At 34.4% G+C, this 72,089-nt stretch overlaps 3 protein-coding genes across 3 annotated transcripts; all 3 read left to right on the top strand.

Moving 5' to 3' along the window:
* Nucleotides 1-13,692: 13,692 nt before the first annotated feature.
* LOC100021126 (olfactory receptor 5L2-like) lies at nucleotides 13,693-14,664 on the top strand. Its single transcript, XM_007497647.2, has one exon. The coding sequence runs from the start codon at nucleotides 13,693-13,695 to the stop codon at nucleotides 14,662-14,664; it is 972 nt and encodes a 323-aa protein (XP_007497709.2).
* Nucleotides 14,665-25,743: 11,079 nt separating this feature from the next.
* LOC103097439 (olfactory receptor 5I1-like) lies at nucleotides 25,744-26,679 on the top strand. Its single transcript, XM_007497453.3, has one exon. It carries the CDS (start codon nucleotides 25,744-25,746, stop codon nucleotides 26,677-26,679), a length of 936 nt encoding a protein of 311 aa, XP_007497515.3.
* A 6,083-nt stretch (nucleotides 26,680-32,762) lies between these two features.
* On the top strand, nucleotides 32,763-71,341 carry LOC107649434 (olfactory receptor 10AG1-like). The gene is made up of 3 exons (XM_056803775.1): nucleotides 32,763-32,827; nucleotides 33,316-33,546; nucleotides 70,405-71,341. The coding sequence occupies exons 1-3, from the start codon at nucleotides 32,763-32,765 to the stop codon at nucleotides 71,339-71,341; spliced, it is 1,233 nt and encodes a 410-aa protein (XP_056659753.1).
* The last annotated feature ends 748 nt before the right edge of the window (nucleotides 71,342-72,089 follow it).

Below are 72,089 nucleotides of genomic sequence, written 5' to 3'. Positions count from 1 at the left end.
TGAAATTAATGCTAAGATGATTAGGCTGTTAGAATGAATGAATAGTAATTCCTGCCAAAGGATTAGAGGAGTTCAGGTGGAGGCATAGGGAGAAAGATAAAGAGTTCTCTTGGAAATATGAACTTTAATTCATTCAGTTTGAAATGTCTGAAAAATGAATGCTGATTTGAGATAGAGACTCAGAGAAAAGAGTAGAATGGAAATTATCCTGAAAGAATCAGACTTAAAGAAAGGAATAAAAGAGTAATGGGAGACATTATCATCTTATAAGACTTTTAAATGTCTTTCAATGATTCTTCACAGATTATCTATATAGTGTTCTAGATGCCTTGTTTAAATTTGTTAACTTACTGTTGTTCTATTGTTCTATCAATCATTACAGTTCTTTTGGACAGAATTTTGAAAGCATAATATCTAAATCATTGAATCTAAAACTCTTTGTCCTACAAGACACATTAAAATTTCTTGTTGAAATCCATTGAATTAAATTATGATCCAACCACATTTTCATACTTGTAACCTATTCTTTGTATCCCCTAAAGCAGGCATGTAAAATGATTTTGATTTTACTGATTACAGTAATCACAGAGTGACTAGCTACTTGCCAAACCTTCCAAAGAGCTGTCATTTGTAATGCCTAGATATGTCTCTCTCATGTTTCTGAAAATCATGAAGAATAAATTGCCTCATAAATATTATTCATTCTTGTTAAGGATATGCCATTTCCCCAGGTGGCTGATTCTTTGGGGACCTGACAATCAGAAGAATATAGGTTTGGGAGCCCATTGAGTAATCTTATCAAAGGAAGTCTGTTTAAGAAAATCAAGAGTCAAATATAACAAGTTCCAAATTTTCCTTAGAAACTATGGATTACATTTGGGATGTGGGAAGTAGTATCCTTGATTTAAGGAGATTCAACACAGCCCAAGAAAACTCACATTTTCCACCGAAAACTCATCCATCTAATATAACATTCACATTACAAAGAAAGAAGATAAACAGAAAGGTGGTAACTTGGTAAGTACTCTGGTTTTGGGATAGCTCCTAAAGCAAGACATGAGAGTCTTTTAAAAAATAAATTTGAGGCACCTCCATTTATTACATAATGGCTCTTTTTTCTATTTTAATTTAAAATTTATTTTCCCGAATATTTGCACACAAATACATACATGCACACTGTGCATAACTTGATTAATTATATAACTTTCCAGAGGAGAAAGATAAAGCAATTTATGACATCTAACCATAGGAAATACCTTTAAGTGAAACAAAGAAAAATTGATACATTGATTTATGGGAAGTGAAGTTTACATCACAATGCAGTACACCATCAAAAATCCCTGGCATGTAGTCAAAATCGCTGTATATAGGAATAGATTTCCTAATCTATTATAGAATTGAAATAGCCTCTATGGTTCTTTACAACTATAAATCCCATTATCTTTTGATTAGCAACAAAGGAGTTCTACATTTTTTGGGAGGGGCGAGGGGAAAGTAGATTCTTGTCCTTCATTTGTTAGTCTTAATTTGTGAATTCTGATGAAAATATTTAATCAGCCAGTCCCCACTCCCCAAAATGAGGTTAATCATACATTCTCTATATAATACTGAGTGGTTATGAGGGACAAATGATATAAATAACATGCAAATGACTTGATCCAGACTTGGGGGTATATGGATATAATATTTGTTAATTGGTGAGGCTGAGGCTGTTGAATTTCTTATAATCAATAATATATGATCAATAGATATGTCTAATGTCATGTTGTTGTAGGAAAGAGAGCCACTTTTTTATGAGGGCAAAATGATAAATGCTTTGTAGAGAACAATTTATCTAACAATGAAATTAAGAGTTTTTGGTTATAGCTACAATATATATAAAAATAGTATTTCATGACAAGAATCTAATACTTAAGCTGAAGAGTGTTTTAGACTAGAGAATAGGTATTCTCACTGTACCATGCACTACATAGACCACCTCTGGGAAATATGCTGAATTATGAATACTATATTTAGGAAGAACATTAAAAATCTAAAGAATGGGGCTAGTTATGTCTACACACATTTTGGACTCCCAATTACTGGAGAATGATAAAACCAATAGATTGCTTGAAGTCAGAAGTTTTGAGCTATAGTAGATTTAAGTCAATATGATTTCTTCATTAATTTTGGTACTTTGGTACTTTTGGTACTTTGGTACTTTTAAATTCTCAGGAGTTGAGAACCACAAGGATCTTTATGGAAGAGCAAAGTGGCCAAGGTCAGTAGAAGACAGGTCAAAGCTTCCAAGCTGATTGTTAGTAGGGACAGGTCCCTGTGCAACCACTTCAATTCCAATTTGGCAGTGCTGAGATTAGAATTGAGAGATCTGGATTATAACAACAATGATTTTAAAAGCATAAAGGGAAAACAACAACAATTTGCCTTTCCTGATCTAAACCATTCATAATCTCTCCAAGCCATAGCAAAGTTAAGAAATCTGAAGGAAGCAAAAAAAGTTTTTGTTTTTTTTAACAAAGTCAAAGTTACAAAGTAAATGCACTATGTATATATTATGAGTGTTGCCCATATGAGAATACTTTTTGTCCTCCATTATTTAATAATAATTTTAGTGTTGTGACCTAATCTAAATTAATTTTGGTTGCCAGGGAATATAAAAAAAAATACCCAAGTCAGATTGGAAATTTATGGTGGTTTAATTAATATAGAGGGGTAGAATTAAGGAGAAGAGAGAGGGAAAGGTATAGGATTTTTCTCACCTTCCCTGTGCCAGGGGGAGTTCAAAGTCCTCCACCACGAGGTCTTTGAAGATTAGAGGCTTTTTCTAAGTGGATGGTGTTTGGAATTTAAAGGAGAAAAGAATCAGCCTAAATTCTGAGAGAGCTCAGAGAAGACTCCTCACTTGAACTAGGTTACTAGGCTTCTTCCAGTATAGTATTAAGGAAAACTCACCGCTAAGCCAGAAAATAGCTGCCACCATGCCACAATGCCAAAACACCCAACACGCTGCCATCAGCCACCTCTCTGCTGCCAAAAAGATCAGAGAGAGGAAGTGACGCAAAATATATAAACAGTTTTTAGATCACTTTCCAGCATCTTAAATGTACCAATAGTAGCTTAACCTTGACTGAGGACAGCCCAGGGGTCTGTCAGTTGTTTCTGATTTGTCATTTGTTAGCACATGTCTGTCATAGGCCATCCTACTAAATACTTTATCCTTAAGTATGGGTGTAGACATTCTTGTTTTTGTTAGACTAATTAGGGAGGAGTAATCTAAAGTTCACAATCCCCCCTGATGATGATTGGGAGACTAGACTCCCCAGATGATCACTAAACATAATCACTCTGCACCTCCAAATTTTCTAACTGCAGATACATACTTAATTTTACCTTCTAAGAGGAAACTACAATAATTAGAAAGAAGAGGGAAATGGAAGAAATACAGAAGGCAAAACCAATGTTTGCTGGGCGTAGTGACAAAAAACAATGAGGGAACAGTCCCATTTTGGCATAGGAGTATACATTCAAATAAATGTTTAATCAAATGTGAGTTCAATCAAACACACCCAAAGTTCATTCTGGATCTTCTTAATGTAGTGTGTGTTTTATGGCATCTTTCTGCAACAGTTCATTCTCTTGATATAGGAGTTAGCAATCTTCTTCCTTGAAGATCTTTTCTTGAACAAAATTTCAAAATCTTGGATTTTTATTAAAATACAATCACCCCCTGAAGTGAGTGTTAAGATTCATCCAGTTTAGCTCAGGATGTATGGCTGAGGTATGTAATTGTATGAGTGAATTATCAAAATAAGAGAAAAAAATTGAAAAACAAAAACATAAAGAAAAAATGTAAGAAAGTTAAACTTTTGGGAAAAAGAAAAAAATTCAAAATCAGAAGCAAAATATCAAAATCTTTTTTATATAAAATATTGAGCAAACAAGAATAAATTCATAATAGACCCTAATACAGGTCCAATTTAAGGTAATTTCTATCCCACAAGTATGTAGGACAGAATGCAGTAATATATCATTTACCCCTTTGCAGCCAAGATTACAGGAAGTTGCCATACTATGAGAAGAAAAAGAACTAGAATGTTATTTTGATAGGGAAATATCATTCCCTGGTCTGATTTTTTGTCATTCTCAGGGATATGGGGAGCCAGGATGACAGTCAAACTTTAGTACTTGTCTGAGTACTTCACAAAGAGTATAGATACAAGGAAATCCTACAACTTAACATATGTCAAGCATCGAAACCTCGAATCTCACACTTTTTTACCTCTGTGCTCTTTTTGGCACTATTTAGATTAAGTCTGTGCTCCTTGTTTTTATACCATTTTCTAGAATCAGACACAAACATTAATCACAGTCCCATAACATTTTATCAATAAATGGCAGGTTCCCACAGTTTAAGGCTTTGGGGCATGCATTGATATTATTGCAAGTATATTAAACTTATATTACTGTAGAAAAAATAATATTAATTGTATGTACCTTTAGTACAAGAAATGAGAAAAAAGGGAAAAAAATCAAATATTCTAATCAAAATAAAAGAAAAGCAATAATAAAAATAAGGTGGGAAAGAAAAATATCAAGAATTCAATGTGTTCTCGAAAAACAGCATCTAGTTGTCAATGGATTATTATCTCCAATGCATGTGATAGGATACAGTCAATAAGTCTCAACAGAAGATTCTCTTTTTACATGTGAGCAATGAATCCAAGAGTCTTCTTCTCTGATCTTTATAGATATTGGAGTAGTTAACACTATTTGAAATGGCCCTTCCCAGGAAGGTTGAGTTGTTCCCAGTATGCTGGAAATTCTTAATTTCTTAATTTCCAGTATGCTGGAAAATCTTAATGTACACCTTGTCTCCTGGGTTCAGGTCATGAAGTGAAAAGTCTAGTGGTCTGGCTTGTCTGGCAGCTCTGGATTTATGGAGTTCATGTAGTTTGTGTTGTAATTCCTGTATATAGGAAGCAATACTAGTATCTTCCCCTAATAGTGATGTATATGCAGGGGGAAAAGGCTTAGCCTGTATAGGTGGATGTCCGAAAAGCATCTCACATGGTAAGATGGATAGGTTTCCTGTAGGCCTGCTTCTAAGATTAAATAGGGACAGCGGGGAATTTCAGGCCATTTTAAATGTTTCTCAGTGCATAATTTGCCAATCATAGTTTTAAGTTCTCTTTTCATTCTTTCAACTTGGCCTGAGTGTTGGGGATGATATGGTACATGAAATTTGGGAGTTATCCCCAAGCAGAAATTTATCTGATTTAGGACAGAATCAGTAAAATGACTTCCTCTATCTGAATCAATATGTGCAGGCAGGCAAAAGTGAGGAAAATTTTCTTTTAAAAGTATCTTAGCAACAAAAGTCACTGTGGCTCGGGGTGCAGTAAATGCTTCCAGCCATTTGATCAGTTGATCTACTATGACTAGATAAAATTTATAACATCTGGCCTTTGGAATTGTTATGAAATCTATCTGTAGGTGATCAAAAAGTGTGTAAACCAGATGGCACCCACCAAAGGCTTTGCTATGAAAGGCGTGTTGGTTATATGCTTGACAGGTAAAGCAGGCTATACCCACTTTAAAGGCTATAGTAGTTATACCAGGGGTTATCCATATTCTCTTAACAGAGTCCACAATACCCTAGATACCAAAGTGAACATTTTTATAAATCAATTGGCAAATTTCATGATGGAAACTTCTAGGGAGCATGGGTTTTACTTCAGATGACACCCAAACTCAATTTATCTGTTTTGCCCTGAATTTTTGGAAAGTGATAAATTTAAGTCATCAGTGGTTGTTAATGTTACAATTAATTCAGGCTCTTCTATGGCTGCTAGCTTTGCAGCGGCATCTGCTCAATCATCTCCTCTAGAGACAGGGTCAGTGCCACCTGTATGGGAAGAGCAATGAAGTACAGCGAGGGCTTCAGGCAGCTGGAGAGCAGAAAGAACTTCATTAATATTTTCTGAATTAGCTATAGGTTTTCCAGCTGAAAATAAAAATCCTCTCTGGAGCCATAGCATCCTGACTGAGTGACTTATCTTGACGCATGATCAAGCTCTAACTGTTTCACAATTCCTGGTTTCACTGTTGTCATGGTCATAGGAACAAATGGTTTTCTTTTTTCCCTTCCATGAAGGGCAATCTTCCCATGTCTTGTGCAGACACCCCCCCCCACTTCCCAACTCACAGGTGTGTTTGAGGCTTGTTATTTACCCTCCACATGGTTTGCCTTGACTAAAAAGATGGTTTACTGGAGTATGATTTCTGCACATACTACAGCTCTTTGCAACCACAGGTGAGAGCTGGGTGTGAGGTGGACACCAAAGGAGGAAAGCAGCTTTAAACAAGGCTCAGCAAGCCCTCACACCAGAGCCACTAGTCTTCCATAAGCATCTATATATAACACCTTCTTTATAGCAAGTTTTATCTAATATAGATATTTTGAAACTTCCCTGCTGTTGTTCTCCCATAATATTCCTAACAAGAACAGACCTTCAAAACTATACCTATTTCAATATCAAATCCTGTGGAAGTGAATCCACCTGTATTATAAATTCCTCTCTGGGGCTAAGAAATCATGATGGGTTGCAAAATGAGTAAAAACAAACTTTAATCCACTTTATCTAAGTGGCTTCAGGGCATATTTATCATCCTATGTAGATATTCATGAGGATATCAGAGTATAAGCACCTTTCATCTTTTCTTATGATTTATTGTACCCTTATCATCACTACTACCATATCACTTATATATACATTCATACCACTTAGCACTTTCCCTCCCTGTGTGGAAATAATCATCACTATTGTAAATGACATGGAAGTAAAATAATTTGTCATTTCTTTTTCATTTTTCTTGAGTGCTTGGATCAAAATTTTCTTCTCTGATCATTAGTTCCTTACATGTGTTTAAGTTCCTTAAAGATAGTGGTTGTCTAAAATTTGCCACAGATATTTTGACATATGACAACATTATTTATATTTAAAAATTGTGGGGAAAGAATGTTGAGGTTCACTCAGAATTAGAATCCTATCCCCTCCAGCTTTAAAAAATCCAAATTCCATCATGCAAGTCATCACTAGTTTATCTCTGTCAATCACATCTAGACTTTACTCAGTAAGATTTGAGAAAAGTGGAAATTCTGACTTTTTTATAAGTCTCCCAAAAGTCTTAGCTAAGTTCTGAGTTATAGAATCTTAACCTGGAAGTATGATTTTTTTGAGACATCCCTTATGTTCAACAACATTTTTGTCTCAGCATTCTACAGGCACAAAGTTTGGCTCATTTTAAATTCATGCACTTTTAAATACATTACAGTAGGTCCTGGTAGAAATGGAGCCTATCACTAATTGTGTTGCAGAGAAAGCAAGTGAGAAATATAATATTTTATGAATTTTATTAGAAGCCTAAAATATTAGTAGTAGTGATGGTGTTTGCAATACCGGTAGAAACAACAGTGGTCATATTAGTAATAATAATAATTTTCCATTGAAAATTGCCTTATTATTTGCAAAGCACATTACAGATGTTGCCTGTAAAAGGATACATATAAAAGGATAAATGATGTAAAAAGATACGTGTAAAAGGATACACTGAAAAGGTAAGGGGTAAATGAGTCAGAAGATCCATCCACTGTCATCTGGGAAAAATAGAAAGTGGGAAGCCATAAAAATGAATAAAATATAAACTTTATAATTTTGTTTAAACACCACTGAGTTGCCCATGGTGACATATATGGAAGGTGATGTTGCCCTGCAAAAGGAATTTGAGACAGACCTCAGCCAAAGAAAAAAGGCACACTCATTCTGTCATATGGCAATTAGAAAACTAAATATTTCTACTGTCAAATATATGAAGATTCATTTATAAATAGTGTCATAGTTAAAATATTTTTTTCCTGTTACTTGTTACTAAGACAATTATTTGTTCTAAGTCTCATTTTCCCTTATATGTAAAATGAGATGGATGATTGTTTCTAATTACATCTAGGACTCTGTCCACTGGATCACTGGATACATATAGCTGCCTGATTGCATGTCTGAGAAAGTACCAGGTAAAAGAGGGATTAGTGTGACTTTCTGCCAGGTAATGACAAGTTTCATAAAAAGAGAAGGAGGCTTTAAGTCAGCGAGCTAGAACTTGTTTTAAGCCTGAATAGCAATGGACATAGGGATAGGTCGTATACATCCTCAGATTCAGTTTTCTCTCTTGAAGTAATGAGTTCCATTAGATCAAAGGTTATTATAAAAGTGATGTGATGGGCCCCTTTGACAAATTTATAGAGCATATTGACTCTTTTCCATAGTAATATCTTTAAATGCATATATATGTATACATACAATTAAAAATGAAACCAAGAGTATTGAAATACATTTCAAATATATCTCTATCTATGTATCCACCCATCTATCTATCTATCTATCTATCTATTTATCTATCTGGATCTACTGATGTTTTGATCTATCTGTAATCCCATCAATAAAAGGAAGACTTTCAGACTCACTAGAAATAATAGTGTGAGCAGCTAGTTTGTACAGTGAATACTGTTGGGTCTCATGCTAGGAAGACTCATTTTCCTGAGTTCAAATCTGACCTCAGACACTTACTATCTATGTGACCCTGAGTAAGTCACTCAAGCCTGTATGCCTCAATTTCATCCTGTATAAAATGAACTGTAGAAGGAAATTGTAAATCCTTCCTGTATATTTACAAGAAAACCCCAAGTGGGGTCACAAAAAGTGGAACACAATTGAAAACAATTGAACAAGAAACAAAAATATCTTGAACAGTTTAGATATTCTACAGTCAGATGAATATGCCCAGATCTTGAAGGCTGAAAAGACCTTCTTAATTACTTTAGTCTTGAATTAAAAATAAATAAATAAAATTTTAATTTGCAAGATTTTCCTTTTCCCCCTCAAAATTCTAAGCCATAGAATACTCTAATCTTTGTATCATGTTGCCCAAAACATATTTTTTTTCTTTTTTTCTTCATTGCCACAGCTAGTGATAGTTTTATTTTTTTTAATTGTTTCTCTTATTTTGTCTTTTTATTTGTCTTTGTGAGTATCCAAACTAAATCTCATAGTCTATACTGTGGAAAAATGAGTATCAAATTTTCTAATTGCCTTGGAAAGATTTTGCTTTTTTTATGTGTTTATTTTTTGAGGCAATAGTCTACCAATTCTTGATATTCACTTATTTCTATGTGTGTTTTGACTCCACTTTCCTTTTCACTTAACTGAGGCTAATCTTATTTTTTGTCTTGAATTAGCCTCTATTTTCCCAAATCAACAGCTATTTAAATATCATGAATAATAATCTAAGTGTGCTAAGAAATAAAATATTTGTATTATTGTATTCTTATTTTTCCTTGGAGTAATATCCCTTAAAATACAAATAATATCATAATATGTATGAAATAAATATGTATGACCTAATATTTAGCATTTAGCTAGTAGATAAGAAATTAAAGATGGAGAAACCAGGCTAATATGATTTTATCTGCTCAATATTAGATATTTTGAATTAATTTATCATCAATTTAATTCCATCCACCATTGATATCAAAAATGAAACTAAATTAAAATTATTATTTATCTCCTGTAATTCACAAACCTCCATGTATATCATAATCTTAAAAATATAACAGCTCTCTTCTTCAGTTATAAGAAAACTGGGTATAAAGAGTTTTGCATTTTTATGTCAAAGGGTGATGGTGTAAAACATTTTTCAAAGTTAGAAGTAGCACATAAATGTGTACTTTAACAATCCAGATTTCAGCTCACCTAAAGGAACTATAAAAGGGAATTCTTAATCCCTTTCTCCAATTTACTAGGGACCTGGAAGTCCTTTTACCATAGAGATGTGTAAAGATATACCTACCCACAGTGAAAGGAAGTAGAAATCAGAGAGACAGGAAGTGAGGTAAGAGGGGGAATTATAAAAGGCCAGTGGGAGGAATTAGAGGGGAATTTTGGATCTTTTTGGAGTTGGAAGTTGGTCATTGGGGTTGGTTGCTAGTGGTGTGGGTTGGTGATTAATTGGTGCTTGTGAGCTAAGCTGAAGGGGAATCAACTGGATTTTCTTCTAGAGGCAGTGATAGGCAGTTATAGATAGTTACAGGATAGGTAGTCAAGTATTAGGCAATTTATTTCTCTACCTCTTTCCTTTATTTCCCTCCTTTTTATTATATTCTCATTAAAACTATAATTGTTAAAAGCTTCTCTCTTATTTTGTCATACTCCTAATTTAAACCTTACAGAACCTTAAAGAAATAACAGTTTGAAGACTGCTAGGAAAGAGAGGAATTTTCTAGGCCATATCCATTGTATTGAAAAAAAAATTATGTTTAACCCTGGTGGACAAGAACATGAATTTAAAAAAACAAATTTCTGTCAAGTCTGGAAGGTTAAAAAAAGCCAAGTACTCAATTATATCATGTTTGTCATAAAATTCATACAAGCTTTTTGTGGGGAGAAGAGTATAAAAATTTTGTTTCAGATCACCAGAAAGTGTGTACATTTGTTTTGGTTGCCAATTTGCAACCCACAAAGGATCATAATTTCAGGAGGATACTTGGGGGACTCAATTCACAGAGGAAGAAAATGAATTATAAAATCCCTTGCCTTTCAAACACAGAGAGATTTTCTGAGTGAGAGAATCAGATATCTCTTTCTCTACCCTATAGATTGGCTAAACAGTGTCAACCTATTTTGGTAAGTAAAAATTAAAGGATAAATAATTGTATTTTTTAAAATTTAAAATAATTTTAAAATGTCTTACAGAAGGAGAAATGTTATAATTGTGCTCTCATTCTCGAATTCTTCTTGATAATGTTTTCTCTCCATCTTTTATTACAGAATTCATATGTGAATATTTATTTTATGCTACAATATATGGAAAATGAACATTAGGTAATAGTGATGGTATTAAAATAACATAAAATCAATCCTATTATCAAAGGATAACCTTCAAAGACATATAATGTTTTATGGTTTGAAAATATTTTTATCTTTTCTCAGCCATAAGGGAAGAAGATATGATTAGAGGCAAGAGTCAAGATGTATAGCTTGAGAAGCTACCAGAGAAAAGGCCCATTCACAATTGAAGTATATTCAAGATCAGCTAATACCTGGATATGTGTCCAATGATGTATCTGGATTTTCATCTAAGACCTCTCTTTGTGCCCAGAAAGGTGTAAAGTCATGTCTTTTAGAATTCTGCATGCACAAACAGACTCACAATTTGAATCTCTTTCTACTCATCCTTCAGATAGTTCCATGTACTTTTGGTTAGCCCTTCCCTTGGAAACATCCCAAGAACTGTCCTTAATTAACCAATAAGAGCCCTACCTCCTACCTACAGGTTAGCACATTGGACGGATTTTTTTAAATAGTATAAACATGTAACAAATTTTTGTAACAAAAATATTTACTTCTATTTTCTGGATCTCATTTTTCAAATCTAAATGAAGGAATTAGATAATTGCTACAATTCCTTCCCATTTTAAATATACAATTGCATGATTCTTTTTTAATCAGGTAAGTTGGGAGCCATAGTTTCATGGTTTCTGTTTCCCTTCCTTGTTTTCCTCTAAAACTGTATTCATATGCAGGTCAAAGAAAGACTCACTATTTCTGGAATAATGGATTCTCCCATTTTCTAAAGTGATACAAGTCTATAAATATAACATGTTCCCCTAAAGAAGTCATTGTAAGTCTTTACTTATTTATTTTCAAACTTCCAAGACAAAAAAGGTATATATTGAACAGTAATCTTAAAGATACTTAACCTCTAAAGGAAATGATATTCCAATACATTATGTAGTAGTAGTCTCTCAGTAACCAAGGATGAAGGTTGTCTTTGTGCATTTTCATCTATGGTGTATAGATGAGTGTGCACAAAGTCACTTGTGCGTGAAGGAGATTTAAGTGGAAAAGTCATTGCACAGAGACAGTCCCACTCTCTTGGCATTGGAAACCTGAATCAAATGGACTTCCTCAGTTGCGTTGGATGGCCGTGTTGTCTTTTGTGACACTCCACAGTGCTTTGCTGTATTGCCATCTCAGCCATTGAACCTTCTTAATGGTTTCTTCCATCTGATCAGCCAAAGCAGTCTTCACATGCTGGGTGAGCAAAGCCTTGGTTCACCAGGGGTCTAAGACTCGATGGCTACCCTCACAACATTTAGCCCGCCTGTCGAAGCTGTTGCCTGGGGTGTGGCTGCTGCCGCATTCCAGCAGCTAGTAGTAGCCACAAGTGATAGCTGGGTGTCAGGTTATGTGGAGTACAGTATAGATACACATATAGTTGGCATTTACGTAGAGCTTCAAGGATTAAAGAATTCATTTCATATTATTTTAACCATTAATAACTCTATAAAATAGATGTGCTAAACATTAAAATTTCCATTCTTTACCAGCTAAATCTTGGGTTCAGAAAATTTAAATGACCTCTGAACAATCAATTAATTGGAAAATACTGGAATTAGACAAAATACAACACAGGTATTCCCTGAAGGGATTAGACTAGATGGACTCAAAGAACTCTTCCAGTTCTCAACCTTTGCAGCTATGTTCCTATGATTCCAAATCTTGTATTCTTTCCTTGATAACCTCACGTGCCTTTATGTAAGTAAAAAAAGTATTATATATATGCATATAAATAATATATGTATATATATATTTGGTATGTCTACCTATATGTATAGATATGTGTGTATAAAAATTTAGGATGTATGTAGGATAGATGAAATAGGCATGGTATAATAAAATTTCACATGATGTTTTTGACAAAGGAAATTTAATTTGATGGGGCTACTAAACTAGATAAAATCCTACATATTGGATCCTAGAGTTGATCCAAGGGTAAAATCCAATGGTATTTGATTGATTGAAATTGTTGATGAAAAAATTAAATATATATGTATATGTATGTATGTATATGTATGTATATGTATACATATATAGCTTTATTGTACACATAAGGAATCATTTATAAATAAATTGGACAGTAATTTTTTGAAACGGTAATATTTTTAAGTATATGGTGTGTGTGTGTGTGTATGCATGTGGGAGGAAGCAAGAGAAATATACAAAGACAGAGATAGAGACAGAAACAAAGATAAGGCGATATCTATAGGAAGACAGACAAAGAGAAAGTCCTAGAGAGACAAAGACAGTTGGATTTCTTAATTTCTTTGGGATTGGCACAATCCATATGGTTAAGCTAAACATGTGATCTAATCATTCAACAAGGAATATACTATATGTGGTACATGCAGCCAGTGATATATACAATACAGGTAGTATATATGATGAGCATATTATTGTCTGTGTTCCAGATAGTTTCATTATATATATATATATATACATATATATATATATACATACATACATATATATGGCATATTGATCTATATAATATCTATCACTATGTATGTTGTGCTTGATCTGGATGAGATCTCTGCATGGTGTGTGTATTCTCAATTCTATTTCTAAGATCTTTTAACTATAGATATCAAGATACACACAAATAATTAATATCTCTTGTATATTCATTGTCTTTTATTTTGATTTATTTCTCCTAGGACATGGTTAAAATGGATTCTTGGATCATATAACAGATGGATTTTTCATTTTGGCTCTATTTAACCTCCAATATACCAGAATAATGGAAGAGGAAGAAAATTGCACTTCAGTTACTGAATTTATGCTCTTGGGATTTTCAGATCATCCAGAACTTCATGTTTTCCTCTTCCTGATATTTCTATTGATCTATAGTATCACAGTTTTGGGCAATCTTGGAATGATTATCCTGATTAAGATCAGCCCCCGCCTTCATACACCCATGTATTTTTTTCTCAGCCACTTGTCCTTTGTTGATCTCTGCTATTCCACTATCATTGTTCCTAAAATGTTGGTCGATATATCAACAGAAAACAAAGTTATCTCTTTCCTGAGTTGCATTATACAATTCTTTTTGTTTTGCACATGTGTGGTCACTGAAGTCATATTGCTGGCAGTGATGGCTTATGATCGATTTGTAGCTATTTGCAACCCATTATTGTACATGATTGCTATGTCCCAGAAGCTTTGTGTCCAGCTGGTGTGTGGTTCATATATTTGTGGTACAGTGTGTTCTCTTATTCATACATGCTTAGCCCTTAAGATATCTTCTTACAGATCTAATATCATCAATCATTTCTTCTGTGATCTACCTCCTCTCTTATCTCTATCCTGTTCTGATGTCTCCATCAATGAACTACTGCTTTTCATAGTGGCCTGTTTCAATGAGATCAGCACCATCATGATTATCCTAACCTCTTACATATTTATCCTCATCACCATTCTGAGAATCCCTTCTTCTGAAGGCCGGCGCAAAGCCTTTTCTACTGGTGCCTCCCACTTCACAGCCATTGTTGTTTTCCATGGTACAATACTTTTTATTTATTGCAGACCAGAATCTGGAAATACCCTAGATTCAGATAAAGTTGCTACTATATTTTATACTGTGGTGATACCAATGCTAAATCCTCTTATCTACAGTTTAAGGAACAAGGATGTAAAAGATGCCTTCAGGAAAGTGATAGGATCTGAGAAATTATCTCTGTGTCCAAAATTGGATGGAATGAGAGAACATTAGGAATCTCTGTCAATGTCAATGAACAGTTTTAGCTCACCTATCAATGAGCTTTCCTTTTGCAATCTCATACTGAGTTATCTTTTATATAGTCCAATAATCATATTTAATTTAAAGATGAGGAAAATAAAATGCCATTGTGTAATTCAAGATAAAATATCAGACTTGTACCTACAAGATCTGAATTCTAATTAATCTTTGTATCTTTACTAGCTATGTGACTCTGACCAAGATACATAACATCTCTCCCTAGATTTTCCTTATCTTTAAGATGGGGAAAATAACTGTTGGCCTGGCTTCAAGTCAACAAATTTTAAATAATTTAAAAACTCAGTGTCTAGTGTTATCATATATATTTCTCCTTTTCTTCCTCTTCTTTCTCTGCTTCATCTATGTGATAACTAATAATGACATAAATAGGTGTCATTTATTAATGATATATGAATAGATCTATCAGTCAGTCCCTTCATTACTGTATATTCATTTATTTCTATCTATTTAGTTGTTTAATGGAAAGTTAGATATAATGATTTAATAGTTAATATAATTTGATATTTTTTCAACCTAATCCCTGCTGGGTACACGCAGCATCAAGCTTAATAATAGAGGTTGTAGGATGTTTTGTTTTGTCTATACATTTCCTGATGCCCAAATTTAGGGATGTAACAACTGGTATAAAAGAAAACAAATAACAAGGGAAGAGTAAACTTTATAATTGGTATAATTCATTTCAAGTCCTGAATGGATATAAGATTTCATTTATATATAGAATCTTTTCATCAGTGAAGCCCACAATCCATCTATTCTTTTAAGAAAACCCAAACCATTTTAAAAATAAGAGATGTTGTATTTGTGAATTGAGAAATTCAAAACTATTCCACCCTAATAGGACCATTCTTGAGAAGATCTGATTTAGCTATTTCTGAAACAATAACAAGAGATATACTTGGAATAATAGAATCAGGACTTGAAAACTACATTTCTCCTCCCTTCTTAGTTTAACAAGATTAGGAAGGTCTGCAGCCGACTCAAGACTTAAATATCTGAGAAAATGGCCTTAAACAGACATGCGCAAAAAAAGGACAGACCTCTGAGCTGTCCTAAGTCAAGCTTTAGCCGCCATTGGCACATGTGAGATGCAGGAAGTGAGGTAGAGAACAGCCTATGGAGTTCTCGGGACTTCCTGTGGAGAGGGCCAGAGTTCAGTTCTATCCTGGAGCTCAAGCTTGGATGAGCCCTGCAAACAGCTTCTCATCAGATCAGTCATGTGAGTGATAAGGACTGACTCCCTTCTCTGCCTTGGCTCTCCAAGGCCTTAACACCTGCTTTGACTCAGCCTGAGCCCGAGTGGTTCTGAGTTAAACTCATTTCCTTCTCTCCTTCTTTCCTTCTCTCCTTCTTTCCTTCTCTTCCTCTCTCTCTCTCCCACTAATATTTTCTTCCTCCTGTTGTAATTAAATCACCATAAAAATTTGGCAGCTGAATTGGATATTTTATTATGTGGCATTTCCCTTGGTAACCATTTACATTTAGATTTTTTCAGTCTCAACCATAATTTCACTTTTCACAAATTTCACAACTTTATAGAATGTTCCGGGAAATAAGGATACAAAGAAAAGAAATTAAGTTAGTTTTAGTCTCTAAAAACTTGAATTCTATCAAGAATTTCAAATATTAGTTAAACAATATTTATTAATTGGCAACATTTAGAAATTTGTTTTACTACCTTTAGTGTATCATATAAAGATTGTGATTGATCCTGGGATTACAAACGTAACTGTGAATAAGTGCCAACTTTCTAAATGTTGATATTCTAATAAATAAATAAAATAAAAACATATATGAATATAGATGACATGTGTACCAAGAAGATCTATGGTAAATTTTGATTGGGAAACATTTGCATCCAGAAGGACGTGAGTCATGAAAGGCCTTTGCAGGAGGTGGTACCTCAACTGATCCTTGATAAAATCAACTCCACTAAGCAGAAGTCAGGAAAGATAATTTTCTAAGCATGACAGCTAGTGACTGGGAAGATATTGAGTTAAAATATCTGAGAAAAAAAAAGTAGATCAAAATAACTTGACCTTAGAATACGTTGATGGAAATTGTATTTGAAAAGATGGGAAAATTAGACGAAAATAGAAACTTGGAAAATGAGGGGATGCTCTTCAAATGGGAATGGCTGAACAAATTATGGTATATGTTGGTTATGGAATACTATTTTGCTAAAAGGAATAATAAAGTAGAAGACTTCCATGTGAACTGGAAAGACCTCCAGAAATTGAGGCAGAGTGGAGAGGAGCAGAACAAGGAGGACATTGTACACAGAGACTGATACTAATATACTGTGGCATAATTGAATGTAATGGATTTCTTCATTAGTGGCAATACAGTGATCCTGAACAACTCAGAGGGATTTATGAGAAAGAACACTATCCACATTCAGAGAAAAAACTGTAGGAGTACAAACAGAGAAGAAAAACACGTGCTTGATTACATGGGTCAAGGGGGATATGAATGGGGATGGAAACTCTAAATGATGATCCTAGTGCAAACATCAACAGCATGGAAATAGGTTGTGATCAAGGACACATGTAAAATCCAGTGGAATTGCATGTTTGCAATGGGAAGGGGTGAGGAAGGTGAGGGAAAGAATATGATTCTTGTAACCAAGAAATAATGTTCTAAATTGACTACTTAAATAAAATTTTCCAAAAAAAGTATATAAAAATAAAAAATAGCATCATAAAAAAGAAAATGTAAAAATGTTATTATGAATAATACACATATGCAATATAAATACCAAATATTTATTTTGTTAAATATAGGAAAATTTGGAAAAGTGATCAATAGTCATTGGAAAATGAGGGGGAAAGATGAAGATTGAAGGTTGATATTAAACTGTATCTTGAAAAAAGCCAAAAAATGTCTGATACAGAGGTGAGGAAGGCATTTCATGCCAGGATGGAAAGGTGTTTGTTCACTACAATGATACAAAAACAGGAAGTAAGATTTAATGAGTGAGGAACTGAATCAAAACTATTTAAATGTCCTACAGAATTTGAGGTGGAGAGTATTTTATGTCAAAACTGGAGAAATAGTTTGGGACTTCTTTCTGACAATTAAAATTTATTCACTGAATGCCTACTATTCCTTAGGGACTATTCTTTAAGCTGAGTATAGAAATCCAATGAACATACCAACACACATAGAGCTTAAAGAGTTTTAGAAAACATATTTTATATGTTAGTCTAGAAGAACCAGGTAACCACTATAGTGTAGTAAATAGCTAATTGCGATCAAATGTATAATTAAAAAAAAAAAAACTCAGCTTGGAAGGTAATTGGAGAATGGATTGAAGACAAAAAAAATGATTGACAGAGGAACCAATTAGAAGCTAATTGGAATACTCCAGGAAAGAGATTCTGAGTGAATTTTGTAATATGTGAACTCCAAGAGGAAGGGGAGGTGCATAAATGTGGGGAAACTGTATAATGGCCGAAATTCAAGGACTCAGTAACTAATTGATTAAGTGAGGCTAGGGAAAGTAAGGAAATGAAATCAATGCTAATGTGATTAAGCTATTAGAATGAATGAATAGTAATTCCTGCCAAAGGATTAGGGGAGTTCAGGTGGAGGCACAGGGAGAAAGATAAAGAGTTCTCTTGGAAATATGAATTTGAAATATTCGGTTTGAAATGTCTGAAAAATGAATGATGATTTGAGATAGAGACTCAGAGAAAAGAGTAGGATGAAAATTATCCTTGAAACACTTGAAATAATAGGAAAACTTACGTGAGTCAATGAGTTCATCATTCAGAGAAGGTAGAAAGAGGGAGTAAAAGTGTAATGGGAGACATTATCATCTTATAAGACTTTTAAATGTCTTTCACTGATTCTTCATAGATTGTCTATGTAGTGTTCTATAGGCCTTGTTTAATATGTTAATATACTGTTGGTTGGTCTATCAATTATTACAGCACTTTTGGACAGCATTTTGAAACTATAATCTCCAATTCATTGAATCTAAAACTCTTTGTCAAACCAGACACATTGAAATTTCTTGTTGAAATCCATTGAATTAAATTATGATCCAACCACATTTTCATACTTGTAACCTATTCTTTGTATCCCCTAAAGCAGGCATGTAAAATGATTTTGATTTTACTGATTACTATAATCACAGAATGACTAGCTGCTTGCCAAACCTTCCAAAGAGCTGTCATTTGTAATGCCTAGATATGTCTCTCTCATGTTTCTGAAAATCATTAAAAACAAATTGCCTCATAAATATTATTCTTTCTTGTTAAGGATATGCCATTTCCCCAGGTGGCTGATTCTTTGGAGACCTGACAAAAAGAAGTATATAGGTTTTGGAGCCCATTGAGTAATCTTATTAAGGAAGTGTGTTTAAGAAGACCGAGAGTCAAATATAAAAAGTTCCAAATTTTCCTTAGAAAATATGGATTCTATTTGGGATGTGGGAAGCAGTAACCTTGATTAAAGGAGATTCATCATAGCCCAAGAAAAATTACATTTTCCCACTGAAGACTCATCCATCTAATACAACCTACACTTTACAAAGCAAGCAGATAAATAGAAAGGTGGTAACTTGGTAAGTACTCTGGATTTGGGAGAACTCCTAAAGCAAGACATGAGAGTCTTTTAAAAAATAATTTTGAGGCACCTTCATTTTTTACATAATGGCTCTTTTCTCTATTTTAATTTAAAATTTATTTTCCCAAATATTTGCCCACAAGTACATATATGCACACTGTGCATAACTTGATTAATTATATAACTTTCCAGAGGAGAAAGATAAAGCTATATATGACATCTAACCATAATAAATATCTTTAAGTGCAATAAAGCTTTCATAAATATATTGATACATCATTTTATGGGAAGTGAAGACTACATCACAATGCAACACAACATGAAAAATCCCTGGCACGTAGTCAAAATCTCTGTATACATGGATTTATTATTTGACTTTCCTAGGAATAGATTTCCTAATCTATTATAGAATTGAAATAGCCTCTATAGTTCTTTACAACTCTAAATCCCATTATCTTTTTATCAGAGACAAAGGAGCTCTATTTTTTTTGGGGGGGGGGAGGTCGAAGGGAAACTAGGTTCTTGTCCTTTATTTGTTAGTCTTAATTTGTGAATTCTGATGAAAATATTTAATCAGCCAGTCCTCATTCCCCAAAATGAGGTTAATTATATATTCTCTATAAAATACAGAGTGATTATGAGGGACAAATGAAACCAGACCTGCAGGTATATGGATATAATATTTGCTATCTGATGAGGCTGAGGCTGGTGAATTTCTTATGATCAATAATATATGTCCAATAGCAATGTAATACTATTGTCATGTTGTGGTAGGAGAGAGAGCCACTTTTTTATAAGGGCAAAATGATAAATGCTTTGCTAGAGAATAATTTGTATAAAAATGAAATTAAGAGATTTTGGTTATATATTTGCAATATATGTAAATAACATTAAATGACAAGAATCTAATGCTTAAGCTGAAGAGTATTTAAGACTAGAGAATAGGTATTCTCACTGTACCATGCACTACATAGACCATCTCTGGGAAATATGCTGAAGTATGAATACTATATTTAGGAAGAACATTAAAAATCTAAAGAATGGGGCTGGTCATGTCTACACACATTTGGACTCACAATTACTGGAGAATGATAGGACCAATAGACTGATTTAGGTCAGGAGTTCTGAACGGTAGTAGATTTAAGTCAATGGAATTTCTTCACTAATTTTGGTACTTTTATTTTAAATTCTCAGGAGTTGAGAACCACAAGGATCTTTATAGAAGAGCAAAGTGGCCAAGGTCAGTAGAAGACAGGTCAAAGCTTCCAAGCTGATTGTTAGTAGGGACAGATTCCTCTGCAACCACTACAATCCCAATTTGGCAGTGCTGAGATTCCAATTGAGAGTCCCAGATTATGTTAAAAATGATTTTAAAAGCATAAAATGATATATCAAGCATAAAGGGGAAAAAAAACCCCTTACGTTTCCTGAACTAAACCATTCATAATCTTTCCTAGCCATAACAAAATTAGGAAATCTGAAGGGAGCAAAAAATGTTGTTTTTTTTTTAACAAAGACAAAATGACAAAGTAAATGCACTATGTATATATTATGAGTGTTACCCATATGAAAATACTTTATGTCCTCCATTAGGATACTATTTAGTTTATTTTAAACACTGAGACATTTGGTAATCTGTTTTTCAAATCCTCAATAAATTGTAATGTTTGGAAATGAATAGTCATGAGCAGATTAAGTCAAAATACTGATTGCTGCCCCCTGAAAAGTGGAGGAGATTCAGAAAACATAACAGATACAGACTCAAAAACCATAGTAAAGACATTAAGCATTCATTCAGATATTTTTTATGTGCCAGGATGAGTACTTAGGTAAAGGATTACAAAGAACAGGAGGAAAAATAATCCAGGAAAGGAAGACATTGTGGGAGAGGCAGTTCCTAAGGAGCTCACAGTCTAAGGGAAGAGAGAAGATTCAGACAATTGCACCAAAAAAAAAAATATATATATATATATGTATATATATATATATATTATACCCTGTATATAATCTCATGGAAGAAAGAATTGTCATTGAGGGAGATCAAAATGTAATGTAAGCAGAGGCATAATGGCAAGTAGAGAAGGCAGGAGATGGAGATGATGAGGAAGAGAATTGAAGGATTGGGGGATAGCAAGTGAAATTACAAAGATTCTGGTCTTTTGGGAGGAATAGCAAAGAGGTCAGTCTCACTGGTTCACAAAGTAGGTAGAATTGAGTAAGCTGTAAGATGCCTGGAAATGAAGAATAAGTCTATGTAATGAAAAACCTTTAAACATCAAACTGCATTTTATATCTGATTCTAGATGTAATAAGAAACCACTAGAATGTCTTGAATAGAAGTGGTGATATGGTGATTTAGACAGATCAATTTAGCAGCTTAGTAGATGATATTTAGGAGTGGGACCAAACTTGAATCACAGAGATGAATCAGTAGAATATTGTTATAGTCCGGAAATGAAAATGAATGCCTGTCCCAAAGTACACAGTGAAATGTGGCTGCTGAGGCTAATAATATGAGTAATAAAATAATCCTTATTGAAGGAAATGTCAGCCTAAAATAAGCACAGATATGTATGATAATCATAATCCTGAACAAATCATTTTGACTCACTGAAATTCTGATTACTCAATTAAAAATATTGAGGCTACACTAGATATATAAAATCACTTCTAAATCTCAGATTATAACAAATGCCAAACCCTATCATTTCTACTTTTATGACCTCCCTCTTTAAAGTCATCTTTTCTATTATCACATAACCATCACTCTTGTTTAGGCTTTTAATATCTCATGGTTGGACCATTGCAATACCCTATTATTTAGTCCCCAAAATTTAATCTTTCCCTTCTTCAATAAATGTTCCACTTGGCTGCCATGGTGATTTTACTAGAATATAGATATGTCCATGTCATTAATATCTTCTCTTTTCTACTCAATAAATGTTAATGACTCTCTATTAACTAAAGGATTATACACACACACACACACACACACACACACACACACACACATATATATATATAAATATATATATATATATATATATATATATATATATGTTTCTTTGTTTGGAATTGAATTTCCTTAATGCCCTGGCCCTTCCCTGTATTTCCATTATCTTTACACCTTACAGCCATGAAGGTTATTGAAGCAGGTATTACAGAGTACTGGAGCTTAGTTTGAAACTGACTGAGTCTCAGATAATCCCCAGTCACCTAACTTTGGTCTTGCTATTGGAATTTAATGATTCTGAAAGAGAAAGTGAGGCTAATGGCTTTGTGCAACTCTTCCTCATATGAAACCAACTCTTACATAAGTGAAGACATTGCCTGGTAATGTCATTGGTCCTCCTCAAAAATGAAGGATGAACAACAATAAGAACATCTTTTATACTCTTCAGATATTCAATCATCCATCAGTTTGTTATCATTTTATTTGTATCCTTTTATCTCCTTGAAAAGAATATGCAATATCAGATATTCATTGCTTTTATATTTTCAAATATTCTTCTTCATTTTTTCCTCCTATAATCCCTGAATTTCATCTCAAAAGTTACCTTCTGATAGGGGACTTTTCCAGTTACCTAGTTGCTAAATACTTCCCTTCACACACACACACCTTTACAGGATCTTCTGAATACTCCATATATATTTTATATAAAATCACATAAATTCAAATATTTTTCTATACACACATAAATATATAAACACATATATATATATACAAATATTATAACTATATACAAATTATTGTAGTGGAAGATAGGAAAATGTTTACTTCTGTCTATATCTCTAGCAATTAGCACAGTGCTCAGGATATAACATGAAAGACAGATTGTTATTGAACTTCTTTTCTTTTTTTTATAGATATTGAGATATCATGTATAAGGGCACTATTTATACCCATGCAGCTCAGCATCTTCTCCTTAATTTGTAGTCTTAGAGTTGCCTAGAGCACTGGGAAGTTAAGTGTCTTGCCCAAAGTAACACAGTGTTCTTCAAAGACAATTCTTGAGTTCAGGGTTCCAGATCTTCTTAGGACAGCTTTCTATCACCTTTATCATAATGATAATATAAAATATTTATTGTTCTTTAAAGTTTGAAAAATATTTTACACATATTAACTAATTTAAGCCTGACATTGTAAAATAGGTATTTGGAATAGTGGATCATATTTACTGTATCCACTCAGAACAACTGGGAGAGAACAGAGGTCATGGACCCCTGAATGGAAATGATTCAAACCTCTACAGGAATAATGTTCCACTAATTCCTCTTGCACTTGCTTATAAATGAAACTATTTTGACCTAGAACAAATACAGAATTTATTTAGGATTTGATAACCAGATTATTAAATTTCTCGGAGTAATATTTAAAAGAATTTGTGAGGATAATATTATGATTTCGAGAATCACAGTATGAATCCATTCCAGCATGAAGGAGATTGAAAACAATATAATTGTCTCCAATGTGTTATTGAAATATTAAAAATATAATTGTTAAGCCCAAAGAAAAATTCTTTGTTTAGTCAATTATTTTTGAGGACTTACAAAATTATCTTTCTCCTTGGAGTGTGCATCTTATTAAACTCATCTCAGTACTGTATATAATTTCTTTAAAAGTATTATATTCATTTTCTTATAGAACTTTAATTCTATCTCTCAAGGAGAACATCATGAGAATTCAGATCGATTTCTTTTCCTCAGTTTGACAAGTAAGAAAATTGACAAATATTTATTAAAGAGTATAATGTGCCAGGCATTACTCTAAGTGTTTGAGATAGATGGGTTGAAAGACACAGGACAGTTCCAGCTCTTAATGAACTCACATGTACCCAAGGAGTGTACAAATTGCAAACTAGGAATAAACAAGTTATATAGAGGGAAATGGGAGAATATATACAAGTAGAGAATAAAGACATTTAAAAATATCAATAAAAAGGCAACATATACTCTGGCATATTTATTGTTACCATTTTGAATTTTTCTTTATTAGGCAATGGATGTAGGTTTGCATGGAAGAAAAAAATTAACTTCTGTAACCACTTTTAAGCAATTAGTATCTTAAATACATCTGAGTAATTAGTGAAAAAACATTTAAATCAGAAAATAACATTTAGTGTTGGGATGCATATTGGATATTAGATACTTTATCTCTTTAATTATATGGAAAGTATTTTTAGAAGTATGAGGGAAAGAAGATGGGAAAGAAAAGGAGATGCTCCAATCTTCATGAATAGGAAATTCGGATTCCTAGAATTTAAAGGACGTTCCCAAGAACAAACAGAGAGAAGATTGGAAGCCAACACTCATTGGTTTAAATCCTTTGTTTTTCATAATATCTTATACTTATTATTTGTGTTATTTCTTTCCTTTAAGGAACTTAGAATTTGAGGGAAGGAAGGATGTATCAATAAATGTTACTTAAAGTAGAAAGTGTTAGTCATTAAAGAGAGCTGAAGAGAGAGAATATAATTCTATATTGAAATCTCAGATCATTTACAGAAACCTTGAAAAACTTAACCCTGGTGCTTTACCACTTAAAGAAAAATGGTCCCAGTTTTGTTTTGGTCTAGTCTGTATTATTGCAACATCATGATATATTTAGAGATTGTTCTACCTTCTAATTACCTCCAAGGTGGTGTAAGCAGGACTTGGACTAACTACAATGGAAGTACTTCAATATTGGACAATCTGTAAGAAAAAGGATTTTAGGTGATGATGTAGATTATTTATTTAGTTGTTCTGCATTTTTTAAACTCTTACTTTTGATAATAGAATGAATACTATGTATTGATTCCCAGGCAGAAGAGTGGTAATGGCTAAGCAAAGGGAGTGAGTAAATTGACCAGGGTTACATAGATAAGTGTCAGAAGCCAGATTTGAGTCTAGGATCTCCCATCTATAGGCGTGGCTCTCCATCCACTGAGCCACCTAGCTACCTTCCAATGTAGATTATTCAGCATCTTCAGTAATTCATAAGTCTATCACATGAGGTAATAAAAATGAGACAAGGAACTGTGCAAATTATTCTTTATCCTACACATTATGGTACATTTCTATACAGGCAAGAATCATGACTAAAATTCTGATCTGGAATTACTGGTTAAAGTACACCCAAATGGTGTACATTACCATCTTATCATTCCTTTACCCAGTTTCACCACCAAATACTCCATGTTGGTGATGTCAAACTCAAATTCAAATGGAGATGTACTAAAATAACTACACAAGGATTCCTGTAGGTAGCCTGTTGACTTTGAAAACTGTGTAACTTTGTTGTATTGTATTTTTATTTATTTTCTTATATATTTCCCAATTACATTTTAATCTGATTCTGAGGAGATTAGAGATATGAGAATGTTGTACCTCTGGGACTGTGTATTGGACACCTTTGTTCAGAATCATTAACATAACCATTCTTATTCTTACACAGACAAGAAATCACAGATAACTACAGACATGGATAAAGAGAATAGTAGTGTGGAGACCAATTTCTTTCTCCTGGGTTTCAGAGATCACCCAAAGCTTCAAGTTTTACTGTTTTTGGTATTCTTTTTCATCTACATCATGACCTTGTTGGGAAACCTTGGAATGATTACATTGATCACAACTAGTTCACACCTACACACTCCTATGTATTTTTTCCTCGGTGTATTATCATTCATAGATGCTTGTTACTCTTCAGTCATAGCTCCAAAGTTGCTGGCAGATTTATTCTCAGAGAAGAAAGCTATTTCTTATAATGGATGTGCAACACAATTATATTTCTTTTGTTCTTTGGTAGATACAGAATCTTTTCTCTTGGCTGCCATGGCTTATGACCGGTATGTTGCAATCTGTAACCCATTACTCTATACAGTAATAATGTCCAAGAGAGTTTGCTGCCAGCTAGTTTTTGGAGCATTTTTGGGTGGAACTATGAGCTCCATTATTCACACAACAAACACATTCAATCTGTCTTTTTGTTCTAAAGAAATTAACCATTTCTTTTGTGATATTTCTCCTCTTTTCTCCCTGTCATGTTTCGACACTTACATCCATGATATTGTTCTAGTAGTCTTTGCAAGTCTTGTTGAAGCCATCTGTCTTTTGACTGTCCTCCTTTCATATGCATACATCATAGTCACCATCCTCAAGACTGGTTCTGCTGAGGGGAGAAAAAAAGGGTTTTCTACTTGTGCCTCCCACCTGACAGTAGTTACCATCTACCATGGGACACTGATCTTTATTTATTTACGTCCAAGCACAGACCATTCTCTAGATATTGATAAAGTCACTTCAGTCTTCTATACACTTATCATCCCCATGTTGAATCCACTCATATATAGCCTAAGGAATAACGATGTTAAGAATGCCTTAAGAAAGATAATCCACCAAAAAATACTTTCTCAGTGAGTATCTTAAAAGTATATGGCATATTTTAGACCAGTCAGCTGAAGTTTAAAACTGGATTCATTTAAACTACTACTAGATTGCTGGAGCAATGAAATTCCTCTTTTATTATTATTTTTAATTGTCATTGTGGAGCTCTGTTCACAAACAATAAAGACAAGATACATACTGAAGTCAGAACAGGTAGATTCCATTCCTTTTAATTTTATACTCTTGTTCTAATGCAGTAGTACTTAAGAGATAAATCCTCATCATCTTATCACTTGGATTGTGTAACTGATATCATCAAATGCCATTATGAAAAATTAAAAGTCAAGTGTTTTGGTATAGGGACTATTTCATTTTGGTCTTTCCTCAAATTCTAGCATTGTTCTTGACATATAATTGACATGCAACAGATTTTAGTTTCCTTGTATTGTATTATATTTAATTGAATTAAATTTACTTCAATAGAATATTTCTATCCATTATTGGTTTTTTTTCCCTTTTATATCAGCTTTATTCTCCATCTTTTCCTTCATAAGAACCTATTAGATCCAGACAATGAACTGAGAAGTAGAAATTCAAAAGAAATAATCTATTTTACTGAATGATGTTTTCTATGGTATAGGGAAGGGAAAAAGAAGATGAATAAAAAATCCTAAAAATAAATTAATAAGTTACATAAGCAACCTTCTTTGCACTTCATTTATGAGTGTAAGGGAATTTCCCTTATTACCAATTGATCTCCATCTAAATATTTGGATAAAACATGTTTTCACTATCCCTATTAAAATGATACTCACCCATTAGTCGGTGCCAAATTTATAAAAGTGTATCATCTCTACATCTCTTCATAAAACATGGGTTCTCAAACTCAATGACATCTTTTTCACGTTTCCCTACTAGTTCTTCACATATATTATAGTTATTTGCATGCACTCTTGTTTTTTTGGGTTTTTTTTAAACCCTTACCTTCTGTCCTGGAGTTAATACTGTGCATTGGCTCCAAGGCAGAAGAGTGGTAAGGGCTAGGCAATGGAGGTCAAATGACTTGCCCAGGGTCACATAGCTGGGAACTGTCTGAGGTCAGATTTGAACAGAGGACCTCCTGTCTCTAGCCCTGGCTCTCAATCCACTGATCTACCCAGCTTCCCCCATGCACTCTTGTTTTAAATCTCATAATAAACAAGTCCTTTGAACTGAGAAAATTTTTATGTTGGTTATTGAGTGGCTTACCACCTAGCTCTCCAAGTTCTATTCCTTAGTATGTAGATGAATAGTTATCGAAAAAAATGAATGTGTATTAATATCTTTTATGTATAAGATTCTGATTTGCTCTAGGGGAAATATATATACATTTTTTCTTTTATTTGTTTCATCACAATAGTCATTAATTATATGCATATTCAACTTGGTAATTATTGTCTATTAAATTAATAATTATATTTTATTTTTCTAATTTTAAATGGATCTTAAGAATATAATCTTTTCCATATTTAAATATCTAATCTATTTTTGTCTCTCTTGAAGATAGACAATTCCTAGGAAAAAATGATAAATAATCTATTTCTTTTTTTAAATATTAAATTTTTCAAATTGCTACCTAAGTCTTTGGCTATCAAAAAGTTCAACATCATAAACTACTATAATGTTCAGCACTGGAAATTAAATTGAGGCGAAGAGTCATTACCATCTGCCTTGCCACTGTACTCTAAAGACTATTAGCCCTTCCATGGGACTTGAAACAGACACTTTTATTATGTATTGCTTTGCTGATGTGGGATTCTTGAAAGCAGGGACACTATTTCTAGGGTTTAGTAAAGTTTTTCAAATTAAAAGAAAATAGTTAATAAATGCTTCATTCATTCATTCAATCCAAAGAACTTTCTGAATTGCCTAAACCATTAGTTCTCTTTTCATCCTGAATCCTTTTTTGTGTGTGGGGAGGGGTAATTATTTTCTGTATCATTTCTATTTATTTCTGATACTAGAATTTTAGTGTAATAGGGTTATTGTTGGGAGTCTAAAGACCATATTATCTCATTTGCTCATTTTCTAGATGAATAAAGAATCGAGGATTAAATGACTTTCAAAGCAGCTAAGAAATGGAAGAACCATGATACAAATTCCAAATCCAGTACTTTCTTCATTGAATACCACCTTTATCATTTCCATTAAAATTAAAATTAATTGTTAAAGATAGAAACTGTTTAATTTTTGTCTATTCATTCCATTAATTTGGCAAAGTAACTTACATGTAATTGTAGTAGTAGTAGTATTTGTGCTAGTACTAATAGTTACATAATGAATGTGTTACCAATGGAATGAGATAGAATGGATTATAACTGACATAAGGCTTATATGTACATGGCAAAGTCTGTAGCATTGATAAAGGAGGCAGAGCTCATATTCTGTTGGTCTTTCTGTGCCAGTCCTCCTATAATATGTTTTAAAAAAATCATACAATTGAAATTAAAATGAATTTTTCATTTGTGATCCCTAGCTCTCTTATTCTTTAGTGAGCCCAAATATCTCTGCAATAGGAAAGTAATCATGAATCAAGAAATGGTTCTTTTGAGCATTTCCTTGGTAACATGGACCTGGACAGACCTCATAGGCTATTAGCAATGCTCCATTCAAAGGAAAATGATTAGCTAAAGTGGGATCACAGTGACTATTGTAAGAAAAAGTAGGGTGTGGATCTTCTCAAATAAGATAATAATCAACAAAGAAGGTGAATCCAAAACTTACTGCATATGATAATGAAGTTAATGAATATTCTCTTCCCACCTGTAGACAGGATTTGACAATCATTTTCAGCACAGGAGACATATGAAAATATATGTAATGAGAGGGGTGATCATACAAAAGAGTTCTTAGGTCGAAATCTTCTGTGAGGATTATACACTCCCAGTATTCAACCAATAGAGGAAAAGAGGGGAGGCAATATTGCATTTTAAGAATACATTAAAAGATTGCTTGCTAAAAATGAGCACTTTGCACTTGGCTGTATTCTTGGTGAGTGTCCATTGTTTCAAGAATGAAACCTCCCAGAAGCCAGCTGGGTGGCACAGTGGATTGAGAGCCAGGCTTAGATCTGTGAGGTCCTTTGTTCAAATCTGTTCTCAGCCACTTCCTAGCTGTGTGACCACTTGAACCCCATTGCCTAACCCTTACCACTCTTCTCCCTTGGAACCATTACACAGTATTGATTCCAAGACAGAAGGTAAGATAAAAAAAAAAAGAATAAAACCTCCATATACTCATCTAAGGACAATCCCAAATTTTATTGATTATACTATGAAAATATTTTTGTTTTCATTTGTCCCTTTGTTGATTTAGAGTCTATTCTCTTGGCTGTTATAGCTTATAGCAAACCCACAATTCTAGATGATCTCATGTCCAAGAACTTCTTGGGGTGTGGAGCAATTTGAGCTCCATAATTCACATTATAAACACTAATATTCTGTCTTTGATATTCCACCACTTGTCCTCATGTCTTTCTCTTACACTTTGAAGCATAGTTTTATCCTAGCTCAATGGGTATGCATGGGACCTGGAATCTTGAATTAAAATTCTGCATTAGATAGTTCCTGGCTATGTAACTTTTATCAAGTCATATAACTTTGGACACTAAAATTTTGCCATTTTTTCAAGGGCCATGAATAGGCAGTTTTCATATAATGAAATCAAAACTATCAATAAATGTATGAAAAAGTGTTCTAAATCCCTTATTAGAAAAATGCAAATTAAAACAACTTTAAGGTACTACTTTACACCTAGCAGAATGGCCAATTTGGCAGCAAAGGAAAGCAATAAATGTTGGAGGGGATTAAAAATTAAATCTCTAATAATATAAATTTTGTATTACAGAGATTTATTAAATGATCATTAGAAATCAAGGAATCATGAGGTTACAAAATAAAGATCACATGCCCATGACTGGTTAGACATTTTCAAAATGCCCACTCACCACGCTGATTCTAAATCAGCCAGGAGGAGCCTCAATGCCCACTCCCTTTATCCTCTGTCTACAGGAAGTATGCAATGACAGGAAGTCAGTTGGCTCTCAGGATATGTAGTTCTTTCTTAGGGTAACAGATTTTCATATATACACAATGTGGCAAAATTGGGACACTAATACACTGCTGGTGGAGTTGTGAATTGGTCCAACCATTCTAGAGGGCAATTTGGAATTACGTGCAAAGGACTTTAAAAGAATGCTTACCATTTGAACCAGCCATATTACTGCTGGGTTTGTACCCCAAAAGACATAAAAAGGAAAAATATTTGTACAAAAATATTTATAGCTGTGTTCATTGTGATGGCAAAAAAATGGAAAATGAGGGGGTGTCCACGTCCATTGATTGGGAAATGACTTAATAAATTGTAGTATCTGATGGGATGAATTATTGTGCTGAAAGGAATAATGAACAGGAGGAATTCCCTGTGTGAAGATTAAATTAACTCTCCCCTGCCCATTTTTATGTTTAATCACCAAAAGTATATATACCCCACTTACACTTGATTGGGAGAGGCCTAGGACCCATGTGTGCAATAGAGGGTGATGAAACAGAATCAATGGACTCCCCCCTGGACAGCCCTAAGCAAAGCTTTAGCTGTAATTGATACATGTAAAGTGGAGGAAAGTCACAGGAAGTAACAAAAAGGAATGATCTTTAAAAATGTCAAGAACTTCCTGTGAGAGGCTCTTGGGTCATTTGTCTTCAATTTGACTTTGGAGAGCTCTGACTGAGGATCTCAGACTGCTTCTACTTTCCTTAAACTACCACATGGGATGAGTGAAAAAGGCTGACTCCTTTCCTGGATTTTCTGAAGGGACAAAACTCAAGAGAGGCCTCCCCTCTTGAGAGAGGCTTCATGCATCCCCAGGTCCTAGGTTCAAGGCCAAAGCCTCTCCAGCTAAGGACTAATTAGCCTTTCCCGTTTGAGCCTAGGGCTGGAGCAAAATACTTAGTGTGTAGGCTAGATATCTTACCCTATTCTTTCTCTGATTTTTCTTACTTTCATTCTTTCTCTATTTTATAATTAAATTGTTTAAATGAATCTCTTTGGAATTAATTAAATTCCTGGTGACCCTATCCTTAAATAATCCAGCTCAACCTTTTATAAAAACCTCTCATTTTCCACTCCCTTACACATGTGAACTGGAAAGACCTCCAGGAATTGATACAGAGTGAAAGGAGCAGAACCAGAAGAACACTGTACACAGAGACTGATACACTGTGGCACAATGTAATGTAATAAATTTTTCTACTAGCAAAAACTCAATTTTTAACAAGAACACTGTCCACATCCAGATATTGTTCCCCTTCCCACTCGCCTGTTTATTACCCTTCTACTTCTCTATAGGGTACAATACAATTCTTTGTGTCAATGTATATGACTCTTCTTCTCTCTTTGAGTCAATTTTGATGTACAAGAATTAAATATTACCTATATCCAACCTTTCACCCCTCTATTGTATTGGTCTTTACCCTTAACCCCATGTGCTTCTTTATGGAATATAAATTTAACCCATTTTGTCTTTTTTCCCATTTCTCTTAGTATAATCCTCTTTTTTTTTTACCCCTAGTTGGTCAATTCTGGCTTTCTAGACAGTACTTTTTTGTTGTTTTAGTTCATGTGCCTCTGTTTCCAGATGAGCTAATTTGCTTTTTAAGTTCTTTTCCCAATTTTCTTCAGCTTCTCTTGTCTTTTGAATTGTGTATTAAGTTCTTCCAAAGCCTGTGTCCAATTTGTTGGAGTTCCTGAGTTTTTGCTTCTTGTTCCTTAGTCCTCCTCTGTTCCTTTTGCTCTTTGTTCATTAACTGGATAGAACCTGTCAATTGGAATTTCCTTTTTTTTCTTTTTCTGTTGTTTAGTCATTTTGTTTTCTTTTTTCCCCCAGTCATTGGCTGTGTTCTTGTTGCTTGGTTTATTTGCTGAATCTGTGGGTTTGGGCTTTTCTGTCTTAAAGGGCTTCTTCTTCTCTGCTTTGGTCACTAACTGGATTAGGTTGATAAACTGGTCAGTTGTATTGATGAGCCCTAAACTCAGATCTTCCCCAGCTGTCAGCAGAAGCCTAAGGGGAAAATGAGGGCATGGAGGCTGAAGGGCAGTTAAATTTGTCCTCACCGTGGCCAGCCACCTCCCTTTTCGCTGTCCTGTCAGAGCCTGAGTCTCCAGCCCTGGCACTAAGATACAATGTTGTAGTTAGTCTTCACCTTGGGATCCCAGTCAGTGGGATTGGTCTGAGTGCAGGCCTGAAATTTTGCAGATTGGTCTTCCCAGACCTCTGAAGGCTTTTTATCTGCACTATTGCTAGATTGGATTAAGCTTGGTCTGCTGGAGCTAGACATGCCCTGTGGCCAAATCCCCCAGAGGCAGAAGCCCTAGATAGAGGAATTGTGGCCAAAGCTAGCCACAACAACCAAACTGCTTTCCTCTCTTCACCTCCCCTCCAATTTTCTTCCTGTAGGTTGTTGGGTTAGAGCCCTGAGCTTCCTGTCCTGCTACCAAGGCACTTTGTTGCAGTTGCAGGCCTCACCTTAGGATCCCAGTCAGCAAGATTCTTATTCTGATTTGAGCACAGTAGGGGAGGGGAGGTATATTGGAGATTGGGCTTCCTTATTTTCACTGTTTTTGTGGTGCTAGATGTGCCCTGAGGTCAAAGCCTCCAGAGGCAGAAGCCCAAGATGGAGAAGTGGTGGTTGAAGCCCTCATGACCCAGCTGGTCTTATCTCTTCCCATCTCCTCCAGCTTCTTCCTTGCCAGAAGTGATCAGAGTGCCCTCTGCAGCAGCAGCAGCAGCAAGGCTCTGGGCTGGAGCTCTGGCCCTGGGACCCCAGCAACCAACAGCTACCCAGGAGAGGCTCAACACAGTAGGTGAGGGAGAGGTCTGGGGAGCCTTCTTTCTTTTCCTTAAACCTAAGAATTCAACCTTCTCTGAGTACCTTTTAAGTTGAATCTGGCAGGAGGTTCCCCTGGCTCCACCCTGTTGTTGAATTTGTTTTGATTTTGTGTCTCCCTTGAAGTGCTTTGTTTTTGATTGGTGGAAAAGGGTTTTCACAAAGAACTTAATTTTTGCTTCTAAGCCACCATTTTGCCTCCCAGAAGTCCTCTCTGGGAAGCTTTTCAAAGATTGTTTTGTAAAGATATTTAGAACAGTTTTAGGATTTCCCTTCTACTACACCGCCATCTTGGCTCTGACCCTTTCTGAGATGCCTTTTCTTAACATTGAGAGAATTTTCACCTCATCTATCTTCTTTTTGATTTACCTATTAAAATTATAGCCCCTGCTTTAGAATATATATCGATACATAAATTCTTACTTCTACCTCCTTTTTCATGAAGTTTTCTTTGATACCCCTCCAAAAAGACATGAGAACTAATCTATGAACCTTATCAATATTTGTGTATAACTTTCTTTTTCATTCATCACAATATATGTTATGATAAAATTATTTCCAAGCTTCACCTACTTGATTACACTGCAAGTTTTGGAGGGATTTTTTTCCCTAAATTCATGTCCTATATAGAACAAAGCTAAATTATACTGTTATTTGGATATATAATAATATATATTATATATATATGTGCAAGTATACATATGTATTTCTACATATATGGAATGGATTCAAATTGATATCTTTGTTTCTTTGGAATTTATTTTGCCTATGTATAACTTTAAAACATTTTTGCATTGATTTATTGTGTTTCTTAACTACGCACATCAGAGATTACCTAATAATTATCCTCATTGATTTTGTTTTTTTTTTCCACTTTTAATAGCTAACATGGTCCTTATTAATTTGAATACCTTTTTTTGGTCTTCTAATAGACTTATATTCAAAGATTTTTTAACTCTTTTCAGTAGGAGTAATTAGTGATTATTCTACCTACATAGATTTAGACATTCCAAGCACACAATTACAAGATGATAATGAATTATAGTAGGAATACTTAATCTAGGTTCCATTGGGTGGTTTCTTTTTTTTTCTTTTTTTTTAAACCCTTAGCTTCCATCTTGGAGTCAATACTGTGTATTGGCTCCAAGGCAGAAGAGTGGTAAGGGCAAGGCAATGGGGGTCAAGTGATTTGCCCAGGGTCACACAGCTGGGATGTGTCTGAGACCAGATTTGAACCTAGGACCTCCTGCATGGGGTGGTTTCTATAGATTAATTTCAAGGGTTCATGAATTTAGATAAAAAAAGAAAAGACACTAAGGTCTTTATTTTCACAAATATAGATTAAGAACCTCAACTTGTATAAATATTTAGGGAGACCAAATGATTATCCAAGGTCATGTAGGTAGTAAGAATTAGAAAGCTTCATTAAAAAATAGGCACCCTGCTTACTGAGCCACCATGCTTTCCATTGTAGCACTCTGCTTCCCAGATCTATTGCTACATGTTAGCTCTGATATTCAAGAGTTGTGGAAGTAATAACTTAATTTGTGTAATAACCCTCTCACATGCTTCTCCTAAATGCCTCTCTTCTGGCGGCTGGCTATATTCTAGTGAATAGACAGAATAATAAAACAGCCTCCTTCTAAGAATACACTGTTCTGATCATTAAGAAAGATTAGAATGAACAATGAATGTTTCAAGATGCATTTAGGGAACTAAGTTTAGATTTTCAGCTCTCTCTCATAATATTTATTTTGAACACTTTGGATGTATATGCTTAATCTGGGCTGAATTTCTCTTTTTACTTTGTAAGGAGATCTGTCATGAAAGATTTAAAATACAGTTATACCCTTCAAAATCAATGCCCTTTGGGCTTATTAACGAGTGTTTTTTTTTTCCCCTCTATGCTCATTAATTTAGATGTAATGAAAATTTAGGATAAGCAAGACTACTGGGACCATCATAGCCTGATTTGTTTTCATAGGCAAAGAAAAAATAATGAAGTTGTTAGCAAATAAACTTAATTTTGTGTTCAGTTTTGCTCCAAATAATGAATCCCAGTGAACTTTCACAGACTTTCTTTCCTTGAAAGCTCTCTGATGCCCTTGGCTGTAATTACATTTTATTCTATTGATATTCCAGGGTAAAGAAGAGCAAGCCTTTAAAAAATAATCATCTGACTTTTTCTTAATATTTAATTTGAAAGAAGAAGAATCAAGCCCATTGATGAACACATTCCAATGATCTGAGGGTCTAGTTTATTAAGATTTCATTTTTAAAAATTGACTCTTAGCATCTAAATATCCTTATTTAAAGTATTTTAAAATTAAAAATGACATTAAGTGGAGTCATTTTGAAATAAATTTTTAAATTAAAATATATTTTCTTTTTACAGTGTTTATTGAAGGCTTTTCAAAGCTCTGTATTTATGCTCACATATATATCCATATAGATGTATATATAAATATATATTTAAATTTATTCATAAAAGGAGTAAATTAATCATAACTTCTATATTGTCACCTGCTTAGAAAAGTGACAAACAAGGGGCAGCTGGGTCGCTCAGTGGATTGAGAGCCAGGCCTAGAGACAGGAAATTCTAGGTTCAAATCTGACCTAAGATACTTCCCAGCTGAGTGACCCTGGGCAAGTCACTTTACCCCCATTGCCTAGCCCTTACCACTCTTCTGCCTTGGAATCAATTCACAGTATTGATTCCAAGACAGAAAGTAAGGCTTTAAAAAAAAAAAGAAAAGTGACAAACAACCATCAACTTAACCTATAAGATTATCTAATATTATATTAGATATATTATTTTATTTTATTTATTTAATTAATGATGCCAGAATTCTTCTAATTTCCCAAATGATACGATAACCAGAGATACAACTTAATGTAAATTTGGAAATATATAAATATATATATATGTATATATACTTTTTTAGGCTATAGTGTTTAATAAATACTCATATTGTAGAAAAATTGATAGCTATAATATTAAAAATTTAAAATATTACTTAATGTGTCTGAATTATATATATATATTACACTCTGCATTATATGGCTTGAAAAAAATCTTCCTGTTTAAAATAATGCTTGGACTAGCAGTGGGCATTATAAAGGAAAGATAGAAAGGAAGAAAAGAAAGACAAAAAAATAGAAACTATACTTTAATATAATTGACTTTCTTTTAAATTATATACACATGTGTGTGTCTCTCTATATATGGATATCGATGCATATTCACATATATTTATTAACCAAAAAAAAGCATTTTTCTTAGAATGGGTCTTTAGATTGATAAAATAACCCTCCACACAAACAAGTGCAAATACAAATGTTAAGAACTTCCATGGTAGGCAATTTTATTTCATGTCTTTGTTTCTTAGTTCTTTTTTTGCTCCATAAACTAAACCCCCTCACCAGACTGAAACCAGGAAGCCAAACATCAAACAATTAGCAGGACAATCTTGGAAAAAGAGTTTTATGTTAAAATAATGAATAGAAACGACAGTACTTAATTAGATTATAATTTATTTCTTCATATTTGCAGAGAGTGATTCAGTTAAGTTTGGTGTCATGGGAACTAATTTAATTCCAACTCTAAGATGCAGTATCTTCATCATCTTGGAGAAGTCACTTTACCTTTGAGGTTTTAATTTCTTCACCTGTTAAATAAGAGGCTTTGAAAATGTTATCTCTAAAGTACCTTCTGGCATAGATCCTCTGATCAGGGCCTTGTGATTAGAGTGTTATTGTTAAATTTCTATGTCCTTGTTCAAGAAGTACCAGGGAGAAGAGTTCTAGGGAAGTATTAAGGAGAAAAGGAAATAAATATATATTTTTAAACACAATGTATGTGTCTAGGAGAGAGGTAATAATGTGAAGGAGAAAATGGAAAGAAAAGGTAAGTAGGGAAAGGAAGGTATCGGGGATGCCCCCTTGCTCCAGTAGCCCCTATAGGGAAATTGACCAGGTTTTTCTATTTAGACTATAATTATGCTAGGGATAGTTAATTAAATCGAGTCAGACTTTATTGATAGCCAGATAGGTTTATGGGGACAGGAAAATAAAGCTTTAGAAATCTAAAGAAAATTAAATCTCCCACAGGCATGCTCGCAAAGGCTCTTACCAGGGGGAAGGCTCTTTTCTAGAAAAGGCACTTAAACCCACAGTTCTCCCTTCTTTTTATATCTTCTCAGACACCTCCCACAAAGGAAGTTGTGGGAGGTATCTTCCTTTGTGGGTGGTGCCTGAGGAAATTGGCGTAAAGGATCCTGGGAGATGTAGTCTCCCAGGGTTCAGAGCCATTTTAAAACACACAGTACAATTATTATCCCATTTTTACAATTGAGGAAACCAAAACAAACAGAAAATAAGTGCCTTGCATAGGATCACATAGCTAGGAAATCTCTGAGGCTAGACTTGAACTTCGGTATTCTTAACCCCAAAACCAAGGCTCTCTCCACTATACTATTTGGCTATAAAGAGAACATGGTGGAATTTAGACTTGCAGGTTTCCATTTGTAGGTAGTCAAGTGGTTCTGACCTGGACATTTCTTAGATATGTGACTCCAGGCAAACCATTTACTTCTATTTTCTTGACAAAAAGGATCCACTGGATACATCAGAGAAGAACGTGGCAAATTATTCTAGTATTCTTTCCAAGAAAACCATCAAAATAATTTTGCATCTCAAATTCTCTCTGATATGGTAAGCAATCTGATACAGATTTCACATATAAAACCATATAAAATATTTTTTCATAATATTAGTCCTTTGAGGGAAAGAAACCAATAAGAAAACTTAAGAAAGAAAGTGAAAAAAATTGCTTTTGTCTGGATTTTCTTTGGAAACAAATGACAATTTTTTTTTTTTAAATCATGAACCCTCTGGAATTGTTTTGGATCATTTTATTGCTAATAGTAGCTTAAGTAGTCATAGTTGTTCTTCATAGTATTGATGACACCATGTACAATATTTTCCTGATTCTTGTGTACTTCAATGCACTTCATGTAAGTCTTTCCAGTTTTCTGAGATCCTCCTGCTCATTCTTTCTTCAAGCACAGCAGGGTCTTCAGATATTTTTTCATATTCAACTAATCATCAAAGGTTCATCTCCTTAAGTTCCTTCTTATATATTTTTGGTGAAATTTATCTAGTTCTGAGAGGGGTAAAAATATAGTCCCTGGCTTTAATTATTACTTTTTTATAGATTTCCATCTTGGATTTTCTTTTAAAAATTTGGATGTTATAACTCTTGGTGTATATAGGTACAATATTAATAAGGCTTTATTTTCCATAGTACTCTCCAACAAAATATAGTTACCCTCTTAATCCCTTCCAATTAGATCCATTATATCCCCAGTCAGAGATCATGATTACTACCTCTGACTTCTCTGATTAAGCTGAAGCATAATGTATTCTTCTCCAGATTCTCACCTTTTGTCTGTATGTGTTGTCTAGTTTTCAGTATCTTTCTTGTAAACAACACGTTGTCAGGTCTTGGTTTTTGATCCTTTCTATTATCTATTTTCTTCCCATGAGTGAATTCATCCCATTTACATTTACTGTAATAGCTACTAGCTGTGCATTTCCATCCACTTCATTGCTCTTCCCAGTTTGTCCCCCTCTTTCTTTCTTTTTGTCATATGCCTCCTCAGATTTCCAATTTCCTTTGACCAATACCTCTCCAATTCACACCCCTAAACAGAAATCTTCTCTTATCCTCTCTACTGTCCCTCCTAGTAGCAAACACTTGGCCCACTTCCAAAGGTCCTTTCCTTGTCCTTTACCTCATACCTTCTAATTATTTCATTCATCTTTCCATAATTCTTCCCTCATTGCCAAAAATGTATCCTTCTACTTCCTATTATGAGTTTGATTCTAAAAATTCCTCCATCTTGTCCCAAGAGTCTTCCCCTTATCTCCTCACATTACCCTCCTACCGCTTGATATATACTTCCATCTAGGTACTTCTCCCTTCACTCCCTTTACTTCTCCCTTTACCTTCCTTATCACAACCCACTTTTCTTTCTTTTATCCCTCAGTCCCCCAAGAGGATTCCCAATCCCTCCCTTATCTCATTCTCTTTCCCTCTTATTTTCAGCTTTTTTTTACCCTTCTAATTGTATATATTCTAACTTTACACCAGGCTTGATGAGAGTTAGATTCTAGTATTACCAAACTCTACCTCCTCCTCCCCTTCTTCATGGAAGTTACTCCACTCATTATTTCTCCATATGAAGTGGCCATTAGAGCCTACTTCCTCTTAATCTGTTCTACTATCATTCATCTTATTCTATTACATTCACCTCAAGTCTTTCAATCATACATGTCCCTTCTAATTTCCTAGACACAAATGCCATTCACAGGGGCCATAGATGACATTTTCCAATAATGGAATTAAATGATTTGGCTTTTGGGGTTGTAATGATTATTCTTTCATTACTTTTGTATTTTTCTCTTAGATAACAAATTTTGCTGAATTATCTCTTTTTTCCCCCAGGAATAGTTGAAACTCCTTTAGTCTGTTAAATATCCATTTTTTACCTTTTATAATTATGATCATCTTTGCTAGATATATTATTCTTGGTTATGAGTCCCGTCCTTTTACTTTATGAAATTTAATGTTTAATGTTCTGCTTTTTTAATGTGAAACATTGACAAATGTTATAATCAGCTACTAGAGAGATTGAATATCATGAGTTGATTGAACTACTGAATGCTAACCTGCAATAGAGTTAAAACAGATTAATTACCCACACTGTCTGTCACCAGTATGAGGGGAAAGAAAATGTACCAGAATTGCTGAAGGGGGTTAGGGGTTGGTCAGTGTGATGGGAAAGATCCTGTGTCATTTAGCAGTGGGATTTAATCTATATATTGTATTTTCTACATTGTAGAAATCAGGAGGCTTTGTAATTAGAATATGTTACCCTAAAAATTATGATTCCCAGCATCCCATGTTCCTTCTCACATTACATGCTGATTTAGGGAAGATATAACTTTTTGTAGTTCTGCCTCTCTATTTCTTCCTGTGATTCCATTTGGTGGAGGTGGTGTGAGGTGAGTGGCAGGAGAATCCACTCACATTGCCTTATATTTTGTTAGATAATTACCTTTTTTATTCCTTTACTTCAAGTGATTATTAATAAATTTATAAAATATAATACTTGGAGTACTGGACATTAATTTAAATCCTACATTTTTGGCAACCACTATGTAAAAAAGAATCCTTAATTTTCTTTTAAGAAAGCCTTTGATTAAAGAATAGGGAGTAGATAAATTTTGAAAAAAAAAATTTCTCTCCAGCTGTGGCCTTTTCATTAATCCCCCCAACGCCAGCTCCAGGGAACTCATGCTGCTGCTTCTGCTACTACTTCTACTTCCCTCACTAATTTCTGGGGGGGTCCTTGCCTCTCCTCACTCTCCTGCTCCTGCCCTGCTCTTGCTGCTGCCACCACTGAGTCTCCTGAACACACAAGCTGAGAGTCCTTGTGAGCCACTTTCTGGGTGGCTGGTAAAGTATAATTCCCTCTTTCCCTTATATTGCTAGCATCTGAGTACATTGCTCACTGCAACCTGGTAAGCCAGGTGTTTTTTTTTTTGTGTTTGTTTTCTGTTTGTTTTTGTTTTTGCAACAGTTAGCCTCTAATCTACTTGACTCCTTTCACCTGGGGGAAGCTAAGATCTCACAGCCCAGAATCCCAGAGTGTTGGAGAAATTAATTATTTCAGCTCAGTTTTTTTGTTTGTTTGTTTGTTATTAGAATGTATTAATTATTGGACTAAATTGAGAAAGTTTAGTCTTATCTTACTCCTAGAAGTTTCCTCTCTCTTTAAGAGCTTTCCCAAAGCTCCATGTGGGTCTCAAGCATAGTACCCACTTAAACCCTTTTTGTTGTCCCAGACGATCTCAGCTAAGCTGCTCTGAGGAGTTATTACCTTCACTGTGCCTAAAATATAAAGCATCTGTTTTCCCTCACTAACTTACTTAGCCTTTGCCTAAAACCTTTTGGCCGCTCTTCATTCAAAGGCTGATTGGGGATGTCTTCATCTATTAGTGTTGTGGGGTCTTTCCTCCTATCCAATACATACTAGCCTAGTGCCACCTACTAAAAGGAAGTAGATTTACAACCAATTTAATAAGTAGAATTGCAAGCATGGCCCAGTTTCCTGCTTATCTCAAACAGCTTTCATTCTGGGACAGCATTACAGAGCTTGCACAGCTCAAAGTTTGGGGCTTTTATTTTCTTACTACCTTTCCTGAGTGCTCTTGTCCTTGCAATTAGCTCGAGTAATCCTGAGATTCTGGCGGGAATTCATCTCCTTACACCCCCTTGCCATTTTGGTCTGCCCAGTCACTGTAACACAAACAATATGTGGTTCCTCCTCACTATGACCAGTGCAGATATGATTAACCCCAGAGGTGTGACCAAAGGAATCTAGATGGATGATGATTTACACTGCCATTTGCTGTTACTGTGTTTTGGCCATTAGCTATATGTTCTGTTGCATTGTCTTTATTTGTACCTCCCCCTATGGCTGAACTGGAGAAAATACCATTGTAAAAGCCCAGAGTCAACTTGCACAAATCCTTTTCCATGACAAAAACACAGGTCCTTATGGATGTTGCATTTGTCACCATATCCATAGAGGTCACATGTTGCTTAAATGGCCTTTTGTACCTTTTTGGCTTTGTTAATTGTCATATGATGATGGATGGACTCCATTAAATTGGATAAAACCCATATAAGCCTTTGGAGAATTTAATGACCTAAAATTTTAAATTGATTTTAAGAGGTCTTCATAAGTGATTTTTCAGGATATCTAGGAGCACCACTACCTCTGACTTATAATTTGCCAACTTTAAAGATTAAAATTTAGGGGAGATGGAGGCAGGTAGAAATTAGTTTCTCTTTGCAAGGAGTATTAATTTGTATGAGGTTTATTAAAGGTCAAGGGTTAAAGAAAATACAAGCAATAGAAGCACATGCTAGGTGGGCCATGAGGCCCAACCAAATTTCACTCACATCGTGAGACGTGTCTGTTTGCCAGTGGAGCCAGGTAGAAAAGAGAGCCCGCCTACGGGGAAGACCTTTTAAATAAAATTTTGCTCTCGTCCCAGGTGAGAATTCAGTGAGATTAGAGGGCATTCTGGGAGCTAGCAAGGACTCCTGGGGAATGGAGTCCAGAGTTCAAATCTCAATTTTACACTACCTTTGAGTTTTTTATAACAAAAGGTAAGGGTCCATTTAGTAGTTGAAGTGCCGTGCAATAGCACTAATTTATTCCCCACCTTTCATTTATTAAAAAGGCAATGGATGAGACATCACAAGTGATTTTCACCATTGTAGTCCTCGCTTCCATATTGCAATAAATGGGGCATATAAAGACATGCCTTTTATTGCTGTTATAGTCTCATACCAGAGGAGGGAGGTTTCCCAAGGTGCTTGGTTACCCCTTGATGGGTTATAATCTCATCTAGGAAGTGAGAAAGTTTTCTGAGAATGTTTTCCAAGTGGGCTTTGCAACCACTAGATGGGTGTTTTATATTTGTAACTCTTCAGGTTACTCAACCCTTCCACCAGAATCATCTAGATTCTTGGTGACATTTTAGACCCAAGAGATTTTCATCAACAGTAGAGATTTTTTTTTCTTTTATTTTTCTGATTTCCTCTGCCACATTTTGGGATGATGGCAGTAATAGACTTTGTTAAAAATATTTCAGCCAAGGATGAAAGATTGGCTACATCTGGAGAACTTGTGACAGGATCAATGAACTTCAAAGGATTTTTTTTTAATGTCACACATGAACTCATGTGAATCCTATATGATAGCAGGCTTGTTTGCTATTGTCATTAACTGGGATCTTGTGATTTAGGGGATTTTGGTACTTCTTTGAATGTGCTTTACTTCTTTTACTACTGTTTTATAAAGCTGTTAGTTGGTGAAAATCATTTGCATACACCTTGTGAATCATGGCAAAATTAAAAAGGAAATGGATCTCATTTTTTTTTTTGGTGAAAATCCTTTGTATTGCACATCTCCTGGGAAAACACAGTATTTCATGGATTATAAATTTTATACTTTTGATTTTTAAAAAATTATTATTGTTTTTCCTTGTACATGTTTTCTTTTTTCTATCATTTTTTTGTACTTGAAGCACATGTTACAAGTATTAATTTTTAAAAATTTTGCACTAATATAAGTATACAATACCCATTAGCTATAATATTAATGAATACCCTAAAGCTTTAGACTATGGAAACCTGCCATTGATTGTTAAATATTATGGGAGTTTGATTTATGATTGTGTCTAATTCCAGGAGAAGAGATCACAAAAGAGCCATTATAGATTGCCAAGAAGCACAAGGTCAAGGAGAACAACCAATCCTAATGGGATTGATGTGAATGTGCACCAAGACAAAGTACTTGTTTTGGGGTTTGAGGAAATGGCTGTTTGACAACATCAGATGTTGAATTTCCTCGTGCCAGATTCAGACAAAGTATCTCAGTTTGCTTAGAATATTGGCTACCCTATCCCTGAGAACAAAAGAAAAATCAGACCAGGGAGTGATATTTCAAATTTACTGAAAAAAAAATCTAAAGTAAAAAAAAAACAACTTTTTCTGTCCTTCATAGTGTGACAAATTTCCATACACCTGACTGCTGATTGGTAAGTGTATATTGGTCCTACAGCCTTGTGGGACATACATCACTTTATTGGGCCCTGATTCCAGGACCTGTTATGGGCTTATTCTTGCTTACTCAGAATTTTTATATATTATTTTAATTTGATTTTTTCTCTTCATATATATATATATATATATATATTTTTTTTTTTTGCACATCTTGTATTTTTAGTGATTTGGAGCATTCTTTTTTTTTTACTTTAAACATTATTTTATTTGGTCATTTCCAAACATTATTCATTGGAAACAAAGATCATTTTCTTTTCCTCTTCCCCCCACCCCCTTCCCACCACCTCTCCCATAGCCGACGCACGATTCCACTGGGTATCACATGTGTTCTTGGTTTGAACCCATTTCCATGTTGTTGCTATTTGCATTAGAGTGTTCATTTAGAGTCTCTCCTCAGTCGTATCTCCTTCCCCCCTGTAGTCAAGCAGTTGCTTTTCCTCGGTGATTTTACTCCCATAGTTTATCCTCTGCTTCTGGATAGTGTTTTTTAGATCCCTGCAGATTGTTCAGGGACATTGCATTGACACTAATGGAGAAGTCCATTACCTTCAATTGTACCACAGTGTATCAGTCTCTGTGTATAATGTTTTCCTGGTTCTGCTCCTTTCGCTCTGCATCACTATTTGGAGGTGGTTCCAGTCTCCATGGAATTCCTCTACTTTATTATTCCTTTTAGCACAATAGTATTCCATCACCAACATGTACCTCAATTTGTTCAGCCATTCCCCAATTGAAGGTCATCCCCTCATTTTCCAAATTTTGGCCACCACAAAGAGTGCAGCTATGAATATTCTTGTACAAGTTTTTTTTACTTATTGTCTCTTTGGGGTTCAAACCCAGCAGTGCTATAGCTGGATCAAAGGGCAGACAGTCTTTTATCACCCTTTGGCATACTTCCAAATTGCCCTCCAGAATGGCTGGATCAATTCACAACTCTACCAGCAATGAATTAATGTCCCTACTTTGCCACATCCCATCTAGCATTCATTACTTTCCTTTGCTGTCATGTTAGCCAGTCTGCTAGGTGTGAGGTGATACCTCAGGGTTGTTTTGATTTGCATCTCTCTGATTATAAGAGATGTAGAACACTTTTCCATGAGCTTATTAATAGTTTTGATTTCTTTAGCTCAGAACTTCCTGTTCATGTACCTTGCCCATTTATCAATTGGAGAATGGCTTGAATTTTTGTACAATTGATTTAGCTCTTTGTAAATTTGAGTAACTAAACCTTTGCCAGAGGTTTTTGTAAAGATTGTTTCCCAATTTTTTTCTTCCCTTCTGATTTTAGTTACATTGGTTTTGTTTGTACAAAAACTTTTTAATTCGATGTATTCCAGATTATTTATTTTGCGTTTTGTGACTCTTTCGAAGTCTTGCTTGGTTTTAAAGCCTCTTCCTTCCCAAAGGTCTGACATGTATACTATTCTGTGTTCTCTCGACCCCCCTAGTCCTCAGACCCAGCTATCTTTAAGGAAACCATCTAAGTTCCCTCCCCTCAGTTCTCACATCTACCAATCACTGTCCATGTCTTCCCTATGCCAATGGTGGCTCTAACTTAACCCAGGACCGCCCAGAGGTCTGTGGCTTTGGACATGTCTGTTGAAGGTCATATTCTCAAATAATTAAATCTTGATCCTTTGCTGCAGCCCTTCCTAAATCCTTTTACTCTGAGTAGGGTGGAGATTGTATTTTCCAAGACCTGGTTCTGTCATTCCAAGTATCTCTATTGTATTAATTCTAAAATCAATCCTGACTCAAAGAGCTTCCTGTTCTATGCTGAAGTATAGGTCAAAGCCCTTTCCATTGTTTAGCAAAAGGTTTCTGTCCTAAAGTAGTCTTAGGTAGGGAGGAGAAGGATCCTCCCGTGCCAAGGGGGTTCGCATTCCAATAGAGATCTTACTACCAGTAGGAAATTTTTTCCAAGTATGAAATTTTCCAATGGTGAAATTTCCAACATTCATAAGTCTAAGAAATTATAAGGTTTACACATGTTGTTTAGTGATATTTCCTCATTGTCTATACTTCCATTTAACAGAATATATTTACGTTCCCTATCCCTTTTGATCAGGTCTAGTTTTGCTTTGGCTTTGTCAGATATCATGATTGCAACTCCTGCCTTCTTTCTATCAGTTGAGGCCCAAAAGGTCTTACTCCATCCTTTAATTCTAATCTTGTGAGTGTCAACCCGCCTCATATGTGTTTTTTGAAGACAACAAATGATAGGGTTTGGGGTTCTAATCCAATCTGCTATTTGTCTATGTTTTATGGGTGAGTTCATCCCATTCACATTCAAAGTTATGATTGTGATTTGTGGATTCGCTGGCATTTTGATATCTTCCCCTAGTTATGACCTTTTTTCTTTAGCTATCTCCTTTTGAACCAGTGATTTACTTTAGGTCTGTCCCCCTAGTCCCCTCCCTTGATATGCTTCCCTTCTAGCCCCTCCCTTTTTAGACTCCCTCCCTCCTCCCCCTCCTTGATTTTCCTTTCTTTCTTGCTCTAATGGATAAGATAGAATTCAGGATCCCACTGGATCTAGATGTTCTTCCCTCTCAAATTTGATTTCACTGAGAGTAAGGTTTAAGTAATTCTACTTATCGCTTTCTTCCTCTCTGTCTCATATGAGAGTTCTTCCCCTCCCCTTCCCATGTGTATCTTTGTATGGGAAGGTTTATTCTATTTAGCCCCCCCTATTTCTTGAAGTAAATGTTAGTATTATTGACGATTCCCCCCCCTCCCTTTTTCTTTCTTTGCCCCCCCTTTCACCAAATCTTCTTGATGACCCAATCTTTTCCTATGCATGATTTTTCTAACTACTCTTATGATGCATACAATTTTTGAGAGTTACATAATACATTTTCCCCACATATTAATATATATATATATATATATATATATATATAATTTGATATAAATGTAGTCCTTATAGAAGGGAGTTTGACTTAAAGAAAAAGATAAGATTCATCTCCTTTTCCCTTTCTTTCATATTTACCTTTTCATGTTTCTCTTGCTTTCTGTGATTGGATGTTATATTTTCCACTAAGTTCTGGTCATTTCTTAGCAAATGCTTGGAAATCTTCTATTTTGTTGAATGCCCATACTTTCCCCTGGAAGTATATAGTCAGTTTTGCTGGGTTGTTGATTCTTGGTTGGAGACCCAGCTGTCTTGCCTTTCTAAATATCGTGTTCCATGCTTTGTGGTCTCTTAGTGTGTTAGCCGCTAAGTCCTGTGTGATCCTTATGGGAGACCCCCCTATATCTGAAGATCCTCTTCTTGGCTTCTTGTAGGATTTTCTCCTTTTCTTAGAAGTTCTTGAATTTGGAGATTACATTCCTGAGGGTTGTCTTTTGGGGATTTAGTATAGAGGTTGTTCTATGAACTCTTTCTATTTCTATATTGCCCCCTTGCTCCAGAATATGTGGGCAATTTTCTTCTATAATCTCCTGTAGAATAGCATCATGGTTTTTGTTTATCTCTGGTTTTTTTGGGGAGACTAATAATTCTGAGGTTGTCTCTTCTTCCTCTGTTTTCCAAATCTGTGACCTTTTCAGTGAGATATTTCATGTTTTCTTCTAATTCATAAATTTTTTGGCTTTGCTTTATTGATTCTTGCTGTTTTGTAATCTCGCTGTCTTCCATTTGCTTAATTCTGGTCGTTAGGGACTGGTTTTGCTTTTCAGCTTTTCTGCCCTTCAATTAGATGCTTCCAGCTCCTTCTCCAATTGTGAAGTCTTGTCTATCAGACTGCTGATCTCTTTCTCCCATTTATTTTCCAAAAGGTTTCCATCTTTTGGTTAAGTTCCAGTTTGACATCTTCCAAAGCTTGTGGATAGTTTCTATTTTGGGAGGCATGTTCTGATTTTGTTTGGATTTCATCCTCATTCTCTACTTTTCCTTGGGTACTCCCTCCATAAAAGTTTTCAATAGTCACTTTCCTCCCCCCCACCCTTTCTTCTTGGAGGTTTGATTTTGGGACATGTGAGCCATCCCTTTGGTGGTTTTATTTCACTTTCTTTTTTTTTGGTCTGGGGTCTGGGTTATATGGGTGGGTTTTTTTGTGAATTTAGGTTGCCTCAGACTAGTTCTTCCCAGCCTCCAAGGTTTTTTAGAGCGCGGGCCCCTTTGTTCAGTCCCACCTTCCAGGTGATCAGCGCAGCCCACCCAGGTGTTCATCTCTGCCCAGTTGCTCAGCGCAACTGCCCCAGAGTTCAACTCCACAGCCCCCTGTGATCAGCGCAGGATTCTCCCATGAAACCACCCTGAGAGGTCATTTCCTTGCAGTCTTTAGATCCCAAGGACCCTGTTGTGCCCCACCAGACAGAAATGCTCCTCACTCACTCGCTGTCCCAGGGAGCGCTCTGATAGCTTACTCTGGTTTGGTGGGGAGTGGGAGGGGTGGCTCAGTTCACATTTTTGTGTGAGCTTTTCCTGATCCTTATAGTGTGGAAATGTTCAAACCCCACGTACCTTCATTTCTGTGGGGTACTGGAGAGTCCCTCCTTTTTTCCAAAGGTGATTTTTATGCTCTTTTGAGGTAGTCTATTTCGTTCTGTGCCAGGGAGGGGAAGCGAGTCGCGTCTAGATTGCAGCCATGTTTACCCAGACGTCTCTCTATATGTTTTTTTTTTTAAGTTTTTGACTTCCTTTTAACAATTGATTCTCATACCTCATAACTCACCCATTTATCTGTGTGTTTGTCAACACCTTTTGAAATATTCTTCAAAAAATTAGCAGTAGAATTAAATGAACATAGAATAGTATACTTGTCAGATCTATGGGAAAGGAAAGAATTTAAGGCCAAATAAGAGATAGAGAATATCCCAAAATGTAAAATGAATAATTTTGATTACATTAAATTAAAAAAGGTTTGTACAAACAAAACCAATACAACCAAAATTAGAGGGGAAATGACAAATTGAGGAAAAAGTCTTTATAACAAAAACCTCTGACAAAAGTCAAATTACTTAAAAATTTAAGGAAGTAAATGAATTGTACAAAAAAATCAAGCCATTCCCCAATTGATAAATGGATAAGGGACATAAATAGGCAGTTTTAAGATAAAGAAATCAAAACTATCAATAAGGATATGAAAAAGTCTTCTAAATCTCTCTTAATTAGAGAAATGCAAAACAAAACATGTTTGAGGTACCACCTCACACCTAGCAGGTTAGCTAATATGACAACAAAGGATTAAAATATTGGAGGGGATGTGGCAAAATTGGGACACTCATGCATTGCTGATAGAGTTGTAAATTGATCCAACCATTCTGGAAGGCAATTTGGAATTATGCCCAAAGGGCTTTCAAAGACTGCCTGCCCTGTGATCCAGCCATACCACTGCTGTATTCGCACCCAAACAGATAATAAGGAAAAAGACTTGTACAAGAATATTCATAGCTGCATTCTTTGTAGTGGAAAAAAATGGAAAATGAGGGAAAGCCCTTCAATTGGAAAATGGCTGAACAAATTATGGTATCTGTTGGTGATAGAATACTATTGTGCTCAAAGGAATAATGAACTGGAGGAATTCCATGTGAACTGGAACAACCTCCAGGAATTGGTGCAGAGTGAAAGTTGCAGAACGAGGAGGATGTTGTACACAGAGACTGATATACTATGGCACAATCAAATGAAATGGACTTTTCTACTAGCAGCAATTTAATGAAATAGGACAGTTCTGAGGAACTTCTGAGAAAGAACACCATGGGACTAGAAACACAGAAGAAAAACATTTTCTTGGTCACATGGTTTGTTGGGAAATGCTTGAGGATGTAGACTCAAAATGATCACTCTATTGCAAACATTATGATATGGAAATAGGTCTTGATCAATGAAACATGTAAAACCCAGTGGAATTGCTCATAGGCTAAGGGAGGGGGAGAGGGAAGAGGGGAAATAAAGAACATGAATCATGGAACCATGGAAAAATATTCTAAATTAATTAAATAACTAAAATCTCTTCAAGTGCCACCAAATATCTCCCAGACCCAGAGAGCAAAAAGTCACTCCTGTCCTCTTAAAGTGTCAGAGAAGATGAAGTCCAGAATCCTCCCTTCACTGGAATTCATCCTTTTTGCTTAAAGGAGCCATAGAAAATTGTCTCTTTCCCCTTTCTGAAAGGGGGCAGAGTAAAATGAACAAAATCCCTTTCTCTGAATTGAAACCCTTGCTTCTAAAAAGACTAAATGCCTAATTAAAACTATTTATAATCAACACTTCCAACATCATTGATTTAATTTGTTCTAAATATGTTAAACTTTACAGCAATGCCACTGTCCATTTCTTTCTTTTGTAATCTGATTTATGCCATTTAGGTTTACAAATCTTCATTTATTCATAAGAATGAAATAGATAACCATTCATTCTTCACTAATAGTTACAATTATATAGATTTTTTTTAGTACACCAGAGATTTCTTGAATGTAGATTGTTTCTACTGAGAAACTACTTCAGTCAACCACCTCTTGCTTTTAAGAATTAATTGGTGATGATGAAAGACCTAAGAATTTTCCCTAAAATACAATACTAGCATATATTAGAAGCAAGATTTGAATCTAGGCCATCCTTACTCTCTATAGTCATATATTCTCTTAATCGAGTTCATATGGTGCTATATAAATAGAAACTATTAAAATTTAAAAAAGAATTAAAAAAAACTAGAATATAGTTAGGAAATGCAGACTTTTCCAAATGATGTTATTTTGTCCAAAGTGAACAAAAATAATAAAATATGAGGAAGTTATTTGAATTTTCCATTTATGATTTAGACTTTGACTTAGAGTTTTATTTGAGTAGTTTTGTTTTGAGGTTCTATTCTTGAGATGACCTTTATACTCTACTGGTTCGCTAAGTGGCACACTGGATATAGTGCTAGGCCTTAGGTCAGAAAGATTGAAATTCATTAGACATTTACAATCTGTGTGACTCAGGGCAAGTTCCTTAACTTTCTTGCTTCAGGTTCTCATCTGAAAAATAAGTTTAAGAAAGAAATGCCAAACCACTCTAATATTTCTGCCAAGAAAACTCAAAATAAGATCTTGAAGAACTGCACAAAACTAAAATGAATTACTGAACAACAGCAACAATAACATCATAGCATTTGTATTACTATTTTTATCTCACATTAACTGATAAAATTATCTATTCAAAATGAACTGAAATGAACTTCAGCCTTGTCTCATTTTATACTCATTACTCTAGAAAGACATATTATTTTATCACTTATATACATATAACTCATAATCTTTGTTGATAATTAAAAAAAATAAATGATTTAGTTGAGCAAAATTTCACCTGGTGAAAATGGTAAATATTACTACATTCTGTCCTACATACTTGTGGGAGAGAAATTACTTTAAACTGGACCTATACAAGGCCTATTTTGAATTTTTCTTATGGTTTTGATTATTTTTCCATTCTTTTGATAATTGACACATACACCCCCATAACTGAACATTGCATTCGGAGCTAAACTTGATATATTTTTTTTAATACTTACTTCAGGGGGGATTGTATTTTAATTTAAAATCTAAGAATTTTTTTTATTTTTGAATTTTTTTTGTTTGAGATTGTATTTTTATAAAAATCCAAGAATTTTGAATTTTGTTTAAGATTTTACTGTTATAAAAAAAATCAAAGATTTTGATTCTGTTCGAGAAAAGATCTTTAAGAAAGAAGCTTGAAACTTTTATATCCAGAAAATGAAGTGTTGCAAAAAGATGCCGAAAACCTACGCTTCATCAAGAAGATCAAGAATGAACTTTGGATATGATTGATTTGACTGAACTTTTGATTGAACATTTATTGTAATTGTACACATTTATGCCAAAAGGGACTGTCCCTAATTTGGCTTTCTGTCAATGCGCCTAGCAAAACATTGGTTTTTCTTTCTTTTCTTTTCTATTTCCTCTCTCACTATTCTAATTTCTCTTAGAAAATTGAATATTGTGTATATCTATAGTTAGAAGTGCATTTAGAACTACAAAATGATTATGTTAAATGATCAATGGGGAGACTAGTCTCCCAATGATCATCACGGGGGATTGTAAACGTTAAAATTTCTTAGACTTATAAATGTTGGAAATTTCACCATGGGGAAATTTCATACTTGAAAAATTTCCTACTGATAGTCTATTGGAATGTGAACCCCCCTTTGGCATGGGAGGGTCCTTCTCCTCCCTACTTAAGATTACTTTAGGACAGAAACCTTTTGCTGAACAATGGAAAGGGCTTTGACCTATACTTAAGCATAGAACAGGAAGCTCTTTGAGTCATGATTGATTTTAGAATTGATACAATAGAGATACTTGGAATGACAGAACCAGGTCTTGGAACTTACAATCTCCACCCTACTCAGGATTTAGGAAGGGCTGCAGCATAGATCAAAATTTAATTATTTGAGTATATGACCTTCAACAGACATGTTCAAAGGGGCAGACCTCTGGGTGGTCCTGGGTTAAGCTAGAACCACCATTGGCACAGGGAAGAAATGGACAGTGATTGGTAGATGTGAGAACTAAGGGGAGGGAACTGAGATGGTTTCCTTAAAGATAGAGGGGTCTGAGGACTGAGGGGGGTTGGAGAGGTTTTGCTCTGAGAGGTTGTGCTCTGAGAAGCTTGCTCTGAAGGAAGCTGGAGGTGGAGGCCCCTGAGACTACTGTTTCTCCATTTTGGTCACGTGCGTAATAGGGACTGATCTCCTTTCTTTGCCTCAGCTATCTAAGGGCTTGGGCCTTTTGGCCCAGCCTAAACAGAAGGGGTATTTAAGCTCTATTCCCTTCTCTCTCCTTTATCTCTCTCTCTCTCTCTCTCTCTCTCTCTCTCTCTCTCTCTCTCTCTCTCTCTCTCTCTCTCTCTCTCTCTCACCTTTCTTCCTCCTGTTTGTAATTAAAAACTCCATAAAAGGTTGACTGCTGACTTGAGTTTTCATTTAGGAATTACATAGCTGAATTCCTTGGAGACCTTAAATTAATATATATCAGTCTTTTAAAGTGATTTCCTTGTCACAATGGAGAGGCATGTAGTAATCATGAACAATAAAAAAAAGTTTTATTATTGGATTATTTAGCTAATTTTTTCACATGATCATCAAAATCTTTGATATATTACAAGAAAAGAAGATGAGATGTTTTTTGTAATGAGAGTAAAGAATAACTGATGGGAAGCATGTAAGAATCATTGATGCCTGGAATATCAGGAAAGCAACAAGAAGACTCACCATATTTGGCTGACTTTCTTAGACAATGTAGGAGGATATGAACAAGAGCTGCAAAATATGAGTAGGTAGATTTGGCAATTAGTCTCTACCATTGTATGTGCTATTCACAAGGGAAAACATTTTATAAATTTCTGTGTATCTCATTTATTTTTAAAGATGTCTTTCCTAACTTACATGTTGATACAGTTTTCAAAAATGATTTTCTGATACTTTTTGATCCATGTACTCTCATTTCTCCCTTCCTTCTCTCATCCCCTAGAGGGTAAGTAATATGATAGACATTGTATATGTTTTTTTATACAATAACTATTTGCATATTCATCATGCTATAAAAAAGATGACACATATTCTTTACACTAGATAAAAACTCGTGGAGGAAATAAAGTGAAGAATGATATGCTTCAATTTGTGTTCAGAATTTGCTGGTTATTTCTTTAGCAATGGGTTGCCTTTTCCATCTTTGGTCCTTTAGAGGCCTCTTGGCTCCTTGCATTACTGATACAATGTAGTCCTGTTCCTCTTCCCTTCATGTTGTATCACCTCATGTGAGTTTTTTCAGGTTTATTTGTTTTTGTGATCATGTTTATCATTGCTTAAGGCTCAACTGCATTTCACTATAATCTATCTGAGATCATAATTGCTACTCTTGCTTTTTTAACTTTGAAGCACAAAAGATTCTGTCCTAGCTCTTTGCCTTTACTCTGTGTATGTATCCCTGATTTAAAGGCATTTCTTATTTTAAAAATTTCTGTTACATGTAGACACCATTTTAATAATTTTTTTGACATTTTAAAATTCAAATTTTTTTTCCTCCCTCATCTCTCCTCCTCCCTGAGATGGTGAATACTTTGTTATAGATTATACCTATATTTTCTTGTAATACATATTCCCATATTGCTCATGTCATTTAAGAAGACACATCACACATACAATAGAAATTCTGTGAATAATATATACTGGAAGAAGGTATATTTTTTTTTCTGCACTCAGATTCTAATGGTTCCTTCTTTAGCTATTTTAGATTATAATGAGTTTTAATTAGTTAATTAGTCTTGTTAAGAGCAAAGTTTAAAGTTAGAAGAAAGGACTTTTGTCCATTTTACTCTGTGCCCTTTAAGTGAGGAGAAAGATAATTTGCTGGGCATCCTTTAAGGGAAAAACATAAATTCTAGTGAAGAGAGGATTCAGGGCTTCTGTTGCTCTGACAGCCTGGAAGAACAGAAGTGATTTTGATCTCTCTCTCTCTGGGAATGATACAGGTGGCAATTGAAGATTAAGAAGGAGAAATTTAAAATATTTAAGAAGACTAAAGAAAAAGAAACTTAAGATTTGTATTTAAGAATGGAGTTGACAGAGGGTTTTTCTTTTCTCCGCACTCTAAGTGAGAGAGGTCCAACTTTTAAGGCCTGCTCTCCAGAAGACTTCAAGGTCCAGACTCAGACTTCTAGAGTAACAGGTTGCTGGGTGATTCTCAAAATTTATAGAAGATCTTTAGTGAATTAAGAACAGCTACTTTGAAGTAGAAAGATTTATATTCAAGTAGAAAGTTTTTCTCTTCAGATCCACAGATGACATGAGAGATCTATTTGTATCTGGCTGCTTGAAGTTGGGCCAGACTGAAAAGCTGCATTTAGTTTTCTTTGTGAAGGGAAACCTGATAAATTACTTCAAGAAAATAAAGATTACTTTTACTTGCAGTTTACCTAGATAGTGAATAATTTAAGATAGTGAGTATAAGTTTAAGTGAGGACTGATTACAGGCAAGAAGACACTCCTTGTGTTGTAGATTTTTGGTGTGGGTTGTTATTTAGTTAAATGTTAGTCCTAGGGATGTAAGGGATCTCCTATTTAGATTTTTTTGTTGCCTACTTTTACTGTCCCTACTCTAAAAGAAATTATAGATCCTTGTTTTAGATTGTCTCCAGCCAGTTTATCCACCACCTGAACCAGTTTAACTGGGACAGCTATAACTGTATTAGCATTGTCAAGATGGAAATCTAGAGATCCCCTGTTTATTTAGTTTGAGTGTAGAAACCCCAGGTTTTGACCTTGTTGCAGGAGAGGTTTCCCCCTGAGGGAAGGTCCCTCTTCACCAGACAGTGAACTTCCCAGTAGTTTGGGTGGGAACAGCTCATCCTACCCAATATTAAGCATCCCTTTTGTCCCAGTGGTTTCTCCCCTTAGGCTAAGGTCCATGACCAAGGTGACCCAGCCCTAGGCTGAGTCTTTCCCTTTTGTGTCCATTGTAGGGCATCAGCCCCTCACTATTATTCCTGTCTGGAACTCTTCATTTTCCTTTCTTGCCATTGTAAAGTCAATCAACTGTCCCTCTAATCCTAAAGCCCTCAGGTCACCTAGAGTGGTATATAGGTTCCCCAAGTTCTTTTGTTCCTAGGAGTCCATCCTGAGTCTGTGGCACTCCCAGGGGCTGGTGACCAGGGTGTCTAGACTCTGTGCAGTCTTGGGAAGCAGCTCTGTTGTCTTATTGAGTAGCGCTAACCCCTTTTCCCTTGATTAAAGAGTGATTTTGACTATTTAATAGTTCTGTGTTTTTTCTTGTTGACACAACCATATACCACAACTTGTTCATTGAAACCCAAAGTGATGGCCAATCCCTCAGTTTCCAATTCTTTGCCACTACAAAGAGTGGCTAAATTTTTGGAGGGTAGGGTAGGTATATTCTTTTATCTTATCTCTGTTCTCTTTGAGATGCAAAACTAGTAATGGTATTTCTGGGTAAAAGGGTATGCTAAGTTTTAGGTTCTTTGAGTCTTTCCCCATATTTATCTCCAAAACAGTTTTGTCAGTTCACAGTTCCACCAATAGAGTATTAGTATTCCAATGTTCCTACAACCTTTTCAATTGATTTTTTTTTGTCATGTTTGCCATTGTGGTAGATATGAGGTGGCATCTCAGAGTTGTTTTAATTTGCTTTTCTCTAATCAATAGTGATTTGGTATATTTTCTTTTTATATGATTATGAATAGTTTTAGTTTTTTTTCCACTGAGAAATGCTTATTCTTATCCTTTCTTGATTAGAGAATATTTTATATTCTTATAAACTTCAGTCACTTCTGTATATATTTGAGAAATGAGGCTTTTGTCACAGATATTTCCTGTATTTTCCCCAAAATGTGTTGTTTCCCTTATGACCTTTGTTGCATTGGAAATGTGTTTCTTGTAGAAGGCATATTGTCTGGCTTTTAATCTCTGTTATTCTCTTCTGTTTTATGAGTGAATTCATCTCATTCATATTATAGTTATTGTTACTAGTTGTGTTTCTTTCCATCTTATTTTTCACATTCATCATTTTCTTCCTTTCCTTTCAGCCTTCATACTACTCCCTTAGTTGACTATTGCTTTTCTCCCTCCTTTTCTCATTCCCCATCCCATTCTTATTTCCCTACAGGATAAGATGAATTGCTAAGGTTAGTGACAATTTTGATGAGAGTAAAGTTCAACTATTGACTGCCAGGAATCATCTTCCCCTACACTATTGATTCTTATCACATTTTCATATGAGATAATTAACTCCCAATTTTCCCTTGTCTCCTTTTCTGCGAATTCCTCTTTTTATTTCTTGATTTTGTTTTTAAATATCCTATCATATTCAACATATGCCCTTCTAATATATATATGCTCTTATTTCCTGTCCTATAATTGATAAATTTCTTGAGTATGGATACCATTAAAAATCTATTTACATGTGTAAGGAAGAGAAAAGATCAATTGTCTGGCAGGGATGTTTTTAAATATTCAGAAGGGATGATAGCAACAATAAAACCAAAAATAACAAAACATATTTGACTTATGTGGTAGTGTGAATTAGTTCATTAATTTTCCATCATAGTTCCTTATAATTTAATTTTTAAAAACTGCATTCTTTGTGAATATGAAGAAGGAAGGGAAGATATGAAATGAAAATTAGTAGAATTATAGTACTTTTATGGAAACCTAAGGGAACTTGTAGTTTAGAAGCAAGTTGTATAGGATAAGGAGCAAAGTGTTTTAGGTCAAGAACTAGGAGAAAGACTTAATATTAAGAAAGAATTTTGGATCTGTAAGAATTTTGAGGAATGCAAAAATTTGACTCAGTAGACATTAATTGGAAATTATTTGATTTTGAATATTGAAGAATTTAAAGATAATTTTAAGAAGTTCAGTTGAAACAAGAGAAAGACTAGCATAGAAAGAGTGAAGACATAGGGAATGTGTCAAGCTATTATAATTATCTTCTTATTGTACTTCTTTTTCATTCCTAGAAAGTTAAAAAAAGAGAGAGAAGAAAAAAATGGGCCATCACACTACAGAGAAAAATAATTTGATATAGAAATGTATCCAGCAAAATAGGAAATTACTGAAGAAATGAAGTTTGATCCTCTGAGCACATCATATTATTAAGCAACTCAAGCCAATTACCCATCAAATTTTGACCAAGTTCAGTATTTCAGTTTAGGATTGGACCCCTATATAGGGGGAAAAGTGTTTTATACAATAAAATCAATTAATCAAACAAGACCAGTTAATTTTTTTTTAAATCAATATAGTAGGTAATCTGATTTCAAATTCGATAAAATATAAGGACTTTCTAAGTTATGTGGAGAAGATTGAACTGATATACTTCCCTGAATTCAGGACAAGAGGTCTATAAACAACCTCTATAAACAACCAAAAGATCATTGAAATAATAATTGATTGATCAGTATGGGGCCAGCTTTCAAATAAGAGATATGTTATAATGATCAAAATTATTTTGTACTGATTAGGAAGGAAGGAAGGAAGTAATGAATGAAGGAAAGAAGAAGGGAAGGAGCAAAGAAAAAGGGGGAACTAAGTAAAATAGAGTTCACAATCAAAACTTACATAGAATAAAAACACATGTTCATCACCAAAATCAATGATGTAAAGTATTATGTAGGTGATATTCCCAATTGGAAAAATCTTGTGGGAAAACTAGAAAACAGTTTGATTGAAGGAAATTGAAGGAGTATCCTAAAACTTTTTATCATAATTAACTTCAAAAGAGTAAAAAAATCTAAAAATTAAGATTAAAACTATTGCTAGAAGCAGTCAGAAACAAAGAAACAGTATGATAAAGACTGAGAAAGAGAGAAATAATATCTTTTTATTTTCCTTTTCACTTCAGATTAAACTAGAACACATGAATAAAAAAGGAAAATATTATATTAAATATTTAATACTGCATAAGAATGATCACTGCTGCTATACTAGAAAAATCAGACAACATGATTAGAGGAAGAATACTTGCATTCAATATTTCTTTTAAAAATTTAGAAAAAAAATTTTCTTGAAATGAGCTCCAATTTAAAAAATTAAGATGTATTAATGAATGAAGTGGCCAAATAATATGAACAATTGTTCTGATTTCTTTTCTGTTTTTCTTTTAATATTCATATTTATTTTAAAATTCTTTACAATGTTTTCCCTATTGGTTCATTTCTCCCACAAATTCTGTTTTATACAAAGTCCAAGGTTGATATTTCTTGGAGACTTGGCTTACAGATATTTTGGAACCATTTCCCCTCACCCTTTCCTCTTCTTCTGGTTTGTGCCTGAAAGAACATATCATAATTATACCATAATAGCACTGCATTGAGATTTTTGCTTGATTGTTTTCTCATGCTACCAGGTTACTTACTGATTTCGGATGTTGTTTTTAGCTGTATTCTCTGTACTTTTGAATGGAATATACAGGCAAAGCAAGTGACCATTTGAGTCCTATAGCTGATATATTTGTATACAAAGTTTTATGCTTTTCTGGGATTTCAAGGAGAACTCTGCTAGAAAACCTTCAGACTTTAATACAACCAAGATGACCTGATCAAGGACAAAAATTAATTATTCAACTCCTGATCTAAGATTTGCAAATTTCTGAACTCAGATTGAATCTGAGACTGTAAATCAGATCCTCTTCCATTTTTAGTATCAAAGCATAGCATTTCTATTTTCTCATGATAAAAATAGTTATAAGAATGAAATCTATGATTTTGGAGATTAGAATAGAGTGGAAAGATGGGAATAAGCAGAGGAGGATTGAAAAATAGTTCCCACTATACAAGAATCTAATAATTTAGAGCTACTCATGCAATTGGCTAATAGGATAATACTTAAGCTGTATTGAAGCAGCATTTTTTACAATCTCGATAATTAACTATTTTATATTTCACTTCTATATTAATGTTGTGCTGGGAAATGATCAAGCAGTATACAATCCACATCTTTTCCCCCCCTGCGGCTCTTCCTTTTTATTGACTACATTTTTTCTTGCAAACCTGATTCAATTATTGCTGCTTTAATCCAAATGCACTGAGGAAGATCATGCTGTTGTAGCCTTTATTCTCAGTCTTTTCAGACCAATATTAGATCACTTACAGGGAAAAGGGAATCTAGAAAGAGAAGCACAGTAACCTATTGCCTCAGGTTTAGGTATAGGCAGTTAAGTTTGCATTGTATGCTTTTCTAATATTTTAGGAAAGGGTCCACCAACTAGTCTTCTAACTTGGGTGACACTGTATGACCAATTTTTGTAGTTCAGCAACCAAAGAGGGAGAATCTAACAGAGCATATACAGAAGTGCACAGAGGTTATCTTCTTATGTGAGAATGGGGTTATGGTGGAGAGGACATCAATGAACTTAAATGGAAAGCCTATGGAGCAATTTTAAAGACTGATTGACTTGAGGACAAAACTGCATTATCCAATGCTATGAAAATCATATATTTATACTACTTTTTCATTCCTAAAGATCATTTTTTAGTTTCCTAAGTACTGAAGGTATGTTGTTATTTCTTCTTCCAAAATTTTATTCCCTATTATAATAATTACATCTCTACCAATCCCATTCCACAGTATCTTTTGAAAAACTCATCCTGTGTAGAGTGAATTTCATCCACTCCCCCTCCTGGACTGTGGACCCGATTGATCCCATTTTTTCACATGCCAGTGCTGTGTCCATGAATGTAAATGAAAGGGTATGGATGGAGCCCACCAGAGCCACTATTCCCCTGAGCAGACAGGTGAAAGGGATGGAGGAACCTGCAGCATGATCTACATGTGGTCAGACTTAGAGTAAGAGAGAGACTTTAAATCTATGCTCATCTACCATCTCTATTCCAAGTGATTATTAATAAATTTTGTGGAAAATAAAGAACATGGAAAAATATGGAAAATAAGTTAAATATATTAATTTCAATCTAACATTCTCTTTTGCATGCCTGAACTCCTCCCTTTGACTTAAACTTCTTGTTTTTAGCCCTTCATTTTTAAGAATGCTTACCTTCTGTCTTGGAATCAATACTGTATATTGATTACAAAGCAGAGTGGTAAATGCTAGGTAATTAGGTTAAGTGACTTGCCCAGGGTCACACAGTTAGGAATTGTCTCAGGCCAGGTTTGAATCCAAGTTCTCCCATCTTTAGGCCCAGCTTTCTATCCAATAAACCACTTATCTGACCCACATCCTTAATTTTCAAAGAGAACTAATATTATTAATAAAGTGATACAATCCCATGGCCTTCAGAATACTCCAATCATTTGAGAACCAATTTCATCCCTCAATGATGGAATATCTCCTCATTGAAACTTTTGGGCATATTATAAATGGAAAACTGAGGGTGGGGTAAAAAACTCCTGCCAGTGCCTTCTTATAGGGGGAAGAAACTATATTTTTTGGCCCATTCCTCTTCTGCATCTGATGCTCTAATTTGTTATAGCTCCACTGAGCAAGATATCTTTCTGCCAAAATTTTTCCATGGTGCCTCCCTCATGCTTTTCTGCCTTTTTTGTGTATTGTTTGTCTCTCTCCACTAGATTATGAGCTCCTCAAGTACAGGGATTCTCTTTATTTTTGGTAATTGTAAGTCCTAATGCTTTGTACAATCCCTGGCACAAAGTAGGTGGTGAATAAATGTTTAGTCAATTGGAATAAAGCTCATTCCTCAAACAGTTTAGGATTATGTCTCTGAAGATTGGGTACAGTGGGGATAGAAGTAGTATGAATTAGAACAACTAGATGCAAAAAAGCAAAACTTAAAAGTCTCTGCAACAGTCCAGATAGGGATAATGAATAACCAGACTGGAAAATGGAAAAGGAAAGTTCAGGTACAGTAGTGGCATTATAACATTGATTTTAGAGTTGAGTTAGAATAACTGGCTTAAACTAACATAGCATTGCGTTTTGTAAAATAAATTACTTCTTTATTTTTGCTATTAGATTTATAAACTTTATTTTTATTTGTTATGCTCTATCAGTTTTACTATAATTCAAGTTCCTTGCAGAAAACTGTTTTTCATTCTTTCTAATATTACCTCTAAGTTCTAGCATAGCAACTCGCATTAAGTAGTTAATAAGGCAAATATTTCCTAATTTTTATTGAGAGCTTTATCTGCAATGCTATGAACAGTGCCTTTCAGTAACAACTTTCATTTATTTAGTGTCTTCTTTCTCTTCTTCAATAGCTTTATTAATTCCCTAAAAAAATGTTTTACATTCTCTTAAAAATTTCAAGTTCCAAATTTTCTCCATTCCTTCAACCTTTCTTCCAACCATTGAGCAGATAAGGAATATGAAACCAATTACATAAGTGGAATCATGCAACCTATATTTCCATATTTTCCATATTAAAAAAGCAAGAAAAATGAAGTAAAAAATATGCTTTAATCTGTCTTCATAATTTATCAGTTCTCTCTCTGAATGTGTATAGGATTTTTCATCTTAAGTCTTTTGGCATTTTCTTGTATAGTTTCATTAATTACAGTGACTAAGTCTTTTATAATTGATTCCTATATTTCTATAACTATGTGTGAAAGGGGATTCTTCATTCCCTTTGTCTATTTTGAGTTAACTAATCAAGAACTTAAAGTACCCTTGTTTAGTACCTAGCTAACCATTAAGTAAGAGAGTTCATAAGACTCACTTACTGGAGAAAGCTCACACCTCCAAATGCCACTTCCCTCACCCTGGGGGCTGTGCTAGGAAAATTGGGAGGCTGTGATTGGTTCCCATGAAGTAGGGAAGGGACAGGAAGTGATGTCTGGAAAACTGCTTTTAAAAAGGTCAGCCTAAGTGATTCATTCACTTACTTTGCATAAGTGAGCTAGGCTGAAGGGAGATTCTTGGATGCATTCTGTGTTGGTGAGCCAAGCTGGAGGAAGACTCTTGGAAACAGTCACATTGTTCTAGATTCATCCTTGAGTGGAGCTTTCTATGCTGGAGAGGGTTGCTGGGTTAGTGACTCAGGCTGAAGGAAGAGGCTTGCATTGGAAGACTCCTGGCTGAAGACACCACCAGGGCTTCCACATGGAGTCTGGGACTTGAGGGAACCTTTGCAGGGGGCTGAGCTTTACTTCACCAGAGCAGCACTTAGGCTGGTAGGCTAGACAAGGTTCTGTCTCCTTTCTACATTTCCCACCTTTGATATCTCTACCTTGTTGTAAACAAAAGCTGCTAACAGTCATTTTTGACTTAAGGACTCATATTTTATAAACAGTGACCACAATCTCACTTTTATAAATGTCATATTGAGTCAAAACTAATTTTAAATCTTACGCATGGTAGTATTGACTTAATTTTCTGTCAATTCATATGTCTTCCCAGATTTTAAAAATCTGTTTCCTTTTTCTTTCCCTATAGAACAATAGAAATAGTATTCCATCATACCAGTTACCACAACTTTATCAGCAGTTCCCCATTTGATAGGCATAATCTCAATTTCTAATTCTTTACTACCACAAAAAGCTGCTACCCATATGTTGGTGCACATGAACCATTTTCCTTTTTCTTTGATTGCTTTGCAATATGGACTCAGTAGTGGTATTGCTGGGTCAAAGGGTATATACAGTTTTTTGGGCCATTCAGCATCGCTCCAAATCATTTTTGTGAATTATTGGTTCATTTCTGTAACTTCTAAGAATTCAGTAATGTCCCACTTTTTCCATATCTATTTCAGTATTCATTATTTTCTTTCTCTGTCATGTTAGTCCATATGAAAAGATGGGCCATTGCATCTCTGAGTCCTTTTAATTTACATTTCTCCAATCAATATTGACTTAAAGGACTCTATTCATGTGATTATTGATAACTTTAATTTCTTCTTCTGAAAACTATTCATATAATTGGACCATTTATCATTTGGGAATGTGTCTTTTTTATTTAAAAAAACAACTTTTTATTTAAAAAATAATTTTGCTCAATTCTTTATTTAGGTGAGAAATGAAGCTTTTTTATAAGATTAAATTACTATAAAAATATATTTTTAAATAGTCTTCATCCTTGTTTATGCAAAACCTTTTTTTAAATTTTGTGATAAAAAATATAGATATCACATACATTTCTCAATCCTTCCCTAGTTTACTCATATCGACTTCGGTGTCTTCCCATTTGGACTTCATTTTTAAGTGTCTTAGGTGAAATATTATTCTCTACCAACTTTTTTGCAAATCTCCTGAAAGATTGCACTTGCAGTTCTGATTTGATTTTTTTATTGTAATCTTAGCTTTTTTGTCTTCTGAATATCATATCCTAAATCTTACAGTACTTTAACATAAGAGTTTCTAAATCTTGTGTGATCCTGACATTGGGTTCCAAGTACTGATTTTTTTTTTCATTCCTTTCACTATACTTTCCTTGACATGGAAATTCTTGAATTTTGTTATAATTTTCTTGGAATTGTACATTTGGGTGATTTTTTTTTTTGAAATAAAAAGTAGATTCTTTAAAAGCATATTTGTCTCTCTCTTTCTAATATATCAGGACAATTTTCATTGATAGTTTCTTAAAATATTTTGTCTTGACTCTTTTAAACTTGGATTTTTAAAGATATTTTTAGCATTGTGACAGCTAATTCAGTAATTTTTATTATTATTAAGTAAATTATTAAATTATCTCTTCCTCTATTTTCCAGATCAATTGTTTTTCCATTGAGATAGTTCACATTGTAAGGGTTAAATTGAGGTTTGACAAAAATAAAAGAGCAGCTTTTAACAATAAACAATTTAGTTTTATTAAAATAAAGATAGAAAAGAATATAGTAAAAGAGTGAAATATATGAAAGAGGTAGGGAAAGAAAATGACCTAATGTCTATACTAGTTATCCTATAACTACCTATAATTACTACCTAAATCTACTCATAACTACCTAGAACAGCCTAAAACTACCGCTAATAACAACCACCCTATACATCCTGATCAAAACCAATCCAATCAATGTTTAATCCAACCCCAATTATGTCTGTCAACAAAGACCAACTATCTCCAAAAAAATTTCTAGGAAGAAAAAACCTAACAGCCCAAACCAAAAGCCAAAAAACCCTTTAAAAGCTAAAACCAAAATCCTATCAATAAACTCAGTCTTGGCTTTTATATTCCAGCCAGTAAATACCAACCTCCAACCCAATGCACTCCTAGCAGCCAACTTCACTGCAACTGTCAGCACCTAATTGTCAGCAATTGACTGTCCAACCAACTGATGCTGATCCCTTTTGTAACCTTTTTCTAATTCACTTCCTGTCTCTATGGTTCCTCCTTCCTGTCTCTATGGTTTCTACTTCCTGTCACTGTGGACTGGTTAATCCCTATACAGCTTTATGGTAAGAGGACCTCCAGGTTCCCCGTTAATTTAAAAAAAAATAAAGAATTCATTTTTACAACATTTTCATTTATATTTCATTCTCTTAATTTAGTTTGTATCATTCCTTGATGTCTCATAGTCATTGGATTCCAATTGTGCACATGATTTTTAATGAATTATTGTCTTCCATAGACTTTATGTCTTTTTACTATTTGGCTTATTCTCCTTTTAAGATGTCATTTACTTCAGTATTTATGGTGCCTTTTTTTTAAAATACATTGTTAATTTGCTCTTTTTTAAAAAATCCAGATTACAAGTCAATTAAATATTAATATTAGTTTTCTGACATTTTGTAATTAATGATATCTCTCTCCCTCCCACCCTTCTCCTCTACCCAAGAAGGTAGATAATATTATATTAATTAAACACATATTATCATATAATACATATTTCCATGTTCATCATGATTTGAAAGAGGCCACATATTGCAAACACTAGAGAAAAATTCATGGAGGGGATAAAATAAAGAATGATATGTAAAATCTCCATTCATACTGTTCCTTCTATGGTGCTAGATATTGTCTTTTCATATTTTTTTGAATTGTTTGCATTTGTTTTTCCATTTTTTACTGATCAATATTATTCCATTTTTTTTGCTCTTTTTATCTTCTAGGAATCTTCTTGGTCTTAGTTATGTTCTGCATTTTTTTCTTTGATGTTTTCATGATCTCTCTTTCTCAATTTGTATATTAATCTTCCCTGTTACTTTTTATGCTCAAGTTCTCTTTTCTTTTTCTTTGCTGATTTTCTAGCCTCTTTATTTACTTTAAAATTTGTGTTAAAGTTGAGTTCTGTTCACCTGTGGAGAAGGGTATTGTAAGAAGTGTTAGGTTTTCTCATTTCTATTTTCACAGACAATGGTGGGGGGGGGGGGGCTGTACGTTTATGGTACTTCCAAGGTTTTGTGATCTGGGGAGAAGTGTGGTAACTACTTTTCTGATCTGTGACCCAGAAAGGACCACTGGTTCTTTGTAGCCTTAAGCAGTCTCAATTTTGATTGCTCCTTAGGGTTCTTACTTCCTTCTCTCTATCATGAAACTCTGACGCAAAAGTGGGTATAGGTAATGGAGTTGCCAAATAAACCCTAGATTAGTGCCTGATGTTAGCACATGGGTCCCTTATAATCACTTTCTGACCTGTTGTCTAATCCTTTTATTGTATCAAGGCTGAGGCCTCCTGAAGCTACTGAAATTATTTTCATAGTTTCTTCAAAGCCCTCCCATTTTCAAAGCTGATGTGGTTGCCAAATGTACTTCACCTTGGCCCTTACCCAATGTCATAAATACCACATTTAGACCTTTTAAGTTATAGTACAAAAATGGGACACCATGAACTTTTGCTGTCCATGTTACCCCAAAATTTTATTTTATGCAGGATTTGGAGATATCTTGGGAGACCTTGGCCACAGTGTTTCCTCAGTTCAGCCATTTTGAGTCTTCTTTGTATATTATCTTAAAACTTTAAAATTATTTCAGGGATATCATTTTCTCTTATAGGTGAAGAAAATAGGTATCAAAGAGGTCTACTGACTTGCCTAAATTCATAGATTATGAATGCCATTATATTACTGGTATTATTTTTTATCACCAGACATTTTGTTCCTATGAGTCTAATTTTTCTGATAAATAGAACAAAATTTACACAAAGGGAGAGAAGGACACATACTTTGGATTCTAGTTTTTAGGGACTTTTATTCAAGGACATTGTCCTAGTCCTTGGTCACTGAGGTCAATTAAAATAAAACCAAGAGAAGAGCTCTGATATGAACAAAATAAGAAGCAAAGTCTCCAAACTCCAATCCCAGTTCCCTTTAGATCACATCACTTCATTAGCAAGGTTTAGATTGTTGGACTAAAGTCAGAAGAAATATTTTCTCATTAGAAATTAAAAAGTGATCTGGGAGAGGAGCTATCCCCATAGACCAAAGAAGAATAAAAATCATTTTCTTTTTAAGGAACTCTGGCTGCTTTCAATAAAATCATCACTTTGGAAAGAGGTTTGCATTCTTTTTTCAGAATTTATGGCATTAGTGGTGGGTATTTAAAGATTAATTTATAGGTAATTTGGCATAGAAGGGAAAGTAATTTTGACTCTATATTCAAGGAGAGACCAACTCTGAACTGGAACTCTTTCTCTTACTTTTAGACCATGTACATATCACTGAATTTGAGCCTCAGTTTTTCTTAGGCATGAAATAAGGATAAAGACACCAATATTATATAGTTCTCAGGCTTGTCTTGAGATTCAAATAGATTATGTATGTCAAGATTTGGGGTATATCTTAAGTGGAAAATATGTATCATTTAATAGTATATGAATATTTTATTTTTATAATTTACATTAAAATGAAGCAAGCAGATATGATTTTATTCCATCTAAACCAGGTTAATATGTAATATTTTATTATCCCAATACATTCTCACTTGAGATTTATATTTTGTAGATTAGTTCTCTAATCTGCCTGCTATTTTCATATCCTATAATTCTTTTCAGGGACCATGGTTCAGCCAATATCATGAGGGATTTTCAAAAACAATTGCCAGGTATCTCTTGACCCCCCAAAAATAATATTATATGTTCTCACAGAAAGGAGGAGGACACTTTGATATGTGATTATTTTTAAACAATTATTATTTTCAAACAATTTAATGGGTAAAAATGTTGGGGTGGATATCTAGGTGGTTCATTGGGTTGAAAGCCAGGACAAGAGACAGGAGATCCTGGGTTCAAATCTGACTGCAGATACTTCCTAGGTTTTTCACCTGGGGAAGTTACTTAGCACCCATTGCCTAGCCCTTACTACTAATCAGCTTTGGAAGCCATACATATATATTGATTCTAAGATGGAAAGTAAGGGTTAAAAAATGGAAAAAATATGATTCATTTTCATTTTAATATGCTACATAATATATTAAAGGCAAGGATTATTAAACAATTCTTGTCTTGGTGAAGCTGAATCTGAATTCCTAAAAAAGATTGAGGCCATTGGAAAATTTTTGAATTCATCTTCAATTTGCTGGTTATTTACTCAGACATATTTACTTTTTCGAACTTTGAACTTTTTTATGTAAGAACCTGAGATACATATCATGTTCATGTTTCTTTGTTTTTATAATTTCTACCAGCATGTCCCAAAAGTGGGGTGTGAGTCACTTTCATTTACTGACCATGTAACTCCTCCAATAGTAAGGGGACAATCTGTTAATCTAAAGTAATGAGCTATATTTAAATTATCCTTAAATGGTGTTCACTTGATGGTATAGGAAGTCTCACCAATGAAACTAAAATCATATCATTAAATCAACTAATTTTACTTATTAATATAACTTTATTAAATCTATTCATGACATGGTACAAGGCAGATAAAATATATATGAGAGAACTCAACCTGAAGGACATTTGGAAACACAAGACAAATGCACATTTATTTTTTTTAAGTTGACTGAGACCCCAAATGCCAAATTGGCATATAGATATATGTAAAAATTCAAGAAAAAGATAGATAGATTGGTGCATCCTGAACAGGGTAAAAGAACCTTGAAAGAAACCAAAGATTCTATGAAGCAAAGGTAAGGAGGAAAAGCAATTAAAACAGGGGAGACCCATGGAAAGATTTAAAGTAACATGTAGGATGAACAGTTATGCAATAATTATACTTGGAACACATTTGGAATGAAATTGTTCAATAAGACTGAAAAAATAAATTTAGGCCATGTAATGAAGAACTTCAGGCATGGGATAAGAATTTATATTTTATTTGAAAAATTAATCAGGAGAAACTAAAAATTTATTGCATAGAATTTATTGTCAGAAGTAAATTTTATAAATGTGCCATAATGACACTCATCGAGATTAGTCACTGAACAAAATACAAATTAAACACAGTTAAGATTGATTTAAACTTAAAGAAATTATTCTCTTTTAGTTGAGACAGGAGAGTCAAATGTCCTCTTTTGATTCCATTATTACAATTTATATGTTGTCTCTCCTCAATGACAATTACTATTTCAAATTGGCTTTCTATGCAGAGCATCTAGTACAATATCTGACATACAGTATGAACTTAATAAATATTCATCAATTGATCCATTGGTACAATGTCAACTCTATAGATCTCCTTTGGACTGCCCTAGGATACTGGAACTTTTTCATCTATGTTTCACTAACATGACTAGAATAAGTTCAGAGCAAGAAATGCTGTCAAATTTGAAGATGACACTAAATAATTATCGGGTCATATAATTGAATTGATTGAATTGAGTTGAAACAATTGAAACAGTAGATGACAGATTCAGAATACAAGAAATACTTTATAGACTAGGACACTAAGCTTGTGTAATGACATGAAATTTAATAAAACATATAAACATTTATGAGTTACAAAATTGACATCTTACTTAAAAGTATAGATGATCCTGGTTAAAAATCAGTTGTTTGGAAAAATATCAGGGATTTTACTGAACTGGATGTTCAAGAGTGAACAAACATAAAAAACAAAGAAGAAACAATGAAATCTTAGACTGTCTTAATAAAAAATATTTTTCAAAAACAGGAAATTGATTAATTCCTTGGATTCTACTCTAGTGAGACTACATCTGAAGATTTTTTTCCTGTGTTTTTTTTTTTTTAAAGGAAATCAGTTCATGCTGTCTGTTGGTAGGCTGGAAATGTTCAGAATTTTTAACATCTAGAAAACAACACTCAATGGAGAAAGCAGATTGGGGAATACTGACTGTTTTGTATGGGAAGAATATATTTGAAGTTAAAGGATAATTAGACCCAGAAGACAAAATGAGAGTGAGGAATAAAATTTAAAAAATTAAATCAATGCTAAGGTAGGGGGATGAGAGAAGGAGAGAGAGAGAGAGAGAGAGAGAGAGAGAGAGAGAGTGAGAGAGACTTCTAAACAATTTAACTAGAAAAGATTAATAATTATCTCAGAATGTAGATGGTTCCCTCACTGAAAATCTACAAATGAAAGAATGTGGACAATTTATCTATCAGATGTGTTGTGATGGGGATTATGTTCCTTGTATGTATTGGACTAGATGGCTGATGACATCCCTTACAACTCTGAAATTTCATGATTTTGTGATTCTATAGATAATGGAGTGAAAATGAACCTGCAATCATAGAATATTAAAAGTTAAATGGAATTAGTCATTTGTCTCTAGACAAAATCAAAGAATTCATTTCATATGAGCAGACAGTGACACAGAAATGTATTAATTTGATTACCATGAATTTATTGATTTTCTCAGTAGAATACAGAGAAAAATGGCAGAAGCTAATTTCACCGTAGTGATAGAATTCATTCTTCTGGGATTTTCTGACCTTCCTAACCTCCAAGGGTTTCTCTTTGGGATTTTCTTAATCATCTACACAAGTATCCTGATAGGAAATGGCCTTATCATTGTCATTACTAAAGTCACTGCAGCCCTCCAAACCCCCATGTACTTTTTCCTTGGAAATTTTTCTTTCTTGGAAATCTGCTATACATCAGTGACTATGCCAAGAATGATGTCAGACCTTTGGACTAAGAAGAAAAATATTTCTTTACTAGCTTGTGCTGTTCAACTTGGTTTCCTTCTTAGTTTGGGAGGCACAGAGAGTTTCTTCCTGGCTGTGATGGCCTATGACCGTTATGTTGCTATCTGTAAGCCACTCTATTATCCTCTCATCATGAACCCACAAAAGTGCCTTCAACTAGTTACTGGTGCATGGATCAGTGGAATTCCAGTTCAGATAGCACAAACATGCAATATATTCTCACTGTCATTCTGTGGGTCTAATAAACTCAATCATGTTTTCTGTGATATGCCCCCATTACTGAAACTGGCCTGTGGGGACACCTCTTTAAATGAGTTATTTGTCTATGCTGGTGCTATGATCTTTGTTACAATTCCTTCAGTATTGATACTCTTGTCCTACATCAAAATCCTTAAGACTATCCTGAAGCTACCATCTGCCATGGGGAGACGTAAAGCCTTTTCTACTTGTTCCTCACATCTTATGGTTGTAGGATTATTCTATGGATCTGCTTTTATTACATATTTTAGACCCAAGTCAAGCCACTCATCAGGAGCAGACAAAATACTTGCTCTTTTCTATACCATTGTGACTCCACTCTTTAATCCTATAATATATAGCCTAAGGAACAAGGATGTCATAATGGCAATAAAACAACTGGTACCTAAGTAATGAGACTCACCAAAACTCATGAATTCTGTTTTCCTATGTTCTGATCAAAAAACTTCATTAAAATTATATTTCTACAAGCTATAATTCATCTTTTCTTTCCCTAGCTTTCCACTCATTGTCCTTCATATTTAGAATGTACTTCATTTTCACATTTGTCCTTTAGTAGTTTCTAGGAAACTAGTTTTTTTTCCTGCAAGTTTCAGTTTATGTTAATTTTAAATGAAGGCTTTCATGCTGCCTCCAACAACCAGTGACATGCCTCACTGTCTGTCTAGTTTGCATGTATTCTGATTGTGTTTATTTAATTCTCTTTGGATAGATGATAACTGCATCAGGCATTGAGGCTACTTTCTATTTATCTTTATAGCAATGTCATATAATACAACATCTACCAGACATTTTTCAATTGCTAATTGAATAATTCTAATTTTCTTATTTATTAGCCTTTCGTAATTCTAGTAAAGTAATTTCATTTCCTTGGAATATCTCTTACCAATTTTATGATTATGAAATTGATATCTATTTATTATGTGTTAGTGAAAACATATTTAGAATAATGCATTAAAAAGCTTGGAGATTGAAGGAGAAATTCTATGTGTCTAGAATAAAAAGTCAATCCATTTCGGTAAAATGTAAAGCAAGCATAAGAAATTCATTTATTAAATCTAGAAAGGTAGGTCATCAATTTTTATTAAGGGAGGGCAATAATTTTGTCTTTCTATTAAGAAAGAAAATTTTAAATTGCTAT

Source organism: Monodelphis domestica, chromosome 6, assembly GCF_027887165.1.
Source record: "Monodelphis domestica isolate mMonDom1 chromosome 6, mMonDom1.pri, whole genome shotgun sequence".
Lineage (NCBI taxonomy): Eukaryota > Metazoa > Chordata > Mammalia > Didelphimorphia > Didelphidae > Monodelphis > Monodelphis domestica.
Note: the sequence above shows the minus strand (reverse complement) of the source record. Positions and strands in the feature narration are given on the sequence as shown.

Excerpts from the sequence above, each read along its gene's own strand:
- LOC100021126 (XM_007497647.2), top strand. The coding sequence starts at position 13,693 with ATGGAAGAGGAAGAAAATTGCACTTCAGTTACTGAATTTATGCTCTTG.
- LOC103097439 (XM_007497453.3), top strand. The coding sequence starts at position 25,744 with ATGGATAAAGAGAATAGTAGTGTGGAGACCAATTTCTTTCTCCTGGGT.
- LOC107649434 (XM_056803775.1), top strand. The coding sequence starts at position 32,763 with ATGGAGGCTGAAGGGCAGTTAAATTTGTCCTCACCGTGGCCAGCCACC. Across the intron at positions 32,828-33,315 it reads ACCTCCCTTTTCGCTGTCCT|ATGTGCCCTGAGGTCAAAGC; the intron begins GTCAGAGCCTGA and ends TTGTGGTGCTAG. Across the intron at positions 33,547-70,404 it reads GGAGAGGCTCAACACAGTAG|AATACAGAGAAAAATGGCAG; the intron begins GTGAGGGAGAGG and ends TTTTCTCAGTAG.